The sequence below is a fragment of the Argopecten irradians genome, chromosome 14 (assembly GCF_041381155.1).
Source record: "Argopecten irradians isolate NY chromosome 14, Ai_NY, whole genome shotgun sequence".
Classification (NCBI taxonomy): domain Eukaryota; kingdom Metazoa; phylum Mollusca; class Bivalvia; order Pectinida; family Pectinidae; genus Argopecten; species Argopecten irradians.
This window is the reverse complement of record NC_091147.1, coordinates 25,162,588-25,234,676: the sequence shown is the minus strand read 5'-3', so window position 1 is coordinate 25,234,676 and position 72,089 is coordinate 25,162,588. Positions and strand designations below refer to the sequence as shown.

The 72,089-nt window shown below is 35.0% G+C and overlaps 2 protein-coding genes and 1 pseudogene across 2 annotated transcripts in view; all 3 read right to left on the bottom strand.

Annotated features, from left to right (window-relative positions):
- LOC138307937 (peripheral plasma membrane protein CASK-like) overlaps positions 1-16,673 on the bottom strand; it is a 203,639-nt gene extending 186,966 nt beyond the window's left edge. Inside the window, exon 1 of the mRNA XM_069248867.1 lies at positions 16,606-16,673. Within this exon, the coding sequence (XP_069104968.1) occupies positions 16,606-16,670 (65 nt within the window). The 5' untranslated portion in view covers positions 16,671-16,673. The remainder of the gene's footprint in view (positions 1-16,605) is intronic.
- Positions 16,674-34,295: 17,622 nt separating this feature from the next.
- On the bottom strand, positions 34,296-46,969 carry LOC138307288 (uncharacterized). The gene is made up of 6 exons (XM_069247941.1): positions 46,880-46,969; positions 43,761-43,904; positions 41,145-42,783; positions 40,451-40,643; positions 38,279-39,692; positions 34,296-37,657 (listed from the first exon to the last, which is right to left on the bottom strand). The coding sequence occupies exons 2-6, from the start codon at positions 43,831-43,833 to the stop codon at positions 36,888-36,890; spliced, it is 4,089 nt and encodes a 1,362-aa protein (XP_069104042.1). The 5' UTR covers positions 43,834-43,904; positions 46,880-46,969; the 3' UTR covers positions 34,296-36,887.
- A 4,915-nt stretch (positions 46,970-51,884) lies between these two features.
- LOC138307457 (enolase-phosphatase E1-like) lies at positions 51,885-63,944 on the bottom strand (annotated as a pseudogene).
- Between the last annotated feature and the right edge of the window lie 8,145 nt (positions 63,945-72,089).

Sequence of the window (72,089 nt, the reverse complement as noted above, 5' to 3'; positions counted from 1 at the left end):
GCAAAATGGAACAAGATAGGACAGAGTAGGACATGATAGACAAGATAGGACATTATGAGACATAATGGGACATTATTGGATATGAAAGGACAGGATGGGACATAACAGACAAGATGGAACATAATGGGACATGAAGGGATATGATGGGACAAGATAGGACATGATAGGACATGATAGGACAAGATAGGACATGAAAGGACAAGATAGGACAAGATAGGACATGATAGGACATGATAGGACATGATAGGACAAGATAGGACATGATAGGACAAGATAGGACAAGATAGGACATGATAGGACAAGATAGGACATGATAGGACAAGATAGGACAAGATAGGACATGATAGGACAAGATAGGACATGATAGGACAAGATAGGACATGATAGGACATGATATGACATGATAGGACAAGATAGGACAAGATAGGACATGATAGGACATGATAGGACAAGATAGGACATGATAGGACATGATAGGACAAGATAGGACATGATAGGACAAGATAGGACATGATAGGACATGATAGGACATGATAGGACATGATAGGACATGATAGGACAAGATAGGACAAGATAGGACATGATAGGACAAGATAGGACATGATAGAGGGACAAGATAGGACAAGATAGGACATGATAGGACAAGATAGGACATGATAGGACATGATAGGACAAGATAGGACATGATAGGACATGATAGGACAAGATAGGACATGATAGGACAAGATAGGACATGATAGGACATGATAGGACAAGATAGGACAAGATAGGACATGATAGGACATGATAGGACAAGATAGGACATGATAGGACATGATAGGACAAGATAGGACATGATAGGACAAGATGGGACATGATAGGACATGATGGGACATGATAGGACATGATGGGACATGATAGGACATGATAGGACATGATAGGACATGATAGGACATGATAGGACATGATAGGACAAGATGGGACAAGATGGGACATGATGGGACATGATAGGACAAGATGGGACATGATAGGACATGATAGGACAAGATGGGACAAGATGGGACAAGATAGGACATGATAGGACCTGATAGGACAAGATGGGACATGATAGGACAAGATAGGACATGATAGGACATGATAGGACATGATAGGACAAGATGGGACATGATAGGACCTGATAGGACATGATAGGACATGATAGGACATGATAGGACATGATAGGACAAGATAGGACATGATAGGACATGATAGGACAAGATAGGACATGATAGGACAAGATAGGACATGATAGGACATGATAGGACATGATAGGACAAGATAGGACATGATAGGACAAGATGGGACATGATAGGATAAGATATGACAAGATAGGACAAGATAGGACAATATGGGACATGATAGGACATGATAGGACATGATAGGACATGATGGGACATGATAGGACATGATAGGACAAGATGGGACATGATAGGACATGATAGGACATGATAGGACATGATAGGACATGATAGGACAAGATGGGACAAGATGGGACATGATAGGACATGATAGGACATGATAGGACATGATAGGACATGATAGGACAAGATGGGACAAGATAGGACATGATAGGACATGATAGGACAAGATGGGACATGATAGGACAAGATAGGACAAGATAGGACAAGATAGGACATGATGGGACATGATAGGACAATGATAGGACAAGATGGACATGATAGGACATGATAGGACAAGAAGGGACATGATAGGACATGATAGGACATGATAGGACAAGATGGGACATGATAGGACAAGATAGGACAAGATGGGACATGATAGGACATGATAGGACATGATAGGACAAGATAGGACATGATAGGACATGATAGGACAAGATAGGACATGATAGGACAAGATAGGACAAGATGGGACATGATAGGACATGATAGGACATGATAGGACAAGATAGGACAAGATAGGACATGATAGGACATGATAGGACAAGATGGGACATGATAGGACAAGATAGGACATGATAGGACATGATAGGACATGATAGGACAAGATGGGACAAGATGGGACAAGATAGGACATGATAGGACAAGATGGGACATGATAGGACATGATAGGACATGATAGGACAAGATAGGACATGATAGGACAAGATAGGACATGATAGGACAAGATGGGACATGATAGGACATGATAGGACAAGATGGGACATGATAGGACATGATAGGACAAGATAGGACAAGATAGGACAAGATAGGACATGATAGGACAAGATGGGACAAGATGGGACAAGATAGGACATGATAGGACATGATAGGACAAGATGGGACATGATAGGACCTGATAGGACAAGATAGGACATGATAGGACATGATAGGACAAGATGGGACATGATAGGACATGATAGGACAAGATGGGACATGAGAATGATAGGACAAGATAGGACAAGATAGGACATGATAGGACATGATAGGACATGATAGGACAAGATGGGACATGATAGGACAAGATAGGACATGATAGGACAAGATAGGACATGATAGGACATGATAGGACAAGATAGGACATGATAGGACAAGATAGGACATGATAGGACAAGATGGGACATGATAGGACAAGATAGGACATGATAGGACATGATAGGACATGATAGGACAAGATAGGACATGATAGGACAAGATAGGACAAGATAGGACATGATAGGACATGATAGGACAAGATAGGACATGATAGGACATGATAGGACAAGATAGGACATGATAGGACATGATAGGACATGATAGGACATGATAGGACATGATAGGACATGATAGGACATGATAGATAGGACATGATAGGACATGATAGGACATGATAGGACAAGATAGGACATGATAGGACATGATAGGACATGATAGGACATGATAGGACATGATAGGACATGAAGGGACATGATAGGACATGATAGGACATGATAGGACATGATGGGACATGATAGGACAAGATAGGACAAGATGGGACATGATAGGACAAGATAGGACATGATAGGACATGATAGGACATGATAGGACATGATAGGACAAGATAGGACAAGATGGGACATGATAGGACATGATAGGACAAGATGGGACAAGATAGGACATGATAGGACATGATAGGACATGATAGGACATGATAGGACAAGATAGGACATGATAGGACATGATAGGACAAGATAGGACATGATAGGACAAGATAGGACATGATAGGACATGATAGGACAAGATAGGACAAGATAGGACATGATAGGACATGATAGGACAAGATAGGACATGATAGGACATGATAGGACAAGATAGGACATGATAGGACAAGATGGGACATGATAGGACAAGATGGGACATGATAGGACAAGATGGGACATGATAGGACAAGATAGGACATGATAGGAATGACATGATAGGGACATGATAGGACATGATAGGACAAGATAGGACAAGATAGGACATGATAGGACATGATAGGACAAGATAGGACAAGATGGGACAAGATAGGACATGATAGGACATGATAGGACATGATAGGACAAGATAGGACATGATAGGACAAGATAGGACATGATAGGACATGATAGGACAAGATGGGACATGATAGGACATGATAGGACATGATAGGACAAGATAGGACATGATAGGACATGATAGGACATGATAGGACATGATAGGACAAGATAGGACATGATAGGACAAGATAGGACATGATAGGACAAGATGGGACAAGATAGGACATGATAGGACATGATAGGACATGATAGGACAAGATAGGACATGATAGGACATGATAGGACATGATAGGACAAGATAGGACAAGATGGGACAAGATAGGACATGATAGGACATGATAGGACAAGATGGGACAAGATGGGACAAGATGGGACATGATAGGACATGATGGGACATGATGGGACAATGATGGGACAATGATGGGACAAGATGGACAAGATGGGACATGATAGGACAAGATAGGACATGATGGGACATGATGGACATGATAGGACAGATGACAGGACAAGATGGACAAGATAGGACAAGATAGGACGATAGGACTGATAGGACAAGATGGGACAAGATGGGACATGATAGGACATGAGAGGACAAGATAGGACATGATAGGACAAGATAGGACAAGATGGGACATGATAGGACATGATAGGACAAGATAGGACAAGATAGGACAAGATGGGACAAGATAGGACATGAGAGGACAAGATAGGACAAGATGGGACATGATAGGACATGATAGGACATGATAGGACATGATAGGACATGATAGGGACAAGATGGGACATGATAGGACAAGATAGGACAAGATGGGACATGATATAGGACATGATGGACAGACATGACAAGATAGGACCTGATAGGACATGATAGGACATGATAGGACAAGATGGGACATGATAGGACAAGATGGGACATGATAGGACAAGATGGGACAAGATGGGACATGATAGGACCTGATATGACATGATAAGACAAGATGGGACATGATAGGACAAGATGGGACAAGATAGGACATGAGAGGACAAGATGGGACATGATAGGACATGATAGGACATGATAGGACAAGATAGGACATGATAGGCCAAGATGGGACATGATAGGACATGATAGGACATGATAGGACAAGATAGGACATGATAGGACAAGATGGGACAAGATGGGACATGATAGGACAAGATGGGACAAGATAGGACCTGATATGACATGATAGGACAAGATAGGACATGATAGGACAAGATAGGACAAGATGGGACAAGATGGGACATGATAGGACCTGATATGACAAGTGATAGGACATGATAGGACATGATAGGACAAGATAGGACATGATAGGACATGATAGGACAAGATAGGACAAGATGGGACATGATAGGACAAGATAGGACAAGATGGAACATGATAGGACATGATAGGACAAGATGGGACATGATAGGACAAGATAGGACAAGATAGGTATGGGTGTAGGAGGATGGATATCGTCCATCAGGATCTATGTGGCCCTCTCCCTGATTTCAGAGCAGGGGCTTTACAATAGGTCAACAATGAGGAAAGCTTTGAAACTAGAATTCTCAAGATGCAGTCATGATTTTAGAAATTAAATTAGCTTAGATGACTTGGGGAAAGTTAAAAACAACATTCTTGTTAAATTTTGTTATTTGAACACATTATTCAAATATTTTGAAAGATAAACGCATTCAATATTACCTTTTAGAGTGAAATATTCCACATCAACCAGGCCAACATCTGATTATTTAAAATCAAGAGGAATTAATTTTTTTCAATACTACATGAACCTTATGATTAGGCAATGTAATTATTAGTCTTGGTTTTTAGCTTACAATTTGCAAAATTTTACTTTCTTTACTACAACTTATACAGGCCCGGCACCATAAAACTTTCTCAGACAAATTTTTTACTCAAGCCTATGGAAAATCATATCCTTGAGTAAAAAATCTGTCTGAGAATAGTTTTATGGTGCCGGGCCCAGCTTTAAATATGCCTTTGGTGACACATGCATTCTGTGTATACGTATAGATAAAACAACATATGAAAAATATGTTTTGGATTTATCAGGGAATCTCCTCGCATTTATTACCAACTGCCAATACAAATGACTAATACTGGATGGAAACAATCAACATTTTAAGCTTACTGGAGTTAACTCCCTTTAATTATTCAGAAGCAAATAAAAACTACAAGTAGAGGTTGTCTCCCTTTACCCAATGGTTGTGCCATCAACAGCCTACTGTGATGAAATTCATTGCTGTGTGAACTGCTAACAAAAAATTTATATTTCATCAGTGTGCACTTCTTATATCTTTATCGGCTTCTATAGTTCCATTTAGAACCTCTAATTATGATCATACATGCGTATATTGCGTTAATTATAATTTGTACTTGTGGTTTGTTAGCCAATCAAATCTAATAGACACCCCTCACACTTTCCTTTTTAAGTGCCCTCATCGTTCATTGGGTTTTGTAAGATGTGTTAAGTAAAGAGGTGGAGAAAAGCCATAGTACCTGGAGAAAAATAATCAACCTCAGTCACAACTGTCCCACTTGAGATTTGAATCACAAAACCCAGAGATGTAGGCCTTGGTAGTAATATATCAGAACAACTTAATCACTCAGCCACCATAGCTTCTTTTATTGGGTCTAATACTTTTTTTTTCATAGTATACACTATGAGTTTATATTTATTGCATGAAAACTCCAAAAAGGGAAATGGAATGGACAATAATATCACAGTATTGTTATTCAACTTTATCAGACATCCGACATTACCTTTTTTTTTTTTTTTTTTTTTTTTTTTTAATTTATTCAAAAGACATATTAATAACAATATTTTCCTTTCAAAGAAGGTCTCTCTCACCAATTTCCATATTTGAAAAGATTGTTCCAATCTTGAACACAAATTTTAACCACTTCCACATTAGCTTTAACTTACTTTAATATACAGTAGTTGCAAACAACACAAAGTTATCTGCCCTTACAGGTATGTAATGTCATAAAACATTTTTTTTTAGAACACCACTCAAGTTTTGCTCACAAAGTAAATATGTAACAATCAATATCTACCTGAGATGGCAATACAAAGATGAAATGTTTACCTGCCAGATGGCTAAGTCAGAGAAACAAATTTTCATGTCAAATCAATTGAAACTACAATAAAATCTGCTTTAGTGACCATCTCTATATAAAGACCACCTGCTTTAGATAAGACCACTTTTCTAGGATCCCAAATTATCAATTTCAGTACAATTCAACCTGTGTTTGAAGGTCACCTGCTGTCAAAACACCAATTTCAAATAATTCAACCTGTGTATAAAGACCACCTGCTTAATAAGACCATTTTTCTAGGGTCCAAATTTCTAGGGTCCTTGAAACCTGAAACACCAATTTCAAATAAATCAACCTCTGTTTAAAAGGCACCTGCCTGTGTATAAAGACTTCTTGCCTATACAGACCATTTTCCTCTGTTTATTGTTTGGTCTTTATAGACAGGTTTAACATTAAATTTTCTTCGTCATACATATTTCTATCATACGAGAATAACACATAAATATGGTTCCATTAATTTTTGGGTTTTATCGATAAATTTCACTATCATTTGAATTTAGGTATAAAGGGATAAACCAAAAATAAACTTTTTATGGAAAAACGCTTATACTTTGAAATCTAACAAAAACTTACAATAACAATTTTATTGGGATAAGCCACATTACAGACCAAAAAGAACCTTCAGACGAAGCTCTAATATCAAAATCGATTGGCCGAGGCAGACAAAAATCGTGACCAGTCCAGTGAAGCTTTGTCCAGTGTAACAGTATATAGTAAACCCAATTACATAAAATCATTACCCTAAATCTATTGATACAGATTGTTACTAGTCAAAAGATGTCCGCCTAGTCCTCCTTTAAATCGATCCGCGAGTTCTATAGACTACTTTAGATCCAATCACAGGTGAGCATTACCCCGATGCGGCACTGTTCGGAGATATCGCTGATCAAATTCCGTCTCCTATATACAAACCAAGTCTAATTCTAGACAGTCTAATTTCATCAGCAATTATCTGATTCAAAGTCACCTCATGGAATCGTCAGCAGTGCAATCGCACTAGCACAAAGACCCACATAAAGAAACTGAAGGGCTTAAACAGCGGCAACTATGGATTTGAAAATCAACTGATATTGGTTGACAGAAAACAATAGCAACCTGTTTATGAGACAAAAGATTTGGTAGTTATCTACACAACAAACTAATTATCGCATGACATCATAGCTGAAGAAGCTGTTCAAAGAGTTTGACAATTTTGATCTCAATGACCTTGAAAGAAGGTCCAATTCATTAGTCTTATAATTACTTTTAACTCAAGCATACCGGTACTTGACTATCTAAATATACTGATCAGACCTTTTGAATTTTGAAAAAATCTACCATTTAGTTATTCAAAATTTTAACATAAAAAGAAGACTAAAATCTACCATTTAGTTATTCAAAATTTTAACATAGAAAGAAGACTAAAGTTATTAAAACAAACTTGGTAACCGGGCGGGCAGCTTCATTTCAGTATCCTTCTGGTCCAATATCATGAATTGGTGTTATTTAAAAAACACTTGAGAGTAAATTACAGTCATATATTTGATCAAAAACAACAGCAAGTCCTTTAAGGCTTTTAACTTGCCTTAATAATATGTAATATGACTCTGTGTCTTAAAGGTTATTGAAAAAAATTAACCTAAAGTTCATATCCTTTTTAACTCCTACATATTTTTAAGGTAAATGAAGGTCATTTTTTTTTATTCAAACATGTTATTCCTTTATCCTAGTTTGCTACTAATTCAATAATTTAATATAATAATTAATTGCATCCATAAAATGGCAGAATACTTTTCCTCTTAAAGAGCGCTGTTAACAGATTAACACAATAGTAAATATGTTCACAGTATATACGTAATTAGTATTTGTTCAATAATTTGAACCAACAAATACCATAAATCAATACAAATCTGTCGAAAAAACACGCTTAAATTTGATAACGCCAAACACATTTACCATAATCTTGTTTTGAAATAATAGATTTGGACAGGTCTCCGGAATTACTGTCAGAGCGCAGTCATGACCAGTTTGACAGGCGAGTTCTTATGTTGTCATGGTTACCAGAGACTGGGCATGGAATTCCCTATCTAGGGGAACATGCTTGTCCTGTTTCCGTGGTACCTCCGAGTTCTCTGTGTATTCATGTATTCAAATGTAGGAAATCAATTTCCTATTGTATGCCTGGACTCTCTGAATCTCTACCGTCATTATTTCTTGACTTTCCGAATCTCCAATGCCGTTATTTCTTTACCAATATTTTGCCTCCCAAAGAACTACGTTGATGCTTATCGCATCTCTGAGGAGTTGAGAGGATGGCTCAAATTATATTGTTTCCTGAACAAAATTTTTTATCTTTAAACCAATATTTTAGACAAAGCTGTACAATGTGAAGGTTTTCCCTTCCAATATCAACATTAGCTTCTGATTGTCAATTCAAAAACAAATCAGAAATCTTTGTTAGGTCAATGTGGTGTTATATCAACCCACTAGAATAAAAATATTAACACGTGATTAACTAAAGGTCAATTTTTCAAACTCTACAAGGACAACAATACCTGATATTGCCTGAACAACTACAATCATATTGCTAACAGGAAATGAACTTGCTATTTTGGTTTGACAAGCCAACATTAGCCAGATGTTTGTAAAATATGAATGCTAAGTAAAAACTTGAAATATCAACCTCCATGTGACCACATATTACTGTGAAAATTTGTAGGTTATTACCTAATATCTGTGTATTCTTTGTTCTCTGTACCACATTCGACCCAGTAAGCGCCTTCTGTCTCTTTAAGTACCCCTCTCCCCATTAGGAAACCTCAATTTCACTTACGTCAAAGTAAATCCATGCCGATAATATGACAATAGTTTCTTTATTTGATTTCTTTTGCTTATTAATTTATGGCTTAATTTGTATAATGATTTTGTGAAAGGGTAGTCCACATTTGGTCCTATAAAACACCTCCTTATTTCCTTCAAATATTTAAGCAACCCAGATGTTTATTGGCTAGAATATGGTATGTATACCAGTATTATACTGTAAATAGTTCCCAAGTTACCGAACATCAACTCATTCATTACTGTCTTTTATTAAATGGCAACTATAGGTCAGACACATCACAGAATAGTGATGGAATAAATATTAAATGAAGTAATATATGTTACCATGGTGATTATGTAAAGTGCATATGAACACAAAACACTACAATGGTTAGACATACTCATCAGTGGATGATATAAAATACCACAAACTTATCATTTACTTGATACATGTAACACTATGTTACATCACATTAAAATGTAAAGTGCTGGATGAATATAAAATTGGTGATATCAATTAAAATGTAAAGTGTACTGTATATAAAATTGGTGTCATCAAATTAAAATGTAAAGTGCACTGTATATAAAATTAGTGATATCAATTAAAATGTAAAGTGTACTGTATATAAAATTGGTGTCATCAATTAAAATGTAAAGTGCACTGTATATAAAATTAGTGATATCAATTAATGTAAAGTGCACTGTATATAAAATTGGTGACATCAATTAAAATGTAAAGTGTACTGTATATAAAATTGGTGACATCAATTAAAATGTAAAGTGCACTGTATATAAAATTGGTGACTATCAATTAAAATGTAAAGTGTACTGTATATAAAATTGGTGACATCAATTAAAATGTAAAGTGTACTGTATATAAAATTGGTGACATCAATTAAAATGTAAAATGCACTGTATATAAAATTGGTGACATCAATTAAAATGTAAAGTGTACTGTATATAAAATTGGTGAAATCAATTAAAATGTAAAGTGCACTGTATATAAAATTGGTGTCATCAATTAAAATGTAAAGTGTACTGTATATAAAATTAGTGATATCAATTAAAATGTAAAGTGTACTGTATATAAAATTAGTGATATCAATTAAAATGTAAAGTGTACTGTATATAAAATTGGTGACATCAATTAAAATGTAAAGTGTACTGTATATAAAATTGGTGACATCAATTAAAATGTAAAGTGTACTGTATATAAAATTGGTGACATCAATTAAAATGTAAAGTGTACTGTATATAAAATTGGTGACATCAATTAAAATGTAAAGTGCACTGTATATAAAATTAGTGATATCAATTAAAATGTAAAGTGTACTGTATATAAAATTAGTGATATCAATTAAAATGTAAAGTGTACTGTATATAAAATTGGTGACATCAATTAAAATGTAAAGTGTACTGTATATAAAATTGGTGACATCAATTAAAATGTAAAGTGTACTGTATATAAAATTGGTGACATCAATTAAAATGTAAAGTGTACTGTATATAAAATTGGTGACATCAATTAAAATGTAAAGTGTACTGTATATAAAATTGGTGACATCAATTAAAATGTAAAGTGTACTGTATATAAAATTAGTGATATCAATTAAAATGTAAAGTGTACTGTATATAAAATTGGTGACATCAATTAAAATGTAAAGTGTACTGTATATAAAATTGGTGACATCAATTAAAATGTAAAGTGTACTGTATATAAAATTGGTGACATCAATTAAAATGTAAAGTGTACTGTATATAAAATTGGTGACATCAATTAAAATGTAAAGTGTACTGTATATAAAATTTGGTGACATCAATTAAAATGTAAAGTGTACTGTATATAAAATTGGTGACATCAATTAAAATGTAAAGTGTACTGTATATAAAATTAGTGATATCAATTAAAATGTAAAGTGTACTGTATATAAAATTGGTGTCATCAATTAAAATGTAAAGTGTACTGTATATAAAATTGGTGACATCAATTAAAATGTAAAGTGTACTGTATATAAAATTGGTGATATCAATTAAAATGTAAAGTGTACTGTATATAAAATTAGTGATATCAATTAAAATGTAAAGTGTACTGTATATAAAATTGGTGACATCAATTAAAATGTAAAGTTGTACTGTATATATAATTGGTGACATCAATTAAAATGTAAAGTGTACTGTATATAAAATTAGTGATATCAATTAAAATGTAAAGTGTACTGTATATAAAATTAGTGATATCAATTAAAATGTAAAGTGTACTGTATATAAAAATTGGTGACATCAATTAAAATGTAAAGTGTACTGTATATAAAATTAGTGATATCAATTAAAATGTAAAGTGTACTGTATATAAAATTGGTGACATCAATTAAAATGTAAAGTTGTACTGTATATAAAATTGGTGACATCAATTAAAATGTAAAGTGTACTGTATATAAAATTGGTGACATCAATTAAAATGTAAAGTGTAAATATAAATTAGTGATATCAATTAAAATGTAAGTGTACTGTATATAAAATTGTGACATCAATTAAAATGTAAAGTGTACTGTATATAAAATTAGTGATATCAATTAAAATGTAAAGTGTACTGTATATAAAATTAGTGATATCAATTAAAATGTAAAGTGTACTGTATATAAAATTAGTGATATCAATTAAAATGTAAAGTGTATTTTTTCATATTAAAACATAAATTTTTTTCAGTTACAAAAGTTACTTTTTACACCATTACCTTGATTTGAGCTTTATTTAAAATGTAAAGTGTACTGTATATAAAAAGAAGTACTTATGTGATGCACCAAAGCATCAATTAAAATGTATTAACAGTGAAATACCAATTATTGTTCATATAAAATTTATGTGATATCAATTAAAATGTAAAGTGTACTGTATATAAAATTAGTGATATCAATTAAAATGTAAAGTGTACTGTATATAAAATTAGTGATATCAATTAAAATGTAAAGTGTACTGTGTATATAAAATGGGTGACATCAATTAAAATGTAAAGAGCACTCACTGTATATAAAATTGGTGACATCAATTAAAATACAAATTGCACTGTATAATTTTTTTTATAAAATTTGTGACATCAATTAAAATGTAAATTGAAGAACATCTCCAAATATGCCTTTCGTTCGAAAAGCATTTCATAGCCACCGTGAAATTTAATTCATATTGCCAAGGCGCCATCACAATTTAAGTACAATCATCGTAGAGCAGTGAAAATCCTTTCATGTCAACAGCTAAAAAGTTCCAAGAAAAACAAAAACACTTCATCTCTTTAGACTACAACACATTTAGCGAGGCGACTAGTTTAGATTTTCAAGAAACCATTTTGTTAGCCAGGGGAGACGTTAGTCAGCTAATGAACCATTAAATTCAATAGAAAGTAAAACACTGGTTTGTTGTGTGGGGGTTCAATTGGCCTCCAAAGACCGGTCAGGATGTTTTGTGATAGCATGATGTTTAATGCTGACATGCAATAGTTGGTTTGCTGTTCTCTGACTCAATATAACCCACATGGACATCCATACACTCACATTGCAGACCAAAACAACAGGTCTCCTGAACTCAAACTTCCAGGAACTTCCAAACCTGCTTGAACGATCACCTCTGTATAATGACCACTTGCTTAATTTCAATAAGACCATTTTCTTCTATGGCCAATATCAACACAATTTGACCTGTGTGTAAAGACCACCTGACTAATCAAGACTATTTTTTCTTTGTTGCCTGGATAGTCTTTCTAGACTAGACTAACGGTATACTTACAAATATTATTTGGCAGATTTTTACAACCCCACTAGGGCTAATTGTAATAATGTTTGGTAATGTAGTTTCAAAAAAATACTTTTTGAGTGAAAAACGATTTGTTCTGATGACGTAATGTCATTGTTTTAATTCTTCATGATAATAAATATATGTCACCTATGGTGGCCATTTCAATGTCTATTCTGTATTGAGTTATTTTTAAGTTGGAGGAACATAAATATTATTTACATCATAACTGACCTGGATAAGTTCAGCCATGTCATATGGTCATGTCATAAATATCATAAGACACAGATGTAATTACACAATTGTGATGTCACAGGTAATAATGACATCAGAATCAAAATATGACGTCGCCCAATTCTATTGGTAGACGAAAACATCAAGTCCAAGCTTGATTTCGCCACTCTCATAAAGAAAGGAAATTGAAAGTTTATACCTTTATATTTCCATGATTTTAAGTTATGTGATAAATAGAATCTTACACTTGTGGCAACATAATACTAGATAGCAACTGATGTGTGATCCTCTATAAGGGTAACAACAAGTTTTCAGTGTCTATCATAATTATATTATTTCATATTTTATGAACACTTCAAAACGCTCTTTTGGTCAATCGTGATCTATTTTCTCATTCATATGGTCAAAATTTACTGGCATATCATAAGGATAATGAATTTACTTAGCTTCAGATAAAAGACTTCAAAAAAGCTTTATATTCAATCTCAAGTCCTATAATTGCTCAATGAACCTACTTAACGAAATGTCAAAGTGATAGCTCCCATGAAAAAATATTCCATAAATCTCAAATCCTGAGGATATCACCTCAAAATATTTTTATGGCCCATCTATTTAGAAATAGTGAGGTTTATTGTCCATGCAATAGCAAGCATAGATTGTGGAATCTAACCCAGACCATTTCTATGATTAGCAGGAGTGTCACTACAACAAAAGTAAGCGGGGCTCTCATGATGGCAATAGTAGTCTAACCATGTATAGATATCTACAAAACTCAAAAGACAAATTGACATTATATGTCAATATAAAAAAAATCAAATGCTTTTAAAGTTTTCTTTGAATTATAATCAAATTTATTCACTGTAGCTAACGTCAGCCTCAATTCAGATAAGATTTTTTTTAATCGTCTTATTTTTCCACAAACTTCATTATCTCAAAAAAGATTTCAAATAAGCTCTTTGTGAAAATTTATATCTGAACGCATGGTATAGATAATTTGACAATTGAATTTGTGGCATAGTCTTGAAAAACAATGTCTTAAAGGCCCACTACCTTTCTGCAACAGCTTGTGATTTTTAAGATGGGAGTATAAAACATTTGATAATTTTGTAAAGTAGTAAAAGTTATTAGTTTAATGTTAAATATTATACTTATCATCACCTTTTGTAAAATTCAATTAAAATGAATTATATGTTAATTTTTATAACGAAGGTCGTTAAGTTTCCCGTCATTGTCCTAATTATTGCGTGTTAGTCAAGTTGACTATCACTGCGTTAAACGACAAAACAGCAAAATGAATTTTCACTGCAAACAGAGATTAGGCAGGGAATCTTGCATTTGTTTGGTGTTGTGACCTCATCTTAAGCCATCGATGTAAAATTTCTTATGTTAATACAGTTATCATTGTTTCTTTAAGATTTTTTTTTGTTTTGGAAAGGTAGTGGGCCTTTAAAGCATCTGGAACAAGCTGGTTTATTGCCAAGACTAAAACAAAAGTGAATTGATTTTCAAACAAAACATTCCTTCAAAGATTTGCCTAGACAAATACAATCCTGTCAATAGCTTTAAAGCTTGGAAAAGTACCATAACATTGTATTGTTTCTCAGCATGTGGTGATCTCTCTCATCCTATTGTGTGCCAGCTTTTAACTATTTCACCCCTGTAAATTCAAGATGAACTCTTCCAGTCTCTGAATAAGAAGAACTCATTTGTGTCTCCAGGGGGTGAATCAATTACATGCTGTAAAATTACTAATTTATGTGTGAACAAAGTTAAGTGTATTGAATTAGTGCTATTGTGATTTAAGTTACTACATCATCATCATCCTTCCTTGTCTCAGAAACTCACATAAAGCATATTCCATCAATATTACACAATTAGCTGCCATTGCTGTCAGTATCGATAAATGTCATGTGATGTGTCACATGTCTTGCGAGCAAAAATTATGTTGTTTTCTCTGAAAAACATTGTTACACTCACAAACACATGACATAACACCCAATACCCACTGACAAGGGCAAATAACTCTGTAATATTCCCATATAGAATATTATCTGACCACATTGATCGTCTAATAACTTGATTATAGCCTGAAAAGAGGTAAAATAAAATTACCACTAAAATTATAAATCTACAGTATTTCAATCAGTGAGGTACTCAAGGGAGAGTGATATGACCTCGAACACCACAAATTTCTTGTTTCTTGGTTGAGCAACAGATCTGCCTGAGCTGTTGATGTTTTCTCCATAAGCAAGAGACTCCATACTCTAATGCAATTGATAGCATTGCAACTTGACCCTACCTTCTGCTAGCTTGTAAGATGAGTAGAACATTTATGTACCATTTTAAACCTACACTTTATTCTGTTAAAGGGATGTTCAAGACAAGATACCACTGATTATGTGGTCAATCTGTATGTTGTGAGCATTCCTTATGACATTTAAAAGCTACTTTCTACCTCAAAATGTTCTCCTGTCAGTTAAGGCGTGCGAACTTAGCCAGGAAATCCAAAGTCATGATATTATTACACCTAGACTAGATAAGGGGATATCCCAAGAAGACAGGCAAGGATGAAATCTCCAGTCAGGTTATAATTAGATCCAGACTGGCTAAGGGGAGATCACTGGTAGACAGGCTAGGGGGAGATCTGAGCGAAGCTATATTTAGATCCAGATTCGCTAAAGGGAGATCACCGTTAGAAAAGACAAGGGAAATATCCCCAATCTAGTTAATAATTTAGATCAAAACTGAATGGCTAAGGGAATATCCCTGGTAGATAGAGTAGTGGGAAATCTCCATTCAGGCTATCATTAGATGTAGATTAACTAAGGAGAGATCACTGGTAGACAAACTATGGGGAGATCCCCAATCAAGATATGATTAGATCTGGGATCACTTGTAGACATAGAAGGGGGGGGATCCCCAGTCAGGTTATAATTAGATGTAGTTTAACTAAGGGGAGATCACTGGTAGACAGAGAAGGGGAGACCCCCAGTCAGGTTATAATTAGATCTACACTGGCTAAGGGGATATCCCTGTCAGACAATCTAGGGGGAAATCCAAAGTCAAGCTCTGGCATGGTTACAAACAGCCTAGGGAGAGCTTCCCAGACAATTTTATAGTGATTACAATCAAACCAAGTGTTCCCATAAAACAGCCAATCAATTACAACACTTACTTGCCAATGGTTTCACAAACTTCATACACGTCATCAAACAACACCTCCTCCTCATCGCCCGACATCTTGCTGCTGAAACAAAAACAATCTTTATTTAATTGGAAAGATTGCCTAAAAACCTAAATCATAACATATACAGTGCATGAATGGCCTGGATAAATGTATAGGAGAGGACATATTATAGGAACAAGTCTGCATGTCCGACTATCCGAGGCGAACCCACATGGCGCCTGCATGTCCGACTATCCGAGGCAAACCCACTTGGCCGCACAGGTGACCCTATACTCATCTGAGGGAATCAAACTCAGGTCGTCTTGGTGTCACTGTTATACAACTAGATCACCAATCATTGGACTTTGGACCCCAGATTTCTGTTCAGACTCTTACTTAAGAGACATTACCTGGCTCCATCCTAAATTAAATTCCAACTGGAAGGCCAAATTATACCCCGTAACTCCCACCTCCTAACTTTGTTGCCATGGGTAGGAGTATCATAAATAAAATTAGTGTCTAAGCCTGCCTAACGCATTGAATGTGACATCATAATTTTTTGTATAACTCTATGACATCACAAACACCAGAATGTGAGATTAATTGTACTTTAAAGTCATTTTACTTTCTCAAAACAGACATATTTATAACCCTGAGTGGATTACTATAATATAAACCTAACGAATCTTCAAATGTCAAAACATTTTCAAGGCAATAATAAACAATTCAATGACAAGTATTTCATTGGCTTGCCATCATAAATTATCATAAAGCTGTATATCACACAAAAAGACAATAAATTCGTATCCAGGCTTATTTTAATTGCGGCATTCAAATCCGTGTGAACGACCATATCTCCTAACATTGAGTTGTGGCACGCACACATTATTTGCTGTAAAAGCCGTTATCACATATAAGTTCATATTAATGTTACTTTCGAAAATTTTACTAAACTTTTAGACATCTTTATTTTAACTGCCAGCAAATTTCTTATGGTTGTAAGACAACGCAAACTTTTAACCGAATCATTGGATTCTGATAATTAACATTTGACTCAAGTTATGAGAGTTTGAAATAAACCTGTCTAAAATGGTCTTCGTAGCAAGTGGTATTCATTTGGGACCCATAGAAGTAGGTCTAAATAAGCAGGTTGTCTTTATATAGAGTATTCAATTTACTGTATCTGTAAATAATTTATTGTTCATGAGATAACTTTCATTGTCAAAATAAATTTAAAATTCTGGTAGAAATTAATGCAAAGAAATAGAGACTGGTACAAACACTAAATAGTACACTAGAATAGAATAAATATATAAGACTGCTACAAATACGAGAAAATAGACAGAATAGAATAAATATATAAGAAGACTGCTACAAATACGAGAAAATAGACAAATAGAATAAAGATTTATAAGACTGCTACAAATACAAGAAAATAGACAGAATAAAATAGATTTATAGAGACTGCTACAAATACGAGAAAATAGACAGAATAAATAAATATATAAGACTGCTACAAATACGAGAAAATAGACAAGAATAGAATAAATATATATAGACTGCTACAAATACGAGAAAATAGACAGAGAATAGAATAAAAGACTGCTACAAATACAAGAAAATAGAATAAATATTATAAGACTGCTATAAAAATACAGAAAATAGACAGAATAAATAAGAATATATAAGACTGCTACAAATACGAAATAGTACACTAGAATAGAATAAATATATAAGACTGCTACAAATACGAGAAAATAGACAGAATAGAATAAATATATAAGACTGCTACAAATACGAGAAAATAGACAGAATAGAATAAATATATAAGACTGCTACAAATACGAGAAAATAGACAGAATAGAATAAATTTATAAGACTGCTACAAATACGAGAAAATAGACAGAATAGAATAAATATATAAGACTGCTACAAATACGAGAAAATAGACAGAATAGAATAGGCATATAAGACTGCTACAAATACAAGAAAAAAGACAGAATAGAATAGGCATATAAGACTGCTACAAATACAAGAAAAAAGACAGAATAGAATAGGCATATAAGACTGCTACAAATACAAGAAAAAAGACAGAATAGATATAAACTTTATCACTATTGAATCCATTCTGAGTAGAGAATATTGCTTCTTAGAATAGAATAGATATAAACTTTATCACTATTGAATCCATTCTGAGTAGAGAATATTGCTTTTAAAATAGAATAGATATTAACCACCATTGAATCCATTCTGAGGAGAGAACATTGCTAAGGGCTATGATAACACAGACCTGATCAATCCGATTGATTTTTAAGAATGAAGTAGTTCACATTTTTTACAAAGTACAGTTGAATGGAAATCATTAAGTGGAGCAAACACTAGAGTAGCATTTGAATCGTCACCACAAATTAAACTTGTAACAACAAATTTCTCCCATCTTCAATCAATCTACAGCTAAGGGACCATCTCAAAAAGAAAACCAATATTTCAGATAAGACTCTACTGTATTGCGTTTGGAACCATGCAATTTGCTACTGACAGAACTCAAAGTACATGAAAAATTGGAAAAATACTTGTGCTCTTATTCTTGATTATATTTTGCATGTTGAAGAGAGATTTCTATCAAGGTAATCCCTTGGCCTGGTAACTGAACTTTTCTGTATATTTTTGTAATCAAATTACATATTGTTAAATCAATCACTTTAAGAGACTCATAACACTAAATTAAAACAAACAAATAATGTGATTCACTATGACAACACTATTATGAAAAATGTTGGAATGCAAATTGTCAGAGGCCATGGTGGTAGACTGGTTGAAATGATCCGACATATTACCACAAGCCCTCCAACTCTTGATTACAAGTTTGAATCCCGTGTGCAGCAATTGCCAGGTACTGACCAATGGTCGGTGGTTTTTCTCCAGGTACTCTGGCTTTCCTCCATCAACAAACATGGCATATCCTTAAATGACCCTGGCTGTTAATAGGATGTTTAACTAATAAAATCCAAAATCTGCAACCTTAAACAATCAAAGCTTGCACCACATTGAACTAGAGTTGGAAAATATTTATAAGATATCAATGGTCAGTCCAATATCGTTTAATATCATCCGAATGTATTAGATGGGACACAATGGAAAACCACAGGACAGGATGGGACGGGATGAATACAGGTACATGTGTAAAACTACTGGTGTATGTACTCCTAAATTTCCTGGCAGGAGAATAAAACCCCTCTTGTTCGGTATGACAAAACTTTAGTTTTACTACAGCAATCGTTGATACAGACTTGACTTACACCATTATGCGACAAAGACGTTTCTGAAACAAGCAAACAAAGGTCCCTTTATAGATTTCACTGTACACGATAATTGTTTTAAATCTGTGATTTTAGATAACCATGCCTCGTATGGATTATATAGTCTTTTTCTCAAACAAAGGCGAAAATGCCAGAGTGTCACAGACAACAATTAATGTTCGTGTACTTCACGAGTAGTTTCAGTCAATATAAATAGAAACTGTCTCTTAGCGACATTCGTTAGTTATTCTAATCTGTGCCACAACGACCAATTATCTGTTCGCAGTTTATGCGGAGCTCTTCATTAGAACCGTATATTTGGAGAAGAAATACCAAATTCCACCTAATAAACTACTCAACTTAAGAAACATCCTTCTTTCTTTTCGTGGCCTTAAAGTTAATTAGTTACCATGAATTTAAATAGAATATTATCGTAAATACTAACTGAAAATAATTTAAATTTCTTTGAATTATTTTTGCAAAATTAAACTGTGGCTGAATTTATGCAATAATTTTTGTGAAAAATTTTGAGGCTTATTAAGTCAAATATGGTAAATCTGACTTTGGGTTACAGATTTAGCTTCTTTCTTGGATATAATTACATGATCTTCTATGTTCATGGATAAATACCATATATGGAGACAGATTCCCGACACCACCTAATTTTAGCAAAATTTCTTAAATTACAATAATAAAATTGATCTGAAGACCAAGATTGGGACTAAATTCATTATTTTTCGTGTTAATTTAGGTCAAACATAAAAAATGGATAACAATAATATTATGTGTAACAGTGAATCATTTTATCACTACACAATAACACAATACCATAAACAATGCAGGAAGACCCTAAAAAAACAATGAAAGATTCCAATAACATAACAAAGCATGTTGTTATCTCTTACTACTCTCGGATAGCTACGGATACTATACGATCCCCGTTCGTGTAATTATACACGGTTCATTGGCCGCCCTAGGCTAATATGATTTCCACAGGGGGTTATGGACCGATATTACACGCTTTTACAATAAAACAGTAATCTGGTTAGCTTGACTGATGTACTAATTCACTGCCGGGAACAATTTAGACGAAACATGATCAACACATTGATAATGTATTGTGATGAGATAGGCTAACGTCTGAAATCAATGGTCTGACAAATTTCAGAAGGTTTATTTTTCTGACTAACCTTTCTGTTTTAAAAATAACAGCCCCTTTAACGGCCGTTACATTAAAAGCCAATACATGTATTTATAAACTGTAACTTTAGGCTAATTTTCATGAATAAGACTCTGAATGCTTTAATCCATTATTTTCAACGATTGAGATGCTCTTCAATATTTCACCAAGTACAGTAAAATCTGCAATAACAACCACCTCTGTATAAAGACCAACTGTTAAATAAAACCACTTTCACAGGGTCCTCAATCTGTGTATAAAGACCACTTGGGTATAGAGACCATCAGTTCGTTGGATGGGACTTAAAGACAGTGTCCCGTATGAGGATGACCAGCCTCACACAATAACAAGGCCACTCATAGATGCTGTGAATGAAGGACTCAAACAAAGGAATAAAGAAATTGGTTTTTCATTTAAATATAGAATTTAGTAAACTATACATAAGTGTGCAGTGTTGAATTTCGGAGTTTAACAAAAAATATTTACGATATACCCTATTTATTTTATGATATATGAGGTTTTTCAAGAACAATAAGTTGAATAACTTATTATCCTGAAAAAACTGTAATATTTTATTTCTAAATTATTTTTGAAATAACGATTTCAACACCAATGAAACCAGAAACACAAATACATATATGTATATATGTTTCTAATAAAACCGTTCAGAATCTGAGTATCATTTTTTTTATAATTCTTTATTAATTACTAAATTATCAATTTCATCAATGTCTCTTCAAAGACAAAAAAAATAATAAGTGAACATTTTCGTATCTTGATATCCACTTAACATTGAAGAATATTTTCGGAAAAATATAACATTAGAAATATCACCATTTCCGGATATGTTTTGGTTTCCTTTTTAGAAAACTAACATGGGTTGCTTTGAAGACTTTTGACTAATAAATCATAGCCAGATACTTTTGCCAAATAAAAGGTACATTATTTCATTACGTATATCACTCAGATTTCTTTTTAAATTCACAAGAACGCTAGCCGTAAACATCAAGAAAACTTCATGTAATGTATCGGACTTTAGCAAGTCTTCGTAAGCCTAACAGTAACTGGTTGGCGAGATATTATCGTGCAGAACATTTATCGTGTGTCAAGTAAAGGGTACATTATTTGGTTACTTATAACAGTCAAATTTCTTTTGAATTCATAAGAACGCTAACATCAAGAAAAATCCCTGCAATACATCGGACTTTAGCAAGTCTTCATAAGGCTACCGTACATTACACGGCAATATAAGTTTATTTGTCACTTTAAGTTGCCCGTACATAAATAGATCTATATTATCATTACATTTTGTAATTTTATGTTGATAGATTTGGTACTTTTCCCCTTTCAATATACCGCAGTTGTCGATAAACAAAAGACAGAACTCCCAGTGACAGATCAAGGGAGGAAAACGTACGTACTCAAAACTATTAACTTTTACTGCGCAATAATATCTCAGATATAGTTCGTCAATACAACCAACACAAAAAATTTTATAAGCGTTATAAGAACTTTCTTTTGCAGTTACCTTCCTAACATTTGATTACAATAATCGATCATTAGCATGAATTACGTAAAATTTAAATAAACACACACAATCCAAAATCCATCGAAAGTCTGTCGCGGAGGAAGACAGCGAAGAAGGCGTTGTTCGTGATTTTCGGGAGACCAGTGTTCTCGGAGTAATACAAATATCATAGAGTCCCAACTGAACACTTAAAACACTCCATCCATGGTGTATACGTATGTACAAATTCTATGTCTGTGGTTTTGAATATTGGGGGTTTTATTTTTTCATACTATCAACTATTACGTGAAATGAACAAAACAATTTTTAAATTTCATCGCAGAGTGGTTTCATTGTTTTGATGTGCACAGGCTCGCCGAGCGTACCTAAGAATGCTGTTTCACAGCATCAAAAATTCCTCTGCCTTTTTTCGCTTTGTGATGTACGACAACCCAAATGATAGGGTCTTGTATAGAACATAATTAGGACTTAGTAATAGTTTTCACCATTAAAAATTGTGATGTGAATGCCGCTTGAACTCTCCACTGGAACTTGACCCAGACCCGAAGGTTTGGTTTGATTACTTTAACATGTCTTTAACAGCCAGGGTCATTTAAGGATGTGCTAGGTTTATGTGGTGGAGGATATCCGGAGTACCCAGAGAAAAAAACACGACTTAAGGTCAGTACCTGGAAAATGCCCGACATGGAACCCAGGATGGACATTGGTGACACATTGTACTGCAATTTTATGGTTAAGCAATACTTTACAACATCAACAGAAAGGCAAATATACAGGACCAACATACACATACAAGAAATACATCAAGGCGCTCAACCTTAAAATTATTCCAGAATTATTGCCAACTTTTTTTCTTTTTTTTTTGCTAGAACTTTCCACAATCAATGACGGGATTATATAATGAGATTTTACTGTATATGTATGTATATATATATATCAACACCACTAGGCAAGAACAACACAAAGCTAGCTCCCAGCACAACATTGTCACAGGAAACCATTGATCGGTTCTTTACATTGCTAATTCGCATACAGTTAATGTCTTGCATGGCTAGATTCTCTCATCAAAACGATTGATGATATGATAAAAATGAGAAGAGAGCGCGTGAAAGCAAACTGACATTTAAATAAAAGCAGTTCGCGATAACCAAGCATTAGCATATCAAGACCTAAACAAAGTCAATAATTACTTGGAACTATATTTGGTGTTACGTTAACCCAGTGGGAATACGGCCAGACAAAACAATGACGACCCGATTCCTTAAACCTCACACCTAATCATCACCTATCCTACGAACTTTTATAACCCATTCTACCCTAAGGTGCTAAGGATACACAAAACAAAAGGCCCATGGGGGCTGCAACACTCACACGTACAATAAATTAGGCTGGAAAAGACAGGAATCTGAATTAGGCAAGGGGCAGTTTTGACAGGTTATAATGTACTAGCATAATACAACTTGAAATAATCACATTACAAACCCATATCTGGTCTTTTGGTACCTTATTTTTTCAAGAGACCTAGCTTTTATGAAATAACTATATTTCAACACTGTGTCCTTCAATGAAGGTCAAGGATATTTATTCTAACAAAGTTAGTAGCTCTTTATCCCCAAGCATACCACAGGCTCTCGCTGACCTAATATTAATAATAAGGGCAGGTCATATGGCCTCTTGGTTTTTGAGGTGTAGCGATGCCGAGATGTTAATTAAGTTGTCCAGTATTTTACCACTATAACCCTCTACCTCTTGGTCAGATATAGATTGGCTGAAGTGTTACACTAGTCGGTAAAACTATGACCTAGAGGATATTGGTTCAAAATTTCTCAAACTGGAGTTCAGGAGATTTTGGTTCCGAATTTCCCAAACTGGAAAACAAGGAATTGTGTTGTTTTGTCATAAAAACAACCAACTTTATATCATACAGTCATGGCTATTTTCTGCAGATTTTCATGGGGTTTTTTCCTCAAAATCACATTCCATCTTGTCCAGATTTTTGCAATTTGATTCCAAATGTATATAATACATACACATATTATCTCTTAATGCACTTTCAATCAGACTGTTCCCATTTATTTCTTGGATAAAATTTTAAAGAACATGTTGATCTCCTAGGAAATCCTGAGAAATTTTCATCCCGGCCAAAATAATCAGCTTAACAGTATATCTTTGAAAATACGAGGAAAATCTACGAGGATTACGAGTGGCATATCAGACTGAGTACACCATCAATCAATCAATAACTAATACTAACTCACTCAAAACATAAGCCTATTTCTATAATTTGCCCTAAAAACATATCTGTTTAATTAACACCCACATTTACACAGGAAATTCTCTGTCACAATTTAATTACATTTATAGATTTAATTTAATCCTGTGTTTCAAAGTTTTATGCTTGATTGTCTCATCACTTACAGCCTGCAATGCCCAAATAAGGTGCCTCAAGGTAGCCAGGAAATGTGATTCAATACCACCAAGAAGGATATTCATGTAATACATTTTACTGTTAACCAGCTAATTTTCATGAGTGATTAAATTTCTCATATTTCACCAATAATTAGAAATAACGAAAATTAACCGCCTCAAGCATTAGTACAAAAGAACCTCATTCAGACTCTAAATCGCGAAAACAATTCACCACGAAAAAAAGCAGTTAGGCATGGAAACACGAATTTAAGTAGCCACAAAAATAAGCTGGTTTGCAGTACATGGTATACATGATGGGGCATTGGAGAAAAATATATCTATAGTCAATTTTTTACTACATTATCTCCCCTTACTTCGACTCTAGTAGAAACTGATAAATTCTGTAAAGCAAATCATTTTCATAGGAATGACATTTTCTTACTTTCGCAAAGCATTTGGTGTGGTAGAAAAATTCAACAGCAAAGATTAATATTGGATAAATTATATGTACTTTTAACTGTATCGTGAAATTTGATTCTCTTAAAAATGATTTTTTGTGTTAAGTTATTAAATTGACGCTTTTTTTACCAGCAAAAATAATTGGTTATATGGTAAGGTAAGAATTATATAGCCTATTTTGATTTAATTGTTATCATTCAAGATGGTGGTGGTTTGTCTAAGGATCTATTCAGATTACCCTGTTATAATTACCCATATATACTTTTAAAGTGAATTCACAATTCATACAGACAAAAATATCTCTTTAAAATTTCATTTGCTTTATTTAACCGCTGATATTTGAAACAAGCAGGTAGTTTTTTGTTTAATTTATTAACACTACACATCTACTTTTAAAAGAGCGAACAATAACAGTTTAATGATGTAAAGCAAAAACCTGTATCAGATCTAAAAGTATTTTGCATAACATCGAAGTCTCTGGACAAAAAATTACAGTGTACATGCATATACACCATCCAACATACCAAACTAAATTCACAGACAAGGGGACACATAATTATACCATGTGTTTTGATAGACAGACAAAATTATATGACACCATTAAACATCTTCTCAGATTTCTAAACATAGTAAGGGTTTAACATCACTCATAATGTCATAAAACATAGATTTTTTTTTCCTGTCAAGTATTTTATTCATCTTAAACTTTTTCGTTTTCTGACTAGATTTCTTTATTTGATTTTCAAGTGTACTTTTGGCTTATTTTGTGCAATAACTTTGTGAAAATTTAGTCCAAATTTGTCCTATAATATATGCCTTCTCTGTATTTTATTGGGTCGAATACGTTATAGGAGTTTTTTTTATTTTTAGATATGTGATCCTATTCCAAACAAAACTTTAAACCTGTAATTAGGGAAGTAATAAACTAAGAAAAATACAAGGAAAACAAAAAAACAAAACCTTGACACAATAGCAGTATACTTCATTCATACATCAAATGCCTGTAAAGGGGGAATTAGCTTTATAATGTCAAAGGGTCTTTGGTCAGAAGCAATGACACAAAAATATCCCTGTGAAATTGGGCTGAAAAGGTCAATCTCATCTAAAAGTATATTCTAACAACAGAAATGTATATAAATATCTGGTTGAAGCATGCTAAAATATATATCAGTACCAGATTTGATACAATTATTCTTCATATGACACAGTATACAGTTGTTGACTGGGGTTGAGGGCAACAGACGATTTGTTGGATCCGAAGACAAACTGTTGCCCGAGGCCAAAGGCTGATCGAGGCAACAGTTTGTGTGAGGGTCTAACAAATCATCTGTTGCCCGACAACCCAGTCGATAACTGTTTTGTTATACCCCATTGTAACGTCACTCCGGTCCAACAGCACATTTTAACAGTCAATTTTAACAGTTCCTTGGACTGCTCGACAGAACTGTTCATTTAATGGCATTTTTTGTCAATATAGTTTATGTAGAAACTATTGAATAGGGGTATAACAAAGAACAATAGCAGCTAAGGATTATAATGTGGGTCACAGTGACCTACTTTGTGTAAATTATTTATATACCAAGTTCCAGAGAAAATATGCACAAGACTGATTTGTTTGGCCTAATATCCTATTAACAGTCAGGATTATTTAATAAATAAGTAGGTCTACATGTATGTGTCAGGTTTATAGGTGAAGGAATGATGGAGTCCCTGGAGAAAAACCACCAACCAGCGGTCAATACTGGACACATGTGTTACATATCCGCAATAAGTGCAAGAAAAAGATAATAAATAAGACAATATATAGAACCCGAGATGTGTGTTGAGTGATGTCTTCAGAGCAAAAAACTTTTAAAATATGGCCCTAATCACCATCTATCAGACCAGACCATTGCTACATTAATCCATAGAACATTTAGCTAAAGAGGAGACAACAGGACAAACTTGGGTAGCATTATCTGGCACCTTCCTTCACCCAAACTTCTCCCCTCCATCCTTCTCCCCTTCCCCACTACCAACACCGTCAACACCACCACCACCACCATTTCATGACAAGTCCATACAAATACGAAATCATTACTAAATGTTCTCAATTCATCCTAGATTAGAGTATTGACTAGTATTGCATGACAAGGCCCAAACGTCTAAGTGACTTGGAACGTTTGTATTGCATTGTGCAGACATGCAACTGCCTGCTCTGTCTATCGTTCGATTCAAAACTTTGTATGTTTTTTATGTCCATGTTGAAATCAATGAGTTCAGTGCAAATGCAATCTTAGACCACATTATCAACAAAAGAGATTAGTCTAAAACTAAAAAAATTCTGGAACCATAGCTGGATTACAATAACAGCTGACTAAAATCCTTGAACATTTATCAGACAGGGAGTGTTTCAGAGTAATGTAGATATCAGTTCAACAGCTTGCATCATCTTTGGGTGCAGTCCCTGCAGATGTTTGTGCAGTATCAAGGAGAATATTCCTTATACGGGAAAACATCTCAAACCACCTGTAAAACCTGTTGTAACCTGTCAAAACTGGCCCCTGTCTAATCCGAATTCCTGTCTATTAACTTTTTGTTTGTTTGTTTGTTTGATTTATTAACGTCCTATTAACAGCTATGGTCATGTAAGGACGGCATCCCATGTATGCGGTGTGTTGCGTGTATGTTGTGCGAGGTGAGTGTACTGGGAGACTGCGGTATGTTCGTGTTGTGTCTTCTTGTATAGTGGAACTGTTGCCCTTTTTATAGTGCTATATCACTGAAGCATGCCGCCGAAGACACCAAGCAACACACCCCACCCGGTCACATTATACTGACAACGGGCGAACCAGTCGTCTCACTCCCTGTATGCTGAACGCTAAGCAGGAGCAGAAACTACCACTTTTATAGACTTTGGTGTGTCTCGGCCAGGGGACAGAACCCAGAGCCTTCCTCACAGGGGCGAACGCTCACTCTCAAGGCCAAAGGCATTAGTGAGTTAGGAAGAAACCGAGTGCAGAAAGCGAAGAGAAGCGAAACAAAAGTACAGACTTAAGTATAAACTTAAGTCAGTTAGGGAAATTCAAATTGAGAGCGAAAAAGATAAGCTCGTGGGTGGGGGGGACGGCCTCCTAAATTTAGTCGCCTTATAAGTCACGATCATGGCATGATAAGGGGCAGGCCTGTACGCGGTTCTAACGCCCTACCTCAGGGCCATGTCATACCGCCCTAACTACAGGAAGGTCTAAGTTCAGAAACAGTCCCCAATGTAAGATTCAAACTGATTCCGTTCTAGAGGCATCACGATGCACCTAGCGGCTACTATTACTGACGTTATATCCGCACCCTGGACTATCTCATAGTACTACTAGAAGGCCAACTTCATAAGAAAAAATCTGACCAATCACAGCCGGCAAAGTTCATCTTTTGAAGACTACAAACTACTGTCGCCGTTACCTTTACAACCACAGTCAGTACTGTGATAGGGGCCTTTTGATGTGCATCAAATGACTAAAATTAGATTGTTCTAGTTGTTTTTTCTGTTCTTTTGTCTCCAGTTTTACTATTTGATAGTCCAGGGGTAGATATAACAACAGTAATAGTAACCCCTCGAGTATCGAGGATGTTCTAGAAGTGGACCAAGGACTATTGGTAATATGTTGGTTCACCTTAGCCACTTAGCCACCTCGTCCCCTTTTGTATAGAAATGTAAATAATGGGGCTGGTTGATGAAGGGGTCTAACGTCCTGAGGCTGAAGATTCTGGTCGGTGAGGATTCAGTATTTATTACAGTAAATAAAATATCAAATATGAACATTATCAATATGTTTTCATTCAAATTAAACCTTTGTATAAATCATACTGCTATACACTTTCAATTTAACTAACACAACATGTTTATTTGATTAATAATGGTGGAACTAACATTAGGTGTTTATATCCGGCTAATTACAAACATTTTTGTTTGAACTAGCACAGCAGATAGTGTTCCTGTTAATGTTTGATTAAATACGAGCTTATATACGTGTTTTTGGTTTGACAAACAGCGTGATTACTTGATTAAAAAGTTATACAGTACACAGTTACAATATATGTATTACAATAAACAAAATATTATAAAATAAAACATGGAGCATCTATTTCTGTTTAACTCTTGTCACCCCTGAAATTTCATATTGGTTTGTTTATTTTTACGTCCTATTAACAGCCAGGGTCATGTAAGGACGTGCCAGGTTTGTTGGTGGAGGAAAGCCGGAGTACCCGGAGAAAAACGGAGAAAAACCACCGACCAGTGGTCAGTACCTGGCAACTGCCCCACATGGGATTCGAACCCGCATCCCAGAGGTGGAGGGCTTGCGGTAATATGTCGGGACATCTTAACCACTCGGCCACCGCGGCCCCAACATATTGGACTAATCCTACGCTTGTGGTTGAAGAGTCCAAATGTGTATTCTAGGGAGAATGAGACTAAAACAAGAGCTGTTGGAGAACAGCAAAGCTCGCCTATTCAGAAGAAGTTGATGTTCAAGTATTTACTATTTAAACGTGGAAATATGACAAATTAACAGACTCAAACACCCCCTAAAGGGCCCCAAATTGGTTGTATTATCACGTTCAGCATCCATACACATTAGGAAAATAAAATCATAAACATTTATGATGACTTATGCTTAAACAATTGACAAAATAGAAACTTGCTCAAAAACTTTAACATGGAAATACGACAAATTAACAGACTCAAAAAACCCCTAAAGGGCCCCAAATTGGTTGTATTATCACATTCAGCATCCATACACATTAGGAAAATAAAATCATAATTATTTATGATGACTTAAGCTTAAACAATTGACGAAACAGAAACTTGCCGAAAAACTTTAACGTGAAATGGGACGCCAACGCTGATGCCGACGCCGACGCCGGGTGACAACATTAGCTCCCCCTATTCTTCGAATAGGCGAGCTAATAAGGTGATCATTAGGTTAAATATTGAATGTTTATTTTTAGTTCAAACGGACACAATCAGTTTTACCACCAGCTGCACCTTCAACTTAGATAAAGTCTATATAGAACAAGGAATGAGGTGGACCCATGATTTCATTGACCCTGATAGGTCTAATCTAGCTGTTATTGACCCAATTACTTGATACTAAAACATGTGCTTTAGTCTTGGCAGAGAGTTGCTAGTTGGCATGCTGCTAAACAGCATCTGTCAAAAACATTGTTGAACTTCAGAAAATTTAACTCTGTCTAACATGTACATTTTACATAATGCAATTGTTTAAAGATGCTCCACCGCCGACAGAGCATGAATGATACTCATCATTTGAACAATAATTGGTGTTTATTCGTGTATGTCTATGTCTAATTAACACAAAAATAGTAGAAAATAATTTGTTTTTGTCTTTGCTGCATGCGCAATCAGTACTTCATATAGGATATAGTGTCTTAGTATTTTTTCAGGATGCAATTAATTGTTTTTGGTGCATGCACAATCATTACTCCATTCCATATAGGATATAGTGCAACGGATTTTTTTCTGGATGCAATTAAATATTTTTTTATATTTTAAACTTTAAGTAAAATTAGAAACTCAAACTTTTCAATGGTTGTAATGGTGTAAAGTAAGTAACTTTTGTAACTGAAGAAAAATACTAAATCATCTGCTCCTGTTTTTGATAGTGAAAAAAAAAAAACTATTTGTCAGCGGAGGAGCATCTTTAAAGGCCTACTGCCTCTCCAAAATGGCTTTCAATTATCTAAAATGAAATTGATAATTTTATATTGTTAACTTAACGGCAATACTTCACTTATCATTAGCTTTTAACACTTTAATTAAAATCAAGTCAATGTTAACTTACAGTCATCATCCTTATTTCTGCATGATTTGTTGAATACCACTTGACTGCACCAGATGGCATCAAATCATTCTCATTGATAATAAGGCCAAGAATATATATAAACCGTTTTTTCAACTTGGTCACAGTGACCTACTTTTGCTTAGATTGGACACTAGCTGTGTAATCTGCATAATCTTAGCATAATCATCTATAATTCAGCAAAACTCGGTGAAATAATTCATGGGACACCCCAATACAAGGAAAAATAAAATAAGTAGAAAGGACTGACACGGTGAAATACTTTATGGGACACCCCAATGCAAGGACAAATAAAATAAGTAGAAAGGAAAAGGAGATTCCGGGAGATTTAGCGAGTGTACATGTGTGAGATTCCTTGGGATGTTTTGATATTCCGGAGACTCCCGGAGAATCCGCGAGGGTTGACAGGTATGCATCAATAAGTTGATCGGTTGGTCAAAATGATTCCGAGCTATAATTGTGTGTAGGATACCGGGATCGGCCGAGGTTTGCCGAACGAATTAAAATTCTACGATTTTATCCGGGAGCAGCAGATCTTAGTCAATCTTATTAAAATACAGAATCTAATTATCAATGCGTTTGATAAGAGGATCTGACAACATCCCATTAGGGGTCATGTCAAGATTACCCTTGGAAATGGTCAATCAAATTGGCACTGGCCACAATGTTGACTTGGGAGGAAATAGTTTGAATGTCCGAATTATTTTCGTGTACGTAGTCCTTTCGCCCAAAGTGCAAAACAAAGCTAAATGTATATGTATACTGGGACGAAATTGCGTTTTCAATTGACGTAGCAATGTGTAGAAAATGTATTTGATCTGAAGTACACGTGGTAAAAGGTCATCCGAACATGACCCCTTATGGGATGTTGTCAGATCTTCTATCGAACGGAGTGGTTATAAGGATCTGTATTTTAATCAGTTTGAGATCTTAGTAGGGCTAGATTAGGCGGTTACAATGTAGACCGATGGAATTGGTCATTTTGCATTATATCATTTATAAGATAAAAAGTGGAAATGGCAGTTTTATGACTCATTTCAGTCTATAGTTTACAGTAAAACAGTACATATGTGCAAATAAACTAATATGCTTGCAATGTCAATAATACTTTGACGTCTAAATATTTTAAAATAAATCAGTAGGCCCAAAGGGCCTTAACAGTCATCTGACTACCTTGGCAATAGTAAAATTAATTATATATGGTGTCACTTTGTCAGGACCATGTCAGGATCATTTTCAATTTCGTTCAACAAATTCTATTTCAAACAAGAGGCCCAAGGGCCATAACATATAGGAAATTAATTAGATATAGTGTCATGGTAGCCATCTTCGATTTGGGATCAACCAAAGATGTAACAATACTTTGTCGGGACCATGTCAGGATCATTTCATGCAAGTTTCAGCCAATTCCCACTGGTAGAACTTGAGAAGAAGTTCAAAATGTGTTTTCAAGATGGCGGCTTTGGCGGCCTTCTTGGATTTCGAATCGACCCGAAAAATAACAACACTTTGTCGGGACCATGTCAGGATCATTTCATGCAAGTTTCAGCCAAATCGCAGTGGTAGAACTTGAGAAGAAGTTCAAAATGTGTTTTCAAGATGGCGGCTGTGGCGGCCATCTTGGATTTCGTATCGACCCGAAAAATAACAACACTTTGTCGGGACCATGTCAGGATCATTTCATGCAAGTTTCAGCCAAATCGCACCGGTAGAACTTGAGAAGAAGTTCAAAATGTGTTTTCAAGATGGCGGCTTTGGCGGCCATCTTGGATTTCGAATCGACCCGAAAAATAACAATATTTTGTCGGGACCATGTCAGGATCATTTCATGCAAGTTTCAGCCAAATCGCACTGGTAGAACTTGAGAGAAGAAGTTCAAAATGTGTTTTCAAGATTGCGGCTTTGGCGGCCATCTTGGATTTCGGATCGACCCGAAAAATAACAACACTTTGTCGGGACCATGTCAGAATCATTTCATGCAAGTTTCAGCCAAATCGCATTGGTAGAACTTGAGAAGAAGTTCAAAATGTGTTTTCAAGATGGCGGCTGTGGCGGCCATCTTGGATTTCGGAACGACCCGAAAAATAACAACACTTTGTCGGGACCATGTCAGGATTATTTCATGCAAGTTTCAGCTAAATCGCACTGGTGGAACTTGAGAAGAAGTTCAAAATGTGAAAAGTTAACGCACGGCGCACGGCGGACGACGACCCTTCGGGTCAGATGACCTAAAAATGGGAAGCAAACTATTTGCAGTTCTTGCCCGTTTGAGAAAAATTTCGAAATGTTTTTATTTTTAGGCTTCTCAGTCTCACAGTTAGTATACCAGTATTTGAAAAATAGTTTAAAAACTATAGTTCCATAACTGTAAGGTACATGTATTCTCTAACTGAAAATTCTCCATTTTGTAATGCTTTCCTGTGGAGAATTTTCAGTAAAGGTCACTGCTTACAGCACTCTAGCAGCTTCACGTCATCAAATATTTCAAAAGCTTGTACAAGTTCTTGTTTCCGAGTTATCAGGTCAAGATCTGTTTCCTTCTCTTCAATTTTTTCCATAAATCAGCAGATTTTAAAAGGTAATGGGTGTTTGACAGGGGGCAAGTATTGCACCACCTATATTCAGTGTGCTTCAGTGTGATATGGTGTCGATCTTAGATTTAAGAATGTCCCAAAACCACAATTTGGTAATGACAATATCAGGTTTTTTTTCAGGAATATTAAAACATTGTATTCCATGGTTGCATCTTTTGACAAAAATTGTGAAATACTGAAAAATTACTGAGGACCCAACGTAGAGTAAAATGGTATCTTACTCTTCTATGTACATGTAATATGAAATTCAAATTATCATGCATGTTGCACACCAAATAATTGAAATAATTTTAAAGATTCAATGTTACATATTCTATAGAAGCTGTATGGGGATTTTTTTAATCCTTATAGCTTTTTGAGGTAACAAATGAATTCAATCAACCATAATAACATTATCAAAGTTTAATGATAATTATATTTAATTCAACATACATTTTGTAAAATCAGCAATCATCAATTTTGGCAAGTTTAATTTTCATCCTAAAAGCTACATGTATTCAAATTTAAAATCTACAGAAAAAATCATGCATTATAATGCCCAATATAAAGATGAATTTCAAATCATTAAAATCATTTTGATCAGTAGTATATATTTGAATCCATACAGTTGAAATAAATGATAAGTTCAAAGGTTGAAAAAAAAAAAAATCTTCTCAAATCACATTCTGATCTCTCAGACTTATTTCCCTTCGCTTCATTCATTCAATAGTCAACAGGACAGAGCAAAAAATCTGTGAAAACCATCCATATAAATATAATTTTTTTCTTTGTTTTCATATGAAATCGGGCTTTCTGATTGGCCAAAACTTTTTTTACATACCACTACGAAAAAAAATTCAAGAATAGCGCAAAACCCTGATGATATCGTGACATCACAATAGAATTCTTGACATTGTGCATTGATTCAGTAAAAGAATTTCATGAAAAACCACTAGAATGGTACATTTAAACATACTTTATTTCCCTTAATAGATTATAAAATTAATTATAAGCATTGATGTCACTATTTCTTTTAAATTTTAATCGGGGTATGATCAAAATTTTGTTTGCAATTAAATTTCTGCGAGAATCCGCTACGCTGATACGCTGATTCACAGTTTGCAAACAGTTTTTTTCCATACCCCAATAAAATTGAAAACTATTGACATCAATGCTTAAATATACATTTGTTATTAACAATAGCAAGAATTGAACAACACATTCATTGCACTAGATTTTTATAACATAATGAACCATTCGAAAATGCAACCATTGTTTAAAAGCATTGAACAAATGTTTAAGTGTTGTATATTGCAATTTGAAACAATTAATTAATTAATTAATTAATCTATTGAATTTATTAAGTCAACATCATACAGCTTTTTTTCATAATACATGCCAATCCTGTAAGATTCAAACATTTAGGTGACTATCATCCTCTTCCATGACATATTTCCAAGTCTTCGTTTTATATAGAGTTATCTGCTCATGTAAGTGGATCTTATTACGTCATTTGTTTGTGTGAAAAACATATTTAATTTCATTTTCTCATGATGCTTTTAAATGAACTAGCAATCCATATTGATTCACAAGAGCAGATAACTCATCATCAATTTATTAGAACAAACCTTAAAAGAATAATGCCTTGTAGCAAGTTATTTCTGGGAGAGAAAATAAATCGCAATTTTGTGTTATAATTTTAGAGCAAGAAAATTAAAGTTCAGTGAATTTAAATTTCATGATCAGGCTAATAAACATATAATTTGATTTATCTAGCACTTAAGAATATTTTTGAAAAACACCACAATATTCCAAAACAATTGCAAAAATATCATCCCCATGAAAAAAAACCTCGTTATATTAGATATACTCTGATTTTCCATTATATCAATTGGCTTTAAGTATTTATTGATTCGATGTTTCCTTTTTTAAGAAACATCGAGTCAATATTCCTTTGCGAATTTCATTGCCCAAACACTGCATTCTTCAGGGTGGCGTTCGTTGACAACTGCTTTTCTTGTAATTAATATACACATTAGAAACAACATATCTACCATGAAAATTAAGGACCCTTGTTTCGGTCCATATGGTGTTTTATCGCACCTCGGACAGAAATGTCCCCAAATGATTGGCAGAAAGCCGTCACGTGGTGACCCTCTATCACTTTATACAGACGGTCTGGTGTCGTATTGATGTAGGCCTACTGAAGGAATGTCGAAATAATTGTTGATTTATGAATTATTCATTATTCTTCTGCAGGTTCCTTATACAGTATATTTGAAAATTCTTGAAAGAAATACACAGATAAATATGTAGCCTAGGCCAACTATTTTAAAAGTGGCGATTGTTTGTTATCATTTGCGCCAGAAGAATTCCCCTCTCTACCTAATGTAAATGAAACTAACAAGCAGTAGATATGGTAAAATAAATTCAAATTAACCAAGTAGAAATAAATGTTATGTTTCCCCATTAATGCCAGCATCAATGATACAAACTTCTCTCTGGGGTAAAATAGTTCAACCTTCTTAATTCATTCAATCACCCCTGAAAATTCATAATAAGATGTCTCAGCCTTTGAATAAGAAGTGCTCAAATGTGTTTTCAGGGGTGAATGAGTTAAACACATGTATCATCTACTTCTTTCTCAGGTACCAAACTTCTTAACTTGCATCAATATTACAAAATTTCTCGTTATCGCTATCTCAAAGACATTTCATACACAAAACAAATAACAGAATGACTGACCATACCAGAACTCTTGTACCAGTAAACAGCACCTATTTTCCTGTGCAAATGTGAAAGACTGTCTTTGAAAACAAAACAACTTGAAATAACTCATTCACCCCTGAAGACATATTTAGACCCTTCTAAAACAAAGACTAGACCAGTCCATTATGAAATTTCAGGGGTAAATGAGTGAACAGGATACTGGAATTACACAAATTTGCGTGAATGAGATTCAGTTCAATGATTGTAATGACAAAGCTAAGAGTAATAAAGTTTGAGTGCTTCTGCGTCCGATACTGGCTCAGACTTTATTGGCAAATCTGACCTCTCTGATTGGTCCTCTGAATCTTTTGTTGTACTGTCACAAGACTCGGATTTCACCACTTCAGAAATTGACTGTGGCTCAGAACTGACTTTGGCACCTGACCGTTCTGAGTTCTTTGGTTCCGATTTGATCGCTTCAGCGTTTGATTGACCTATAGATGTAACAACGCAGTCTGACTGTGACCCTTTTGACTCCATGTTGGATAATGTTGAGTCGCATGACTCTGATTTCACAAACACTTCTGATGCGTTATCAATTTTCTTTGTAAGTTTATCTTGCGATACCGATTTAGAATTTCCCATTGAATTTTCTCCTCCAGTAGACGAAGCTTCATTTGTTGATTCTTTCGGCTCAGATTTTATGAATGGACAAACAATACTGTCTGTTACAGTTGATTTAGAATGACTTTGATTGGCATTATGCAATTCTGCTGTATTTACATTTGGAGTTGTCTCCCCTAAATTTTCTCCCTTTATACTTTCTGTTTTGATTGATGGCACAACAGCAATTGCTGGAGTTGTCTCCCCTTCAGTAGTTGGCGTGCTTACATTTTCGAATGCTCCATCGTTGAACACCTGAACTAATTTGAGTCTTTTATTTGGTGGACCAATCATGTTAGCAGTTACTGCGTCAGTTTGAGGTCTTTTTGTTGTACAGGTGTTGGTTGGTGAAGTTTTTTCCTGTTTAATTGACAATACAGGATCTGAAAATATAAAATCAAATCAACGATGAGATTAACTGGAAAAACATTCATTTTGAATTTTTTATTTTAAATTAGTACAACAAAAAAACTTACGTTATGGTACTGGTAATCTGTTTTAAGCTTTTTATATACCTGTACAATAAATCTTGTATTACAATTTCCATTCCTTTACGTTTACATATCACTGATATTTGATCATAACTACATATGCTAATTATGCCTATCACTCTGAGTAGTAAACTAAATGATCAAATCTAAAATTGTATACCGTACAGCCCGATATTTTCACAGTCATGATAATTTCATGATTTTCGCCGGACATTGTTATGATCGCGAAAATTTGATCTGCGAAATATTGAGAAATGGTTGAACGATATATACCCTTGAATTCATATCGTGAAAATTTTGGTCTGCAAAAATAACCGGCTACATGGTGTTGTAATACACAATTTTCATATTGAATGTGTACAGTGTTATACCATTAGTAATTAATGTATTTATTCCTAACAGTATTTATACCAATGCTCCTTATTTATTTTTTAGTCTTACCCCCAAAATTAGCAGCTCACAACTAATGAGTAACTACATGTAAATTCAAAATATTGAAATGAATTTACAAACCTGCAGAAGTGTCATTGCTTCCATTGGATTCTGAACTTGTTTCTTGCTTAATTTGAGTTTCATTTAAAATTCTTTCCTCCGGACTGGTGTTGTCTTCAGCTAACACAACTTTGAACTCTTCGTTATTGTCATCTGTTTCTTCATCGTCGTCGTCATCGACAACACAGAGGTCCACAGTAGCGTTATGATAATCCATTGGCTCCGGTTTAATTTCAACACAGTCAAGCTCCATAACAGTTTCCTGATCAGTCACGTGATTGGAAACTTCATCTCCCTCCATCGGATCTTCTTCAGTACAGTCCAACATCAACAGATCGTCCGCTGATTTTACAGACTTATTGCCATTTTCGTCCTCGCCGTCACTTGTTAAATCAATACTGATTGACGGCTCCACCTTAGGAACATTCAAAGGACTAATCCCGCCTTGTAGGAATCCCTCCGAGATGTACGCCAGGCGATAACTGCCATCCTCGGGCTGTTCGTTGGACAGAAACCCAGGCAGATGGGCTACCGGGGGTGGTCTGATCGTTGTATTATCTGAATTTGCACTTTGTGTTCCGGGTAAAATGTTCACAGACTTCCCTGGTTTCTCTGATAACAACTTTCCAACTGGAATCATAATCTCAGATCCAGGTGCCACGGAACCTATCTCCACCGGAGTGGTTTTTCCGGACACGTAAACAGCTGTATCCTTCGTCATCCTGAAGAGGATCTGCTTCGAGGGTTCTACACCTTGGGTCTTTCCATTTATTTTAAAGGCAGCTGGATGCACACCTTCTTTCCACTGTTTTATTTCTTCTTTCTTGAGGGCAATAGCTTCGCTGAGAGTGACTTTTGAATGCCATGACCTGCCGACCATCTCCAAAACTTTATGGTTATTTCTATCCGAATGGTAGGTGGCCGTCTCTTTAAAAACGTTCCACTGGCTGTCAACGATGATGGGAAAGTAGTCGAGCCATTGTTCGTAGTGTTTTATGGCTACCATCTGAAGACCCGGAGTAACAATGCTTTTCTTCCCAACCATAACCTTGATCATCTCCTGGAAAGACTTCACAACACACTCGCCCATCAGCTCAATAGTTTCCATTTTTGACTGTCGTAGCGTATGTCTTTTTTCCAAAATGCGAAACAAAAGGCTGTCGACTACCTCCTGTGAAATTTGGTTTCCTTTAGCAAACAAGTCTGTCTCTACTGCTTTTGTCAGGTGTTGAAGCTCGCCCCATATTGCAACGACAACCTTGAACTTTTCCTCATACACTTTCGCCAAAAACTGATGGGACTGTTGCGTCACATGACCTTCGATCGTCAAGCTGAATTTGAGAAGATCCTGGATGTTGGAAGCGATTCGGAACATAATTCTCTGAAAGTAGTCTTCTAAACTGTCTGGGACAAGAAGAGCTACATCTTTTTTTGCCTTTAAAAAAGAAATATGTATACATGTATATGAATTACTGGTACATGTATGTACTTTCAATATTGGTAGCTAAGTACAAAATGGAGTAATCGATAGCTAGCTGTTTGAATAATAAAGTATAGGTATATTTAATTACTGTATTCGACCCAATAAACGCCCATGGCCCTATAAGCGCCCCACCCCCCTTTTTGATGCCTCAATTTCAAAAGCCCATGTATAAAGATCAATACTATACACAAAACTGTATAGGTTTGCAATAATTTCGTCTTATAACTACCTTTTTATTTTTCAAATGCCCTAGGCGCTTATTGGGTCAAATATGGTATCACTTTTTACCTGCGTGAGGCTATTGAACTATGTAAATAGAAATCCAAAAATAAGAAAAAAAAAATTAATTGATTTCATTTTAAAAAGATCTGGTGTTTGCTATTCAATGTGATTTATAGGTATGAAGTATAAAGCAATTTTGATATTTTATGCTTACAATATGACACTACACCATAATAACTGGTACTTTTTGCGGGAAATTATACATGTATATACCGGTATATATATTGAGATCACAAAAATTTAATGCATTATCATTAAATCCTTTGCATTCTTATCACTAGAATTTAGTTGAAATTGTGAAAGGTTAACCCGCCAAAGAATGACTTTACGGTATCCTACAAATTACAAGCCGGCCAGGACAAGCAAATAACAGAAGTACATTTGTACTTATATAGGCAGAGTTTGGATTTTAAACTAATATAATTTACCTTATCTTTTCTTTCCCCAGATACAGCTAATGTTTCTGATTTTGCTGATGTGTCATCCATTTTTTGTGTATCGTTTCTCATGGCCAATACCTTAGCCATCAGGCTTTGCTTGACTGGAGAAGCGTGATGTGTTATGTGATCCGATTTCCGGTTAGAGTTTGATGTAGAATCTCCTCCAGACCTTTCAGCAGTACTGAAATGGAAACAGACCATAACATTCAAACAGAACTGTGAACTGTAAGCTTAACTTTTTGAAAACAGACCATACTATTCTTAGACTAACAGTACTGAAAACTGTAAGCTTAACTTTTTGGAAACAGACCATATCATTCAAACAGAACTGTAAGTTGAAATTTTTGGAAACAGACTATATCATTCAAACAGAACCGTGATAAAGCCATGTGCAAAAATGTTCCTAATTTGGACTAAAGATGAGAAATGAAATCCTTTTAACGGTTCTAATATATTGCAATTTGGCTATAATGGTAATCGTATATATATTTAATTCACCCATATCTGATTTTTACAGATCAATTTTTTTCAACCATAGCAATGTCCAAGAAAACCGTGAAAATATTAACCCTGTAAAATTTACTGGCTAAATAGTATAATACTCTACTAAATTTCAATATATCTGTTTTTTTGCCAGCTTCTTTTCTTTAATGTTGCACAGACTTTTTATTTTTAAACTTACATGTCTTTTCCATGTGCTATGCTTTTATTTTCGTTGTTAAATTTTGCACTGTCACAGTTCTTTTTCAATTTAAGAGCACATTTTTCATTATGGCTTTCAACACTGCCATCTGCCGTTATATCGATCGACTCCTTAGACACTTTACTGCTTGTCACATCGAACTGTATAGGGATGTTCTCACAGACACGTATCTTCTTGCCATCCAACATTTGGGACTGGTCACTGCGATGAACCGCCAGAGCCCAATCCATGAAAAAACACTGACTACAAGATCTACATTTAACTTGAAACAAATCCTCATGAACTGTCATCACATGAGTGTAAAGTTTATCCCGCTTGCTGAACAATGACCCGCACAATCTGCATTTGAGGAAATCTGTCCAGAAAGCAACCTCCCCTTTGTGCTTGCTTAAATGCTCCTCCGCTTCCACGACGGTTGGAAAGTCCTCGCGACAGAACATACAGAGGTAGGTTAAAGGCTGAAGATGATTACAAACATGGACCTGTAGGGCTTCTGTGGTCAACTGGTTCTTTCCGCAGAATGCGCATGCTGTATCAAAGCTGTGAACATCGCGTTCGTGTTTGTAGACAAGTTCATCAGACTCAAACTGAGTGCCACAGTGCGTACAGCCAAACGGTGGTATTTGTGAATAGAATGAGTGCACAGTTCGCCTGTGAACAGTGAGATTAGCCTTCGAGTTAAACACTAAATCACACAAATAACATTTCTGTCGACCCGTATCTCCACGCTTTCTGTTCTCAACATCCTTTTCTACCTCAGAAGCAGGAGAGTGACCATCCAGAGCGGTGACCTTGGCAGAATCAACTTCCGATAACGAAGGTTCATTTGAGATTAAACCCAATTGCATCGTGGGCTTAATTGTCGTCTGACCATCACTTCCTTCGACCCTGTTGCCTGTGATTTCAGATATAGGAGTTCCGACTTCTTTTTCTCCTCTTACAGCTTTCCTGGGCGACTTTCTTTCCTTAGGTTTGACTAGTTTTATATCGTCAATATCGGACTGAACATCTTCACTCAGAACTTGTTGATCTAGAATACCTTGCTTTAAGTTCATTTTCAAATTTTCCGTTTCCGGATTTGGACTTTTTGTGGTATTATCCTGATCAAAACTGGATACTGTTTTGGGTATTAAATTTGATTCCGTCTTGGGTATTATAATATCTAGCTGTACTCCCTCATTTTCCCTTGGGTAATTACCCTGTATTTCTTCTTTAATGGTTGAATTTGTCTGCAAAGATACATTTTGAGATTGTCCTTCTGGTAAATTTTCTTTAGATGATAATTCTTCAACTGTTCCCTGAGATTCGTTATTATCAATATATACACTTGCTTTTAGTTCAATATTAGAAGTTTCAGACAAATTTTCCTGATTTGGAATTTCGTTTGTGTCAATGACTGAAACATTATCAGGGGGACACAACTCTTGTTTTACAACAGCATCTCCTGTGTCTACACGAGTATCTGGCTCAACTTCCAGACTTTCAGTTTCAACTTCCAGACTTTCAGTTTCAGACTGCGACATATCTCCACCACACAGTTCTTCCTCATCAAAGAGCCGAATGTCATCCATATCAATATCATCGCCATCATCGTCATCTTCAAAATCCAATATGTCATCTTAGAAAACAAAAGAAAATTAAATTGTATAAAGTTAATTAAGTGATATTCATTGAAATAGGTATTCCTTCCATTTTATAGAGTTACCTCCCTCCAGGTAAGTATCAATTGTGACGTCATTATGTTGTGAGCAAAATTTACATTGTTTGCCCTGAAAAGTATGCTCGCAAACACAACCATAACGTCACAATCTATGCCTACCCACAAGGGCAGATAACTCTGTAATATGCAAATACAGAATAAAAATTTGGACAGATAAAATTCTGGTTTTAGGATTAGGACTCAAATTTCCTGAATTACTCAAATTTCCTGAATTACAAGAATATTAGGACTCAAATTTCCTAAATTACCAGAATAAGTCTGTTGTCAGGGCCACATGAAATTCTGTTTATTCCTACTGTGCTGGAATTTCTTCCAATCTATGTATATGCCCATGGGCAATGCAAATAAAAAGGTAAATGTATGTAAATTTATATATGCAGTGAAACATGGTTATAATGAATAATTGAGGACCAACAAAATTACTTAGTTTGTTACATATTAATAACAGAGTTTGTGATGCACACATTACAAAAATCTATAGGAACCTTAACTCTTCACCCCCAAAGACACATTTGAACTCTTCTGATTCGAAGGCTAGAACAGTTCATTATGAATTATCAGGGGTGAATGGATCAACAAAAAAATGAGTATTTGTCGTTTATGCTCTGTCAGTGAGGAGAATATCATTAACGCTATTGAACTTTAAGTCAGTCCCAACATTTTTTTTTCATAATTTATTCACGCTCACTGATTTTAAATGAAATCCTCTGATAATTCTTAGTTTTACAGTACAGTACTTTAGTCTATGACTAAGACTTTGAATTAATGAGGTATTCACATTTTTTAACATGATACAATTTATATTTATTACTTACTGTAATTACTATAATACAATATTTAAGTGTTTCATTGCAAAGTTCTAAAAACTTAATTACCATCATCATCATCGTCGTTGTCTTCCTCATCTGTATTGAAATCTTTTTCCATTGTCTCTTCTTCGTTTTCCATATTGTTCCACAACCAATACTCCGCTCCCCTGAAATCCCCCTTCCACTGCTCTGAGTCTGTCCCTGAAGATTCTTTTGGGAAGAAAATATCCATCATCAATATGTAATAATAATCATCACATATTTCAGTTCTGTAATTAATGAGTTTACAGTTGTTTAAATAGGATCCAAATCGTTAACATACAGGATGAAAATAAAACTGTCTAGATTTTCCTCTTCCTGAACTCTGACCCCCGACCTTGTGTGTCTGCCCTCTAATCCTTGACCTTGTCTAACCGTTTACATGTGCTTGTATAGCCATTATTGTACATGTGTCAGCATCACTTTAGTAACCTCTGACCAAGCAACAACATTGGCAGTGTTCAAAATTATAAACAAATACCATTAAACCTAGTGAATTGGGTCATGGGTATATTGCCTTATATATGTGACAGTGTATGCATGTATACCACATGTATTTTATATGTATAAATGTACATTTGTATGTCACTTTCTATCATTGTCAGATTTTTGGGAAATTTTTGTATGATTCTTTTAGCAGTCGAAGAAGTAAAACATCATATTTTGTAATTTCTTTGCTTTATTTCTAATAACATATATTGACACTCAGTTGTGAAATGACCAAAGGCTACTCAACTTTATTTTCCGATAGATTGACTATGTCACAAGCAATTTGGAGTTTTATTTTTAATAACATATATAAGGGATTGAATGTATTTTTCTAAATTTCATAGCGACTATGAATAGCAGAAGCTAACGTGCTCCACGGGATATGTAGATAGCTTCTGCTATTCATATAAAAATTAGAAAAATACATTCAATCCATATATTTACATTAGAATAATTTATGAAAATAAAAATTACTGAAAGGTTTTTATATTATATTTAGAATTATGACACCCATTTACAACGAGAAACGACCTTTTTTTTGCAAATGACAAACGACAAAAAAGAAATATAGTTAAAATAAGATTTGATTGACTTATTACAGTAAACCTTAGTTGATTCTATATCAAGAAACAACACATTAGATATTATACATTAAAATATTGTGGGGGACTATTTTTTATTGATGTGAAACTGGCACAATGTTTGAAATCAGCTGATCGATGCACGAGAATCGTTGTATTCATAGTGTATTCATAGTGTTTTCATAGCCAAATGTTTGTTTTCGTCAGTTGGTTGATTCATATAGTGACGAAACACTCAGAATGTAAATATATATATATGGACAGAAAGTTGTATATGCAAGTTGCATGGGAAGGAAGGAATATAACAGCCAGGTCAGGATTTAAACTCGATCAGGACCTTTTTTTAATTCAGATACATGGCTGAAGTATACATTAAAGAGTTATGGTTCTAGAGTAAGTGGAATGCAGACAACCAGATACATTAATATTGTTGTTGCTAATTTAAGAGATAGAACATTCAGTTAATATTCTGAGGTCTAAGTCTTGAACCCTGGTCCAGCTATGTTCTTATTTCTTTAAAAAAAAATTCAATGTACAATGTATATCTACATGTACATGTATACATATAGAGCCACTAATTATTAATTAACAACCCAGTCTGGTTTTGCTACACTATTAACATTTAAAAAGGATTTTTTTCTTTCTCAGACACCAGCATCTTTAATTCTCCAGGGGCCAGTTTCATGAACATTCCTTAACTTTAAGGAATTACTTTACTTAAAATTCTCCATAGGATAGCATTACATATTTTAAAGATGCTCCACCGCCGACAGAGAATAAATGATATTCATCATTTAAACAACAATTGGTGCTTAATCGTGTATATATATGTGTAATTAACACAAAAAATAATATAAAACAATTTATTTTGCCGTTGGTGCATGCGCAATCAGTACTTCATTCCATATAGGATATAGTGTCACGGATTTTTTTCGGGATGCAATTAATTATTTGTTATATTTTTAACTTGAAGTAAAATTAGACGCTCAAACTTTTAGATATTGATAATGGTGTAAAGTAAGTAACTTTTGTAACTAAAGAAAATACTAAATCGTCTGCTGTTGTTTTTGATAGTGAAAAAAGTACCATTTGTCAGCGGTGGAGCATCTTTAAGGAAGGCTCCTTAATTTAAGATTTATCCTTAACTTTTGTAATGCTTTAATTTCCTAACGAGAATTTTAAGGTAAGGAATGGTAATGAAACTGGGCCCAGGGGTTACTATCACTGATGTTATATCCACCCCTGGACTAGCTCATAATAAAAGTGGAGGCAACAGAAGGCACAGGTTATTTTGTCCTTTGACGTACATCAAAAGAATATAATAAATATGGTCTATTGTGGTTGACTGTGTTGCTTTGAAGCTGGGTGTTGCTTCCTGACTGTAGTCTTCAAAGGAAGTCTCTGCAGATATGTAATTATAATTGGTCAGTTATTTCCTCCTGCATGGACCGCCTCTACTCTAACAATGTTAGAGGTTAACACAACGAGATGTTTTTTAATATTTTGTCGTTTGATGCATATCCGCACAATGTAATCAGGGTGGAATAAGACCTCATACAGTGTAGGACCGCCTCCAGTTTTACTATAAGATAGTCCAGGGGTAGATATGTCGTCAGTGATAGTAATCCCTGGAGTATCGAGGATGATAAACAAGCTGACTTAGACATGTTGAAAGATGTTATAAATATGCAAGCAGATCTATCCACAAACTTCATTCAGTTGTACATATAATGTGTTACAGTGTTTAACATAGTTTGACAGTTTGTGTTATCTTAATTTTGTGTTATTGATAGAAGATATTAGGGTTTATCATTAATACAACATAAAATCATATACGTCCCAGAAATAAATCAACAGTACTAGTACAATACAAATCTGAAATAAACAAGTCTGTCAAATATGCATGAACCGATTTCACTTTTTTGTTTACAATTGATGCTACTCAACAAACGTATGGAATGTTTGTTTGTAATCATCGCAAGGTTATATGACACATCAAATCATTTGTGTTTTGGTATTAACAAATTACAAGATATTTTTAGTTCACAACGTCATTTTGAAGTGGTCAATACCTACAGACAATGGTCAGTATCTGTTAATTAAGATGACAAGTGCCCCTGTCCAAATTCTTTTCGGAACACTGATCTCTTGGCACTTACTATTTCTTTGATGTTCAAGCACGAGGCTTTCCGAGTAAAAGAAAATGGGGTGCATTCGATCAGACTTATAACTATGGCTTAAAGATCGATAGCCGTTAAAATATTTTTTAATTTTTAAAATGGGAATGAAAAACGAGATCGATAATTTTGTAGAGTCACAAAAGTTATTAACTTACCGATAATACTACACGTATCATCACCTTCTGAACAATTTTATTAAAATAAATAAAATGTTAATTTTCATAACGCGGGTCGTTTTATGTTTCCCGCCGTCGTCCTAAATACCGCGCGGTAGTTGACTATCTCTGCGCCAGACGGCAAAACGGCGAAATGACTCTCCACTGTTATCGTACATTAGACAGGAAATCTTGCATATGTTTCGTGTTGTAACCTCATCTTAAAGATGCTCCACCGCTGACAAATGGTATTTTTTCACTATCAAAAACATTAGCAGACGATTTAGTATTTTTCTTCAGTTACAAAAGTTATTTACTTTACACCATTACCACCATTGAAAAGTTTAAGCTTCTAATTTTACTTCAAGTTAAAAATATGAAAAATAATTAATTGCATCCCGAAAAAATTCCATGCCACTATATCCTATATAGAATGAAGTAATGATTGCGCATGCACCAAAGGCGAAACAAATTATTTTATGTTATTTTTTGTGTTAATTAGGCATATATATACACGATTAAACACCAATTATTGTTCAAATGATGAATATCATTTATGCTCTGTCGGCGGTGGAGCATCTTTAAGCCATCGATATATATTTTCTTTTGTTATTAATGTTTTTAAGAAACCTTTAAATTTTGCTCCGGAAAGGTAGAGACTTATAACTATGGCTTAAAGATCGATAGCCGTTAAAATATTTTTTCATCTTTATTCATGTTATATTAATGCAAGCCATATAGCTCGTTGCATTTAAAGCAAAACATTGTTTGAAGTATTGTTTTAAATTTTGATGTTATAGAAATCTGAATAAATCCATTATGAAAAAGTCATTATCCAAAGTTAATACCGCTATAACTTTAAATATCGAGAATCACGGACTGTTTCAAAAGGGAAAATCGACAAAATGTGTTTTACAGACAAACAAAAATTTAAACAAAATTACAAAATCAATATGATTGACAAGACCTTGTTTTAAAAATCGAGCATAAAATGACGAAAAACCTCGTGGTGGAAAGAACAAGAAAATGTTATGTTAAAAACCAGAAGCATAAATACATACATGTACATATATATGTGTGTTTCTGTAAAAACTGACGGAACGTCGTATAATGTTGCATAAAACGTTTGAATAAACTTACTTGGATTGATCTGGATGTGGAATTCCTTTTCCATTGCGGCGTTTGTTGTTGTTGTTGTTGTTGTTTTTTTCACATTAAAAGATGGTAGTCAAAATAATTGACGGAGAATTCCAAAGTTACTTTATATCACTGGTTCCTTTATGCCTGATCAAATAAGAAAACACACATATTGGTTCTGATTAATTAATTAAATCAGCTGCGTAACAATTACGCATGTAATCTTCCTCTGCCGGAATACGTGTACATGTACATTGTACAAGAAGTTAGAACATGCGAGTCCCGAATCTCAGATACACCTGTAAAGTTCTATATTGAAAAGTGAAGTGACATCTAAATTTAAACAAGATAAGGAGACGATCAGTGCTTATAAAACCAATTATACAATAGATAGAAGCCTGCAATTAACGCTATTATAATTTTATCATATCGGTAGGCCTACCGGAAAAGTCAGTCAGAAGGTGATATCTTTTCCGCTACAACAGTAGCTAGCCTACAGGTGTCATTGATTTTAGACAGCTGTAATGTCAGCATGGTGTTAAAATCTTATGATTGACAGGTCTGTTATGGTCTAAACTATTTAAGTATTCCTCGGGCATTTTTCATATTTGTAACAGAAATACGTTAACCATATATCGGCAGAATTTCTTTGGGGATGAAAAAATGTGTTGAAATTTTATATCAGCCTGTGTAAAGGCGACCCGGGGTCATTTCCAATACCAAAATATGAAGTTTCAAATGCTGCATGTAAATACAAAAATTACTGTAGTTAATTTCAGAGGCAAAATCTTCAAATAACGATCGCGAGAAAGATACATCTTAGTACGATTTAAAAACTGCGACATTTAGTAGCATATAGGGATCTGATAATTATTTAAAATTTTATCAGCGCGGCATGCATATTTAACCCCAACAGAGTGTCCATAGACGATTTTAGATGTTTTAGGGTCTAGATAAAAAGTAAATAAAGTATACTATATAATATGAAATACTGCAGTAAGTAGAAGTCTTGTTTTTTATCTAGACTTCATTAGGTAAAGGTCTGTAATTACCGGTGGCTTTCACGAATTAAACCCGACATTTTTCAGATCATGTCATAGCACATCGGGCAAAAACTCCAACGATAGCTGCATGATATTTAACGTAAATTTAAATTTTAATTCTTGTCCTTCTGGACGTCGATATTGTATACTGTTCGACTTCATTTTGTTTTCTGTTTCTTTTCCCTATGCTTGTATTTTTCCTGACGCATTTTCTGAAGACAAGTGTCGCTCTACGTACACTTAGTGTCAAGACCTTTCTGAAGATCCACGTTATCTTTTTCATTTCCAAATATTCTAAATTCATTGTCATTTGCAAATAAGTATACTTCCGTCAACCGCTTCTGGATGCTCGTTCATGTTATAATAACGAACAACAACGGTCCTAATACTAAACCTTGTGAAACTCCTAATGCAACGTTGATCTATTCGGACTCTGCAACATTTATCAAAGGAAGATGATATTCAAAAAATAGTTGATTTGAAAATAATAAGAACATACTTTGATGATAAATCTGTTGCTTTCTGGTGATCGATTAAAAAACAAAAGTACAATATACATGGCTTCCGTCGATGTATCCTTCTTCTAGTAGCTTTAAACATGTCGACCCCACCCACATACCTCCGAATATAAAACCATATTTCTCTTCCGAGTACCTTATTTCCCATGTATAAGTTGCAAAGACCTTTTTACATTTTTTTCATATAGTATTCGATGACTTCAGTTTAGCCGTATGTTCATTTACCATGAACTATAGTTCTAACTTTACATACCGCGAATGAAGAGTGTGAGACAACTAGTTTTTCGGATATAATGTGATATTGACTCAGCCTTACCTTTCAGAAACGTTGGATGCAGCTGTCAAATCTTTGTTTTTTCCCCCTGCTTTATCCTCTTGTTACTGATGACTTTATCCAGATTTGAACTATATTTGTATGTCTGGTGACTTTATCCAGATTTGACCTATATTTGTATGTCTGGTGACTTTATCCAGATTTGACCTATATTTGTATGTCTGGTGACTTTATCCAGATTTGACCTATATTTGTATGTCTGGTGACTTTATCCAGATTTGACCTATATTTGTATGTCTGGTGACTTTATCCAGATTTGACCTATATTTGTATGTCTGATGACTTTATCCAGATTTGACCTATATTTGTATGTCTGATGACTTTATCCAGATTTGACCTATATTTGTATGTCTGGTGACTTTATCCAGATTTGACCTATATTTGTATGTCTGGTGACTTTATCCAGATTTGACCTATATTTGTATGTCTGATGACTTTATCCAGATTTGACCTATATTTGTATTCTGATGACTTTATCCAGATTTGACCTATATTTGTATGTCTGATGACGTTAATTAACCAGATTTGACCTATTTTGTTTGTCTATGTATTGGCTTTCTCCAAAGTTGTCCCATGTCTATATGTCTGGTGCCTTTATCAAGATTTGACCTTTGTTTGTATGTCTGATGACTTTATCCAAGCTTGACCTATATTTTATGTTTGGTGACGTCCAGATTTGACCTATATTTGTATGTCTGGAAACTTATCCAAATTTGACATATATTTCTTGTCTGGTGATTTTATCTAGATTTGACCATTAATTTGTATGTCTGACCTACATTTGTATGTCTGGTGGCTTTATCTAAGCTAGACATATATTTATATGTCTGGTGACTTTATCCAGATTTGCCCTATATTTGTATGTCCAATGACTTTATCCAAACTTGACCTATATTTGTATGTCTGGTGTGGTGAATTTATCCAGATTTGACCTATATTTGTATGTCTGTTGACTTTCTCGAAGCTTGACATATATTTGTATGTCTGATGACTTTATCTAGATTTGACCTATATTTGTATGTCCAATGACTTTATCCAAACTTGACCTATATTTGTATGTTTGGTGTGGTGACTTTATCCAGATTTGACCTATATTTGTATGTCTGGTGACTTTATCCAGATTTGACCTATATTTGTATGTCTGGTGACTTTATCCAGATTTGACCTATATTTGTATGTCTGGTGACTTTATCCAGATTTGACCTATATTTGTATGTCTGGTGACTTTATCCAGATTTGACCTATATTTGTATGTCTGGTGACTTTATCCAGATTTGGCCTATATTTGAATGTCTGGTGGCTGTAATCAAAATCATACCTACAGAAATTGACCCAATAAATGCCAGAGCGGTTAAAAAAATGAAAAGTAAAGGGTGTTTGATAGGACCAAATGTGAGCTTATTGTTACAAAATGAATGCAGTGTGTAAGACATTAATTAATTTACAAAAAATTTCAAATAGAGAAACTTACATGGTTGTTAATTAGCCTGTATTTATGTCAATCCAAGTGAAATTGAGAAAAAGTTAAAATGGGAAAAGGGGCACTTTTAGCGATGTGGGCACTTATTATCAGTTGAAATACTGGATATTTATTTAGTGTGCGACTTTGTCCAGGTTTGACCTGTATCATGAATATTGACGGAATATAAAGATGGAATTTAACACCATAAAATACGGAACTTAGATGAAATAATAATAAATCAACATCATCAGATTAGATACGATAAACAATATATTTGTTTAACTTTAAGTAGTCTTTAACAGCTCAGTTAAAAACATAACCAGAAGAAATGGTAAAAATCTATGTATATTTGTCATGATCCATGTAAATGTTCAATGTTGTATTTACATATATACAGAAGTAAAAGACTTGCTAAGAAATCCTAAAAAATTAATCCTAACAACTTATTCAATTCAGCTGCATACAATATAAATGTAGGCACATTTAAAACGTTCTTGAAGAGTGGTTAGTTCATCAACTGAAATCTTTTCACAGAATTATTCGATTTCTGAGTACTTTATACAAATTAAAATTTTTGGTCATATCAACATGTAAGTCCAATAGCTGTTGATTACAGCCCTTTCCCTAAACCTCAGGCAATACATGAGTGAAACATAGGCATTCGGTCACAAAATCATTTCACAAAGTCACTAACATCCATTTTTTAAGATCATTTCTCCACCAGAAGAATGTAATTTTCTCCAGCGGGATTACTCGAAGAGTCTGTTGTTTGAAGCATGATTTCTGCGCCCTGTTCCACGTATGGTTCTGACATATCCGTGACAACGGAAACAAAAACACAACCTTCCTCCGTAGTTCCAGACGAGGTAACAATTTCAGCCGGTTGAGCAACCATTATTGGCTGGTTTGCAATAACGGTATTTGTCATAGTTTGACCGGCAGTAATTGTTTGTCCAGCACCAACAGAAGTCAGCGAAATGTCCACAACTGAGGTGTCGGTTGACGCTAAGTTTTCAGCGACTGAATTATTTGCTACCAGATGCGTTGGAACAATTGAAGTTACCTCCCCTTGTACCAAAAGTGACTCGTTTCGCGTCACTGGAAGTGTCTGTGAAGTAACATTTTCTACTTTAATCTCTTGTACTTGGCCTGAGGAAGTTGTTGGTATTGGATCTGTTTCCGTCTCCTCTTTCACAATGGAAGGTGTGTTTACAACAACAGTTGCCGTGGAAACTGTATTGACTGGTTGGTTGCTTGTTGTTTCTTCGTAGACTGGTCCAGCATTATCATCATCTTCATCCGATAGTACATTTGTATCTACAACAGAGGAAACAAAATATTCAAATGTCATCAATTTTTTTTTTTTTTATAAAATTAGCTGGTTATAAAATTAATATTATTTTTTGTATCATTTAATATTTTAACATTACATACATATTACAATATAAATTACCATTGTACAACTGCCTCAAAGCTATAAACGAATATTTAGAATAATTTCACTCATATGTATCATGTCAAAATGTTTTATTACTGTATTACCCCATAAATCTGCATGTTTCATAATGGAAAAATCATGTGATAAACTCCATGGCAATTGTTTATCGTTTTTGTTTACACCTCCCAGTTTGAAAACACCTACAGCGTCTCTCACTGGTTATCTTTAACATCTCTTGGATGACTGCATTTAACTTTCAACTTTGAACTAATTTTCACAGCACATTTTCTTTTACGGGTAAATTACATTTATAATAGGTAGGTGCTTATTTGAGGTAGAAATATGTACATATGAACTGATTTTTCTCTCTCCCCTTTCTTCCCCAGCTACCCCTTATTTGAAACCATGGTTATCAAATATTCGTTCCCAACATTGCTGCCCAGTCTCATTCAAATTAATCGAGTAGTTTGAATGAGAAGTTGCCTAGAGAATTTTGTTTCTAGACAAACGAACAGACGGACAGTCTGAAAAATAATCCGATTCCAGTATCCCCTCGGCATTTATTGAGAGGTGAGTGGGAATATATTGAACTAAACCCACTACATACACCAGAAAACTTACAGTGAATATTTTCCTCGCTGTCAGACATATCTAAAGGTTCACTGCGAATGATTGTGAAACATTTCTTCTGACCGCCATGACCTTCCTCTTCAGCAGGTAAATCTTCTCCCAGAACGTCATCATCATCGTCATCGGAGTCGTCTCCCCTTGGTTTTGTCATCAGGTTCGGATAAAACAGCTTGAAAGAAAACAAAAGAAACTGCAGTAAAACTTGTCCTAGGAATCATCTATGTAAAAATACCAACAGCTTAAGTCAAATCAAATCTATAAAACCAAACCTCTTGTCTATATACTAAATACATGACCAATTGAAATAAATATTTATTTTTGATTCATAATCTGCATCAATTTGGATGCTTTAAAACTGATTAAAGCTTTCATTCTTCAGAAAGTTTTTTTTTCTTGTGGGTGTTTGGTTTTTTTTTCTTCTCGATTTTACTTTCTGGTAGGGTGCAAATCAGAAAACAAAGCTTTGGTTTAGCCTATTACTAATGCACAAAAGTATAATTTTAAGGACTTGTTGTCCATAATAAATCCACCAAACATCACTTACAGACCAGGCTAGATTGGGTGTGAGATTTCGACCAGGGACCATAAACACTTTGTTGCCTTCAGTCTCCTTTAACATCATCAGTTTTTTTGTGGGCGGAGCCAAATCTAGTTTAGTGACGATGTCGGATGTATCGGAAACTCTCATCTTCATCATCATCGTGGGTATTTCTTTCTGATTATCGACAATCAATTTGGATCCCTTCGCCCGTGATCGTGAGACAGGAGCTAAAAATATTTCAAAAATATATGATTTCACAGAATAAGAGCCCATGGACAATAGCAGTTTCCTGAATTTTGGACAACAAACATTTATTCATATGAAGCATATTGCTGCTGAAAATGACACAGATCCTAAAGAGAACTTTTGCGGAAATTTAAAAAAATTGTATCAGAAAAATTAAAAGTAAATTTGAGCTGAATTTCTATGATAAAACTATAATGAAACCATTCATCACATGACTTTTTAAGTCTGTGTTGGCAATAATATTGGCTTCGGCTGGACGATCGAACTAATGGAGCTTGAGAAAAAGTTTGAAATATGAAATCCTACATTTTTCTCTCCTATTCTCCCTAAAACTGATTCTGTTCAAATTCTAAACATCCTAAGTTTTCTCCCCTTAGAAATGATTAACCATACTCAACCCAACACTGATCATTATAATCAATCCTATTTCAATACATAAAGCAATGTCAGTTTTTACATAGAGGAAAACATTTCAACATCAACTGCGAGCACCAATACCTCAATGTACACGAGAGTACTTTTGATTTCATATAAGCCCCTCCCCAATGAAAACCTATCCACCCCTCCCCAAGATGTGAGCTAAAAACGGTAAATCTTACCTTTTTTTCTCCACTCGCGACTGCGGGCAGACAGACGGAATGAACTATTAGACACATGATACTTGAGCTTTGATTGTTGGTCACTAGGCAGTGATACAACCAGCTCCTCTTGGAGATTGGATTTAACAGATACTTCGTTGGGCTTGGGGAGGTTATCGCTGACCAATACCACGTCTTGGACTTTTGCAGGAGTTTTCTTTTTTTCCTTAGTTGTAGCTTTATTGTGTTTTACAATAGCTTGGGGAATAACTGTGACCTTTGGTTGAGCCTGTGGCAGAACTTTATTTTTTTTTTCCTGCTGATTTTGGTGAATTTCTGGGCTTCTTTGTCACTGGTTCTGTTGAGATTTCTTCAACTTCTTGTTTGGGAGCGCAGTAGACCGGTTTTTACAGGGTTTTCAGCATTTCGAGTAGATTTACGAGTTCCTTTCACTTCTATGATATTTCCCGATTTTCTCAGTGCTGAAATGATAAATAAAATTAACGGTAGAGTAAACAAGCAAATTCGTGGAATTTCCATCCCCCGCTTTCAGGACATGTTGTAGGTAAAAGAACTTGGCTAAGCCCTTAACTTTGTTACCAAGTTTTAACAATATTAGTTTTAACATTTGTTAATTATTACACAGAAAACTGCAGAAAAATGACATTGGTAGTAAATTAAAGGGCCATAACTCTGATAAATAACATCCGCTGAAAGAGTTGATCGAACCTAGCCAGGCACTTAAGGCATACAACCTTGTTACCAAGTTTGATAAAAATTGGTTAATATTTATTACAGTTATTGTATGGAAGTGGCAGAAACTGACTTTTTTTAATTTAAGCAAAGGGCCATAACTCCGCTAAATAAGATCCGTTGAAAGTAGCAATCTAACATGGCCGAGTCCTTAAGGCATTTAACCTTGTTACTAAGTTTGAAGAAAATCGGTTTACATTTGTTACACTTATTGCACGGAAATGGCAGAAAATGACGTTTTTAGTAATTCAAAGGGCCATAACTCCGCTATTGAAGGTCCATCGACAGTCGCGATCAAACTTGGATGAGCCCTTAAGGCATTTAACCGTGTTACTAAGTTTTAAGAAAATTGGTTTACATTTGTTACAGTTTTTGCACGGAAACGAAGTGTTACAGACAGATGGACAAACCCAAATTAATATCCCCTGTTTTGGAGAAAGCAGGGGATAATAAACTGTTTAACAATGTGAATCATCAGTCACACTGCATAAAACACCAGAAAAAAATCCAAAATTTCCATAATGTTCAATATTGATACCAACCTTTTTAAAGAATCCAAGAATCCATTTTACAAAAGTTGAATAACTTGCTTAATTTGTCGAAATATTATTTTCAACGATTTTTAAATATATATGAATTCGTATTTTTAAAACTAACACACTACCAACGAAAGCAATTGAAATGAAGCGTACATGTAAAAGAGAATGTTAACCCATTAGCCCCTGAAAATTTATAATGGACAGGTTTAATATTTTATTTAAAAGAGTCTAAAATGTATCCTCAGAGACAAAGAGACATACATGTATATCTACATGACTATAACTATACAACCACTTCTGTGATAATTTCATTCTACAGTGTACAGTTATAAGGCTATATCGGACTTGTAGTAGAAACATTTTCATAATTTAATCTCGTGAATTAAGTAGAATTTGTTCATCATTGGAGTTTTTCCTCGATGTGCTATGACAAGACCTGAAAAATGTGGGGTTTAATTCATGAAAGCCATCGGTGATTACAGACCTTTACCTAATGGAGTCTTGATCAAAAACAAGACTTCTTCATACTGTATTTAATATTATATATATATAGCATACATTATTTACTTTTTTTTTACCCTTAAATTTCAAAAATAGTCTATGGTCGCTCTGTTGGGGCAGTGGTGGCAAAGTGGATAAGATGTCTCGACCTATTACCACAAGCCGTCCACCTCTGGGTCGCACGTTCCAATTCCATGTGGGGCAGTTGCCTGGTACTGACTGCCGGTTGGTGGTTTTTCTCCGGTTCTCCGACTTTCCTCCACCAACAAACCTGGCACATCCTTACATGACCATGACTGTTAATAGGACTTTACACTAATAATACCCGAGTAGAATTTAATTACACATAAAAATAAGTAATTTTATACCTTTCTTAGCTTCTTTAGCAAAGTCCCTGATTGGAGGGGCCCTTTTCTGGGCTGACCCCATTGGTTTGGGTACCTCGTTCTTATGGCTGATCATTTTGGACTGGTTATAATTAGCCATGCCTGGTAGTCCTCGTAGAGCGAGTTCCAATGTTGATACCATGTCTGGGTAGAAAAACTCGTACGACTTTCCTAAAACACAATATCTCTTTGTTAGGTTAACTCATTCAACCCTGAAATTTGATAATGGACTAGTCCACTTTTTGTTTTAGAAGAGTCTAAATGGATTTTTAGGGGTGAGTGAATTAAGTTAATGTACCTATTTAACTGTACTAATTTTTTTCAAACAAAATGAATATTGAAAGAGAAGGAGAATTTTCACTCCTAAACCACAATTTGTCTTCATCAACAAACCAATTTCGCGGAGCTCAAAATTGCAAACAAAATGATAATTAAAACAGTCAGGCAAAATGTTTTACTCCAATATAAGGAATTGGGCACATGTTGGCCCTAAAATCATTTTGTTATATTTGTTGTGCCAGCAAAAAAAAAAAAAAAAAAATATTAAAAAAAATAATGAGAAACTATCAATAACAAGAGATTCACTTTGAAACAAATTTTCTAAAAACAAACTAATATGAGAACTCATACTTTTTTGTATCATGGAATCTTTGTTTTCTTCAATGTCTTCCTTCTCGGTTTTGATAGTAAACGTTTCCTCTTTTTCTGGAGATTTATTTTCTGTGTCCAAATCCTCCAGGACCTTTATATCAGCCATGTCAATCGCTTCTCCTTCCTCATCCTCACCGATTATGGTAGTGACAGTCGTCGAGGATTCTATAAGAATAAATTTAAGCTGAGTTAGTACCGCCAAAAAAATGCTGCCATATTCAAAAGCACCAAATTGATGATCATGATTGAAAAAAATCACTCTCAATTTTCAAATATAACATTGAAATAACATTTTAAAATGATACTAAAAAATCCCATCTTTTCATTTTCCAGGGCAAAAACACTCATCTGGATATATCTTTGAGTTACTCTAATACACCGTTTCCGTAATACAACATTCAGTCAGTTAAATATTGTGACTTTCATCACCACGTGACTAATTTAGGGCACATTTGAAACAAAATGACGGCATATGTAATGATTGTACACGGCTGGAAAATTACATATTATGACAGTACATGTTCAGTTAACATTAATTATCAACACATTTTGTATTAAATATAATCTAAACATGCATGAATATTTAATTTAGACACTTCACAAGGAAATAACATCAAAGTTACAGCATCAAATGGAGCTGTCGCCTAACAGTTGGAAATCAATGGTATCTGACGTCTCACTCACAAATATTTCCTAACTTACCAGCTGGGTACCTTTGTCCAAAAATCAATAACATATAAGAAACACAAAACATAATAGTATATCTTAGTTACATTAACGAGTAAGTATTATCGACAATGAACTTTACTCAGACATTGGTATTCTCTGTCTATAAGTGTCACTACCTTGACGGAAAATGTGCCCTAAATATTTTGCCGTCACATGACCAAACCAACGTTTTCTACCTCCAACACAGAAGAGTTCCTTGTATCCCGGAATCGGCGTATTTGCCAGGACCTTGACAAAAACACTCATATTGTGTAGTCATAGTGTTTCCCACAGGAAAAAAAAGGGCATGGTGCTGGGTTTTGAAAAGGGCACCTTGACCGCGATAAATAACCATCAGAGGGGCACAAAGGTTATATCGACAACTTCCAATACATGGGGAAATCTTTAAAACTGTCTTGTTGTTTATTTAATTCTGGTTCAACTTAATATCATTTAAATGCTTTAAACTCTCTGAGTTGCTAAGTAATAATATCAGGACATCTATTTAATTATTCTGAGTGAAAAAAATGATTTTGAAAATTGTAATCTGCAGATCATATGATCATGACTATAATTATTCACAAGAAAGATCTAAATTTCATTTATATTAATTAAAAGAATGGGAAAATTCAAAATGTATTTCTTTATTTCAATCCAATTACCTTTATTTTAATATATATCTTTATTTAAATCTTAATATCTAAAACAAGAGGCCCAGAGGGCCTGTATCGCTCACCTGGTTTGTAATGCCAAATAATTTTCTGAATACAGGTTCATTGTTTCTTTTCTAAAGGAATTTTAATATTAACCTCTAAATCCCCTATTGGGCCCCACCCCTCCTGCCCCCGGGGGGTCAGAGCCAAAATTTATACAAGTTCTGTTCCCCTTCCACAAAGGATGTTTCTGGCCAAATTTGGTTACAATCCATGCAGAACTCTATGAGAAGTAGCGATTTAAAGGATTGACCTCTATTTCCCCTATTGGGCCCCACCTCTCCTACCCCCAGGGGGTCAGAGCCAAAATTTATACAAGTTCTGTTCCCCTTCCACAAAGGATGTTTCTGGCCAAATTTGGTTACAATCCATGCAGAACTCTATGAGAAGTAGCGATTTAAAGGATTTACCTCTATTTCCCCTATTGGGCCCCACCCCTCCTACCCCCAGGGGGTCAGAGCCAAAATTTATACAAGTTCTGTTCCCCTTCCCCCAAGGATGTTTGTGGCCAAATTTAGTTACAATCCATGTAGAACTCTATGACTAGTAGCGATTTAAAGGATTTACCTCTATTTCCCCTATTGGGCCCCGCCCCTCCTGCCCCCGGGGGGTCAGAGCCAAAATTTATACAAGTTCTGTTCCCCTTCCCCCAAGGATGTTTGTGGCCAAATTTTGTTACATTCCATTCAGAACTCTATGACAAGTAGCGATTTAAAGGATTTACCTATATTTCCCCTATTGGGCCCCGCCCCTCCTGCCCCCGGGGGGTCAGAGCAAATATTTATACAAGTTCTGTTCCCCTTCCCCCAAGGATGTTTGTGGCCAAATTTGGTTACAATCCATGTAGAACTCTATGACAAGTAGCGATTTAAAGAATTTACCTCTATTTCCCCTATTGGGCCCCGCCCCTCCTGCCCCCGGGGGGTCAGAGCCAAAATTTATACAAGTTCTGTTCCCCTTCCCCCAAGGATGTTTGTTGCAAAATTTAGTTACAATCCATGTAGAACTCTATGACTAGTAGCGATTTAAAGGATTTACCTCTATTTCCCCTATTGGGCCCCGCCCCTCCTGCCCCCGGGGGGTCAGAGCCAAAATTTATACAAGTTCTGTTCCCCTTCCCCCAAGGATGTTTGTGGCCAAATTTGGTTACAATCCATGTAGAACTCTATGACTAGTAGCGATTTAAAGGATTTACCTCTATTTCCCCTATTGGGCCCCGCCCCTCCTGCCCCCGGGGGGTCAGAGCCAAAATTTATACAAGTTCTGTTCCCCTTCCCCCAAGGATGTTTGTGGCCAAATTTGGTTACAATCCATGTAGAACTCTATGACAAGTAGCGATTTAAAGGATTTACCTATATTTCCCCTATTGGGCCCCGCCCCTCCTGCCCCCGGGGTGTCAGAGCCAAAATTTATACAAGTTCTGTTCCCCCTCCCCCAAGGATGTTTGTGGCCAAATTTGGTTACAATCCATGCAGAACTCTATGACTAGTAGCGATTTAAAGGAAATGTTGACGGACAGACGGACGGACGGACGACGGACGACGGACGCCGCGCCATGACATAAGCTCACCGGCCCTTCGGGCCAGGTGAGCTAAAAATACTGTATTGATTTGAATAAGATAACATGCTTCATAATAATGGACAATTAATTAAAATAATATTCTAAATTTACAAGCACTAAATTTAGAAAATACAGATAAGTGTTAAGAGTAGTATGCAAAATATTTCAATTTAATCTGATAGAGAAAAAAGTTGATTTCTTTTTAATTTGATTTATTTTAATTACTTTGCTATTAATAATTTTATTATTATTAAGATATCTTTTCTAAAAATAAATTCACACCGAAATTCTAAAAAAATAATACCTTTTTCATTTTTAAAAACGTGAATATTAGTAAAATCCTGAAATTCAATACCTCCGGATCTACTATTACAATACACCCAAAACGGCGGCCATTACGATTGCAAATCTTGTGACATCCATCCGATATAGATAAGCCTATTAAACATTAAAAACGTGAGTAAATCATTTACGGTTGTAAGCAGTATTTGTTTTTGAAGTAATGCTCACTAGCTGTAGTCATAAAACTTATTGAAAGGCCAGCTGATTGTTTTCTAGGCTGCCGATCGGCTGCTTGACTTCAGCTTACGTAATACACAGACCTGAAAGTGACACCACAAGCCAAGATGGATATAGCCCAAGGCTTCTAATTAGGGCCACTGGGGTGTTGGTCAGGGGGTCAGGGAGTGGTCACACTTCTTTTGTTTACTTAATTATCAAGCCACTACCTGGTATTTGGTAATTTAGTAGAAGTGTACTGGGGACAAACAGGGCACGGCGTTAGGTCATAGGGGCATGGCGTCAGGTAAAAAGGGCACGGCGCGGCGCCATGCTAATCGGGGCTGTGGGAAACACTAATCTATTTTTGAGTTACTCTGATTTGCCAGGGCCTTGGCAAAACCACTCACCTGGATAAAGTGACTTATTCTAATAGTTAAACCAGCTACTATATATATAGTACATGCATGTACTTAAGTGGATTTGATTGAGTTCAGTATCAAATTCTGTTAAATCATTGGATTGATCCTCTATAAAAATATAACCATGATGACACAGAATGAAAGATCAAAAGTAGATACATTATAAATAAGTGTACTGATTTGGAATTTAAAGAGCTTGTCTTCCTGTTACTAACCTTGTGGTGTTTTCGTGTCCTCTTCAACTTTCACTGGAGATTCAACTTCTGTTTCAACTGTTTCAGAAACTGGAACATAATATATTTTCCCTTGATTTATCATTTATTTCTTTTATAGATTAAAGGATGGTTTATATAACATAAGTCACACAACTGGAAAGCCCTAAAAATAATTTACACTTCCTTTTCCTGGTCAATAACATCAACTGAAAATCAATTATTTCCTCTTCTTAATTCTGGTAAATAACACCAACAATGATTGAAAATCAATTATCTCCCCTTACAATTTCAATTCAATTATAACCCTTACAATTTCAATTCAATTATCTCCCCTTACAATTTCAAATCAGTTATCTCCCCTTCTTAATCCTGGTTTGTAATGCATTGTACCAACAACTGCACAAACAACCAGAACATTTTCTAAATGACCCTACCTTTCTCAAACAAAAGATCAGTGACCAGAACATGAATTATCTCCCTTTCTTTTTGTAGCTGAATATACCAATACATCTCCCCCATTTGATTTCAAAACCTGACATATGAATGATCTTCTCTCACAATTACTTCATTCTGAATAAACACGACCAAGAACTGAACATGAGTTATCTCCCCTTCCTAATTTGGAAGCATGTATATTCGTACAGGTGAGATCATAATTATATTTTACTTTATCATACAGGTATAATGGAAACTCTGATCTATTGTATGATTGGAAAATTTACCTGACCCATCATGTGTCTCAACCTTGACTTCTATTATTATTGGTTGAGCAGATTCAGCTTCCATGTTCAATGTATCCTTGTAAACAGAATGAATATATAGCTTAAGCTTCCTCCTTTGTAAACTGCAAAAAAATACAAGTCATTAACAAAATTATTAATATAAGACTTACATGTAACAAATTTTCTCACCAAGTATTAAAATAATTAAATTGAAATTGCATAATGAACTGAGTCTTTGATTCATGTGTCTTCATGTGTGATAGTACTTTTTGCATTGAAGGGGAAGCAACCCTTATTCTGGAATTTTGACCAAAATGATAAAAACTCACCAAATGCAAGATGCAATATTGCATATTATTGATAATTAATATAGTATGCAATGTCATAAGGGTACTTGATTACTAGGAACAAAGAAAACCACTGGAATACATTCCTTTTGTAGACTATATGATTTCATAATTTTTATTATAATGATTATTATATTGTAAATCAATCATTTTGACAATGAACAAAATTCAGGATATTGATAATATTGATCTAGTCCCAATATTATCCGTAATAATTAACTGTCCCAAACTTCTACATATTTACCATTAATATTTACAATGACAATTTATTTGGGCTTTAATTACCCATTCAAGCAAGTATAAGAGAGTAAAATGAACAAATTTCTTTACTAAATGAATTTGTGTTATGTCTATCAAAGATGAATATAGCTAATAGTTTGAGTGAAAAATCTACAATCTGGAAATCGTACACCATAACATTATACATATTACAGAGCCTAATTAGAGAGGAAAATCAATAATTAATCCACCGATTTATTATATCAAATCACACATACCTTTGCATTCATAATTTAATCTTAATTGCTGCAATCAGTGCAAATGTTAATTTCAGTTATAAGTAACGGTAACATCCTACAAAGAAATCAGTTGATAATGGATATTTGAAAAAATGCATATGGACATTTCGGGCACTTGCTAAGCCTAATGTAGCCCGGACAGCATTGTTGCAAAATTGATCAATTAATGCCAGATGTGCATCATGCATATTGGTCTTCATTCTTACCAATATCTTATGCATCTATTAAAATACCAGAATATTGCAATTTCTACCTTGATTTTCCTTGTTAGACAGGTAAAAACGGTTGTACTTTTCAACTTTCCTTATGTGATGCCATTAATGTTTGACTTCCGGTCACGTTAGGCGCGTTCGTTTGCTAACATCAGTATTATTAAAGTACGCCTACACCGACATTTTCACTTTCATACCAATTCCTCATTTTGTTATAAAATGTGTTGAAGGACATCGACATGTTCTCTGGTATACACCCATTTGTCTTATTAATATTTTTTAATGAATCGAATAAAGAAAATGTATCATGTGCTTGATACTCTCTGTAATATTTCTAAGGCAGTATATATAGATCATAGTTGTTCCATAAGGGGAAAAACGCCTTTTTTTACTCAGTTAGGGTGAAGTGGACAGAAAAAGTCAGCAAGTTTAGAATAGAAACAACGTTGACATTATCCAATAAGAAGACATTTCAACACAACACTAACCCCATCAAAGACTACATAGAAAACTCTACATACATGTAAATGTACCACATGTGTGTGTATCATGTGTGTGTGTGTGGGTGATTGAGTCGGACTCCCTAACATTAAAAATGTTAAGTTCGTTTTTATGTTTTATTAAGAATTTTGTGGTCATTTAAAGACGACCCATAAATAGGAAAAAGAGGAAAGCCGGATTACGCGTACAAAAACAATCCGTCGACTTGCAGTTACTTTCAGTATATTCGCACTTAAAACCAAGAGGTAGAGGCTCCACTAGAAAAAAATACATACTCAAACCCTTGATTTAAACATTAAACGAAATGGAGGATTTCCAAATATAGCCTGTAACGGAAGACAGAAAGCGGGTTTAAAGGTATTAGTTTAGCGTTTATGCTACACTTATCAACTTCTAAACAATTTAAACATTTATTACGTAGAAAATCTGGCATTTCCATCTGTTCGGTGTTGTGGCCTCACTTTAGGTCATAAATAGGCCTATTTTTTCTTGTCTTATATATCCCGTCGTTGTCCTAGTTACCGTGCATTAGTTGACCGTTACATAACTTGTTTGGTGTTGTAACCTCATCTTAGGGCACCCATATCTATTTTCTTGTAATTGGCTTTTTTATCTATTTGTTGATCGTTTTTAAAGAAACTTTTCATTTTCGTTTGGGAAAGGTTGAAGTACGACAGACGCCGCACCATTACATACGAAAATAAATGGTGCGCGTGTCCGCACAGTGCTGGAGAGGTATGACATGCGTAAAAATGTCCATAATGCACAATATCTAGCCCTCTGCCATTTTCATTTTTAAGGGTCACCGTGTACTAACCTCACATGATGACAGGTCCCATACAAGCATTCTTTTGGGAATCATACAACCTCTTGCACGCAATAATGGTCATTTACATCAGAAGTTGGTTTTGATAATTTGTAAACGCACAATAATAATTGCGTTCACATGCAAAACTATTGCGTTCGCACACACTAAATGTGTATTTTTCATGTCCTTTCCCACCGTATTTTTCCAGTGAATTTAGAAATAAAATCGCGTGGAAAATATCGTTACGCATGAAATCGCAAAATTAAGTGACCACAAAAATATATTGGTTTACAGAATATTCCGTATGTAACGTAACTTAGCTATGGTAGCCTTCTATACTTCAAGTTCATGCTGTAATTAGTATATCATATTCTCAAGACCACTGTCAAGAGTATTCTATACTTTGTCCCATGTGTTGTCAATCTATACCCGATACCGTCCTCTGATTGTGCTATGAAAAAGTCGTTCACTGTCAGCCTCTGAGGTTGTAATGTTCTCGTTGCAAATGCGAGCTCTTGGCCTTTGACTTCTAATGGTTATAATATCCAATACTATACGTGTACGTTTAAAATATAAAAAAAAAAATCATGCTATTGTGTTTTGCGTATGGAATGTTCAAAATTTACTAAATATTTTTCTTTAATACAGAGAGGATTAGTATAACTCCCTGCCGTATACCAGATTGTATATAAAAAGTGACAAGTATGTTTAAAGCTTACCAAATAGATAACTCAAGTGGGACTTTCTTAGTCCAAATTATATGAATTATCATTTCAATACACGTCTTTGAAAAAACTACGAAAAAAATATGGATATAATTATTTTAGTCCATGCTTGATAATTTAACCCTAATGGCCCAACGTGCACTTTGGCCCAACAAAAAAACTTTCAGTTGTTAAAATGTTAACCTGTTGTACGTTTTAAAAATGACCCAATGTTAAATTTATTTCTTTTGTACCACTAGTACTGGCGATGACAAATCCCCGGTTTTTCTTAGTGCGGTGAATCAATGTGCACACTAACTCAGTCGATATCTGGCCAGTGGCTATGATTGAAAACCTTATATATGGTGCTGTGGAACAGTAAAGTTATCTTTTTTTTAATCGTGTGCGTGAAATTTGACGCTTCAAAACTTGGCAGAAATATCCCGGTGAACGATAAATGATTTCTATGCCTTTATCCACACCTTATATTATCAAGCCATATAACAGTGTCCCGATTTGTTATCGGGATGCCTTTTGAGATGACCCCCGATCTTCATTGTTAATTCCCACAATACACATCTAACACGGTACATATCCGCTATGGCGGAAACTTATTTGGTTGGACGGTGAAAGTGGAACTCCTACTGTTTGTGTTCGACAAGAAACAGAAAGTGGGATATTGAAGGTCTGGAAAGTATACGCGTGTATCGAGGAACGTCGCTAGCTACTGTAAAAGGTGAGTAAAGCTGTTTTGATGCAGAATGCATGCTTGTGCCCATCGGGCAGTCTGCTGTATTCGTCGAGATGGAATTGATGCTTGAGTGAATTTGATAGGATCTAAGTCATGTCACGGTCCAGGACACCTGTATTAACAACCTGGAGGCATTAAATTATTTTATAAATTATGATCATTAATAAATCGGTATTATTTAATCGTCTGCTAATGCAGAAAATCGATGCAGATTTCGCTTGACTGACAGCTGTGCTAGTGTGTTTTGGTTCACGTGTATAATTGGGGTAACCGGTGCGCGTGCTGTGATAATCTGGGCAGGTGTTGATGTCAGCATGCGGAAGACAAGTGTGACATTCCAATGGCTGGATCTGTTATGGGAAGAAGTGTCGGTCCCAGATCATATGCAAGACTCTAGTAGTGCCACCAATGATGTTTGATATTTGGGATGGGCAGCAATAAAGCAGAATTTGATATTAGGTCCATGCAGACAGGGATATTGTTGCATTCAACACAAAACTGTTCCAAAATATAGTATAATCAAAGTAAAAATGTATATATGTAGGTAAGAAACTTTCCTTAACTTCTGTAATTCTTTTGTATGGACACTTTTGGGTTAAGGAATTTTCTTAAGCAGTTATCAAGGTTCTATGATTAATCTACAATTAATTTTTCCATGGGTCCTTCATATATTGCCAAAATACTAGGTACCACACTCGCAGTGTTAAAAGTACTTATGTCCATCTACATCTAAGGTATATAGGCCCTTGAGTACATGATTCATGATGCATACATTAATGTATCAGTGGTGGAGAAATATTGATGAAAGTCGACCAAGTTTGAGGAATTTTATGTTTGTAAAGAAATCAATAAGTTTTTTTCACCACATTATTGCTGCATTAAAATTCAGCTATTGCTCTGTAGATGTGCACAACAAGTTTGGTCAACCAAAACAATGGAATATTGTCTGTATATTACAACAAGCAATAATCCTTTGAATGTTATGTTCGTAACATAAAAACTGTTTGCAGTACACAAGCTACTAGTTACTGTCATAGCAGAAAAGTACACAACATTTCTGACAACCTCATGTTTGCTAGCTGTTCCACTATTGAGACAATATTAGCTCAGAAGTGTCCTTATGCTTTTCTTCTCGAACAGTATCTAATATTTCAAGTTTTGAATGTTAATAATTGATAATGAATGCTATAATGCTGTTTAATTGTTTTGGTCTATATGAACGAGTCTATTGTGTTTAGGTTAAAAACTTCCTCAAACAACACATTATGTTTTTCCTGCAAATGGCAATATTGTCATTTTCTGAATGTACACCTGTTGCGAATTTGAAACCTACTTGGACCAGTTTCCATATGTATATATTCTGTATTTGCATAATTACAGAGTTTTCTGTCCTTGCGGGTAGGTATTGATTGTGACATTGTGTGTTTGCGAGCATAACGTCATATTTTTCAAGAAAAAAACCCAGGTGAATTGCGCCCCCAAAATAATGACGTCGCAATGGATACCTACCTGCAAAGGAGCTAACTCTGTTATATGCAAAGACGGAATACTATTGACCATTATTAATTTGATGAGATTCTATGAGGTCTCCAGCTCAACTTTTAACTCGTTCACCCCTGAAATTTCAAAATGGACTATTCCAGGCTTTGAACAGGAAGAATTTAATTCCATCTTTAGGGGTAAATTGATTATTCAACAACCAATGTTTAAATGAAAAAAAAAACAACGAAAAAAACCACCATAGATTTAATATTTCTATTCATTAGTGTAATGTATAAATAATACTGTAAAATGATAAAATCACTTTGCTTGAATGCCAGTGCTGATTCATCAGAGTACACTAAATCATGTAATACTAGGTTTCTGATCAAATAATTATGCAGACAACAGCTTTGACATTTGGAGCCTCAAATGACACATTTTTAAAAAGTTGCAACGCATGTTGTCAGCAAAATCAATTGTCGGAGTGAGATGCATGTACAATGTATATATATCTGTGTGAGATATCAAATTATCTTCTAGATCATTCGACTTCAGATGTGGACATTTTGAGGATCATGTTTGTCTAATTCTGTTCACAGTTGATTTGGAGGCTGTGAATCAATGGACAATGTCAGTCCTTTCTACTTATTAGGGATTTCCATTGAGGATCAGGAAATCCCTATTGTTATTGTTCTGTTTTTTTTCTTCTTATTCTTATTAGGGATTTCCATTTAGGATGGAAATCCCTATTGTTATTGTTCTGTTTTTTCTTCTTATTATTTTTCTTTCTTTTTCTTATTTCCACAAATCTTGTTCCCAGGATATCTCTAGAACAAAATAAGGTACGACGCTCAACTTTGGACACGTTATGAATGTACATACGATCTTGAAATGTACGTTCGATATTTTACAAAAATGTTCAAGGTCAAGGTCACAGACGTAAAAAACAATTTTTGGAACGAAGTTTATACGCTCATAGCTTCATTACCGTACGGTGTAACATCATTCACGTTTTGTTATTCAGATAGATCTTGACATTGCGCGTGCTTTTCCCATGCCATGTTATCAGAGATTATGTCAAGGTCAAGAGTTCGCTACGGGGTCCAAACAAAGGTCAAAAACGAATTCACCACAGAAAAGTTTTGAAAAGTTGGATATGAAAGGGCATGCCCACAGAAATATATAATGACAAGTTTTAAGGTCATGTGATCCAAAATGGCGAGATAATAGGCCTTTTTGAAAAAAGGCAATTTTGGCGTTTTCCCGCCAAAAAATTTTTTTAAGGTTTTTTCAGCGCCTTTAATAGACTTAACACACATGCTTGATTTTTTTGTATAGACATAGCAATGGACGAATGTCCTACAGAACTTATGCTGTTTTATTGACCTTGGCATTCATTCAAGGGTCACAGGGTTCAAAAAGCTTTAAATCTTTAAACGACGATCTTCGTAATAAATAAGAGGTGTAGAGCGCAGAAATTTGGAGACGTTATGTACGTACATGAGTTCTTAAAATGTGTACTCTCGATTTTGGAGGATAACGTTCAAGGTCAAGGTCACAGACGGTAAAACACTGCTTTTTTCGAACAAACTTTAAAACGCTCATAATTTCATAACGTACGCTACACAACATGTACGTTTTCATTCTCCATGTAGATCATGATAATTCACATTTTTTTCTCATTACATGTTATCAGAAATTATGTCAAGGTCACGAGTTCACTAGGGGGTCAAATGAGGTCAAACAAAGGTCAAAAAATGAACTTTACCATAGAAATGTTTCGAAGGGCGCATATGAAAGAGCATGTTCTCAGGCACATAAAATGACCAAATCAAGGTCCATATGATCCAAAATGGCGGAGATATAGGACATTCAAAAATCGAAATTTTAGTTTATATTTGCCCCCCTGCCCCGAGACGTTTCTTCAGCGCCTTAATACCTGTATGTACGTGTGTTGATTTTTCAATACCTCTGTTGTATGAACTATTTTGTCTTCAAAAGTTTATGGTTTATAAAGGGATTAATATTAGAAAAATGGCGGAAATATAGCTCTCCAAATATGGCAATTTGTTCCATTTCCTTATTTTTCAACGTAATTTGTGTGCTCGTAGCGCCTTCATAATTTAATGTAGGGTGTTGATTTTTTGTAAATGTTATACTTTAACAAATATTTAGACTGTATCGGGTTTCAATTTGAAAGACCAAAGCACTGAAAATGGCGGAAATAGTAGCCCTCCGAATATGGCGTTATCGTTCATTTTTTTTAAAGTAAATTTTAGCGTTATTTATATGAATTTTCAAAGAAAATTGTTTTGAATTAGATGCGAAAGATCATGCTTTCAGACACATAAAATGACCAAGTTCAAGGTCATAAGATTCAAAATGGCGGAGATATAGGACATCGAAAATCGAATTTTTTAGTTTATATTTGTCCTTGCCCGAGACGTTTCAGCGCCTTTAAACCTGTATGTACAGTGTTGATTTCTCATACCTATGTTGTATGAACTTTTGTCTTCAAAAGTTATTTATTTTTAAGGGGTTATATAGAAAAATGGCGAATATATAGCTCTCCAAATATGGCAATTTTGTTTCATTTTCTTATTTTTTTGTCCGTTATTTGTGAGCTCGTAGGGCCTTTATCATCTCATGTAGAGTGTTGAATTTTTAGGTCATCTGACCCGAAGGGTCAGGAGATGACCTATTGTCATCATGCACCGTCCGTCGTCGTGCGCCGTGCGCCGTGCGCCGTCCGCCGTCCGCGCCGTGCGCCGTGCGCCGTGCGCCGTGCGTAAACTTTTTATTCAAACGACTTCTCTCAAGAACCAGAAGGCCCAGGGTACTCATATTTGGCGTGTAGGTTGCTGGGATGGAGGGCTACCAAGTTTGTTCAAATGAATGACCTTGACCTTCATTCAAGGTCACAGGGGTCAAAAAGGCTAAAATTTTTAAACAACTTCTTCTCAAGAACCAGAAGGCCCAGGGTACTGATATTTGCCCTGTAGGATGCTGGGATGAAGGGCTACCAAGTTTGTTCGAATAAATGACCCTTGACCGTCATTCAAGGTCACGAGGGTCAAATAGGCTAAAATCCTTTAAACAACTTCTTGTGAATAACTAAGAGGCCTAGAGACCTGATATTAGGCCTGTGGCATGCTGGGATGAAGGGCTACCAAGTTTGTTCAAATAAATGACCTTGACCTTCATTCAAGGTCACGAGGGTCAAATAGGCTAAAATCTTTAAACAACTTCTTCTCAAGAACCAGAAGGCCCAGGGTACTGATATTTGCCCTGTAGGATGCTGGGATGAAGGGCTACCAAGTTTGTTCACATAAATGACCTTGACCTTCATTCAAGGTCACAGGGGTCAAATAGGCTAAAATCCTTTAAATAACTTCTTGTGAATAACTAAGAGGCCTAGAGACCTGATATTAGGCCTGTGGCATGCTGGGATGAAGGGCTACTAAGTTTGTTCAAATAAATGACCTTGACCTTCATTCAAGGTCTCGAGGGTCAAATAGGCTAAAATCTTTAAACAACTTCTTCTCAAGAACCAGAAGGCCCAGGGTACTGATATTGGGCCTGTGACATGCTTGGATGAAGGGCTACCAAGTTTGTTCAAATGAATGACCTTGACCTTCAATCAAGGTCACAGGGGTCAAAAAGGCTAAAATCTTTAAACAACTTCTTCTCAAGAACCAGAAGGCCCAGGGTACTGATATTTGCCCTGTAGGATGCTGGGATGAAGGGCTACCAAGTTTGTTCAAATAAATGACCTTGACCTTTTATTCAAGGTCACACTGGTCAAATAGGCTAAAATCCTTTAAATAACTTCTTGTGAATAACTAAGAGGCCTAGAGACCTGATATTAGGCCTGTGGCATGCTGGGATGACTGGCTACCAAGTTTGTTCAAATAAATGACCTTGACCTTCATTCAAGGTCACGAGGGTCAAATAGGCTAAAATCTTTAAACAACTTCTTCTCAAGAACCAGAAGGCCCAGGGTACTGATATTTGCCCTGTAGGATGCTGGGA

Bases quoted from the DNA above. Each gene is read 5' to 3' on its own strand.
- LOC138307288 (XM_069247941.1), bottom strand. From the start codon at position 43,833: ATGGAAAACGAAGAAGAGACAATGGAAAAAGATTTCAATACAGATGAG. The intron at 40,644-41,144 runs GTAAGTTTAAAA...TTTCCATTTCAG, and splicing joins ATAGCACATGGAAAAGACAT to TACTGCTGAAAGGTCTGGAG. The intron at 39,693-40,450 runs GTAAATTATATT...TCTTTTTTAAAG, and splicing joins CTGGGGAAAGAAAAGATAAG to GCAAAAAAAGATGTAGCTCT.